Source organism: Netta rufina (assembly GCF_964035555.1).
Source record: "Netta rufina genome assembly, chromosome: 2".
Lineage (NCBI taxonomy): Eukaryota > Metazoa > Chordata > Aves > Anseriformes > Anatidae > Netta > Netta rufina.
This window is the reverse complement of record NC_140124.1, coordinates 77443620-77515708: the sequence shown is the minus strand read 5'-3', so window position 1 is coordinate 77515708 and position 72089 is coordinate 77443620.

Genomic DNA, 72089 nt, shown 5'->3' with positions numbered 1-72089 from the left:
TGCAGCGTAGCGTAAATTCAATCATGTGATCATAGGCTATTTTGAATGGGACTGAAGGCAGATGCTGTCTCTGTGTAAACTTTTAAAACTTCACTGGCTGTGGCATTTAACACTGTTTAAGGTTATATTTTTTTCAAGTTTAAACTTCCTGAGTGATTTATTCCCTTCAAAAATGCACTTAAAAACCTGTGGACATTGGTAATAAATTGTGACAAAGGGATGTAACTATTTATAATATGGATTGTTCAAATGATTTCATTATTTAACTACGTACTATGATACTTTCCTTTGGAGAAGAGGAAGACATATTTTCAATTTCATCCTACCATGTTACTAATTAGGTAATGCTGGGAAGAAAAGACATGTAAAGGTGGAAAAGACGTGATTGGTGGAATGACTGGTGGGGGGAGAAAACTCCTTTTATTCTTTCTCAGAGAGACAAGACATAGAAACAATGTTTTCATATGGTTTGTTTGCTTGCTTTCCGTATTGTAGAAGGAAAAAATAACTTTTAGATATTAATCACCTAATCTAAAATCACAAAAAAGTGTTACCATTTAGGACTCCCAAAAAGCCAAGTGAAAGTATTGCTGCAAGCCTAACTACAAATGAACAATCTGATGTCTGTTACTATTCTTTCAATTTGGCATTTCATGTATCGTTCTCTGAGAAATGATCAGCATCAAAGTGAAAAGCAGACACTACTTGGCATATAAACCATAAATACATACCAGAATATACCAGTTCACTTCCTGTGCCAGAGGAAAATGGAAAATTATTCCTGTTTTGTACATTACACATATTATTGATAGCAGTATTGCTGATAAAATATTCCACCTTTAGCAACAGCTCAGAAATATAGACTGTCATCCTGAAGCTGGAAGTGCTTTAGAAAGATGGGCAAGCAGTTATTTCCATTTTGAATATGAATGAGCAAAGACCAAATGTGTTAAGCAGTCTGCACAAAGTCATATGAATCAGTCACAGAATCTGGGCTTGTGACTCCTAAACACACTTATTCATTAGCTCATGGATTTCTTGTCAGTATCTTGAACTTCTAAAATATTCATCCTTTCCCTACCACTCTACAACTCCATCTTTTGTTCTGTAATCCTATCAATTTTCATTATCCTTGAGTGTGACCATGTCAACTTTCAGATTAAAACTCTCCAAATATGTGATTATGAAGCAGTTATTGCTGATAGTAACTTTTTCCTTTTTTTTTTTTTTTTTTTTTTTTTTTTTTCTGCTCTCTTTAGACGAAGGCTTTTTACAAATACAAATACATGCAATATATCATACTTCTCATAACTGTGGGTATTCTTTACATTGTTTCCTATTCTGTACTGGTACGCTGTTGAGATACCTTTTTAAAGACATGGGTATTTTTCAGGCTGACCTAGAATTTATTTAAGGTTTAAATAAGTCTTTCAATATGCAACATGTAATAAGTTGCATATTGAAAGGAGAATGGTAGAAGTATTATTTCTCACAGGTAGAGCCATTTCTGCAGAGAATTTAAAAAATCTAAATGTAACCTGAAGTTCCATCTTTATTTTATTTTTTATTCCTCTAAAAGAATCTCTGAGAAATGTTAGCCATCTCACCTGTTGCAGTCTAACAATAGTGAAAAACTTAGAAGACTACAGTGATCTGAATTACAATTTTCAGCAAATATGAGACATGAAGGAGGGTGGCTATCAACAAAATATTTATTTCTGATGCCGTATTTGTTTTCAGAAGAAATGAAAAGCATAAGCTTTAGCAGGGAGTATTTTAAAAGAAAAACCAAACATAGAACACTGAAAACAGAAAAAGAGGTACAAGATTTTTGCCTTTTTTTTTTTTTTTTAATTATAGAAAAATGGTGAATTACATTAAATGTAACTAAAATTATCTTTTAAAATTAAATTTCTGATAATTATTGTCATCAACAGAAAGACATTAGTATAATGAAATAGCTTTTCCAATACTTTTTTTTTAAAAGGAGTCACTATTAGTCACTATATTATGAGTCACTACATTAATTATGATTATAACAGATAAAAAGTTTCAAAATATAGTAATTAGTACTTATTTAAATTATTATTATTATTATTATTATTATTATTATTATTATTTAATTTGTAGAAAATATGTCAGATTGCCTGCCCATGAATTTTGGCTTCTATTTAAATTCTTGCCCAGCCTTTGATTTTATAGACACGTATATCAGAAGCAACAATGCTATAAGATGATGGCAGTTGTATAACTGATTATGCTAACAGCTGCTAGTCATGATAACTCCTGCACATTTAGAACAAGTTAGATGCATTCCTTACTTAATGTTTATCACTTACATGCCATATTGCTTGTGTAAACAGTCTTAGCTATGAATTTTCAAAGCATTGAAATGCATTCCATGATTAAATTTTTGAAGTGCCCTCTAGGTAGTGAAGTTTAATACAAACACACCCCCAAAATGGACACCAACTGAAGTGAAATTTTTTGGAAAACTCTAGAGAGACACCTCAGTTATTGTGAAAAAGAAGAGCTCAAAAAACAGATTCATGACAAAAGCCAAAGATAGAGAATAGAAGCAAGCCAGCCCTGGTTACTTCATTTCTTTCTGTAATACAAAATCATTAATTAGTATAAAATAAATAATTTTTTAGTTGCTGATATTGCTGACCAATGCATCTGGCCATAAGTAATAAATGAGGATCTATTGGGGCTAACTATTTCTATACAGCTTATATACTGGAGTTCATAGAAATCCCTACCTATTGTCAATCAGAGAGATGAACTGGATTAGGGTCATTATTGAGATGTTCTTGAATAATTATATTTATGTCTCTCTCTATTGTTATTAATGTGTTGCAATTAAGGGCTTACGAACTCTGCTGCTAGATTATGCAAATAAGAAAGAGAACATCTAAAAACCTAGTCAACTTTATACTAAATAACAAACATAAAGGGAAGCTGACCACTCTAACATGAACCTACCCCTCTTTCCTGTTTGAATTTTCCCCCAAGGAGGTTTCATTGTCTGCTGTCCAAAGTCTCTTTTCTACTGAATGGACTCTAGCTATTATATGGTTTCTGCTAGAATGAGAGGCACTGTAAAAACACGGACAGTGAGACTAAGGGAAGATCAGTCTGTTACAAAGCATATTGTAGAAGTACATGAGCAGAAAGTAGAATCATATCCAGTGCAAGAATCCCTTCAGATGCTGGAGGGAAGGGATGCCATCCAGAGGAACATAGACAGACTTGAGAAGTGGGCCCATGAGAAAAACATGCAGTTCAACAAGGCCAAGTGCAAGGTCCTGCACCTGGGTTGGGGCAATCCCAAGCACAAATACAGTCTGGGTGGAGAATGGATTGAGAGCAGCCCTGAGAAGAAGGACATGGGGGTGCTGGTTGATGAGAAGCTCAACATGAGCTGGCAATGTGTGCTTGCAGCCCAGAAAGCCAACCATATCCTGGGCTTCATCAAAAGATGTGTGGCCACTAGGTCAAGGGAAGTGACTCTCCCCCTCTGCTCTGCTCCCATGAAGCCCCACCTGGAGCACTACATTCAGCTCTGGGCCCCCCAGCATAAGAAAGACAGGATACTGTTACAGCAGGTCCACAGGAGGGCCACAGAGATGACCAGATGACTGGAGCACCTCTTTTAGGAAGAAAAGCTGAGAAAGCTGGGGTTATTTAGCCTAGACAAGGCTCCAGGAAGACGTTAAAGTGGCCTTCCAGTATTTAAAGAGGACCTACAGGAAAGATGAGGAGGGACTCTTTATCAGGGAGTGTAGTGACAAGTGATTTAAACTAAAAGAGGGTAGATTTGGATTAAATAACAAAGAATTTTTTTGCCATGAGAATGGTGAGGCACTGGAACAGGTTGCCCAGAGAAGCTGTCGATTCTCCATTCCTGGAGGTGTTCAAGGACAGGTTGGATGCAGCTTTGAGAAAACGTCTAGTGGGAGGTATCCCTGCCCATGGCAGAGGGGTTGGAACTAGATGATTATTCAGGGTTCCTTCCAACCCAAAACATTTTATGATTGTAAGACTCTGTGAAGACAAACAAAATCATTCGATGGTAATGACTTCCTGATATGGAAAAAGCTAGGGTCGTCATGAAAAAAAAAATCAAGTGCAAGAAAGTAACCCTAACCAAATAGAAAAGTAATTGCCTCCTAATTGTTTGACCCTGTAAAGCAGAAAACAACAACAAAGTTATTAAATGAGAAAAAGAGAATTCTGTCTGTTCTTATGTTTGGGACATACTTAGCAAGTCTATTTTTGCCAGTCTTAAATCATAAGTTCTCTCAGTCACTACATTATATCTTAATTTAATGCTTTCCAATGGTGAATCTAGAACAGGGAAAAGGAAGACTACCACTACTAACTCCCAATCATCCAACTGCTTCAACACATGAAAGCAGAATTTCCAAATAAAAAGAAAATTTGCATCAAATCCTATATATGCATCAAATTCTATAGAGATTCAGGACTATATCCTTAACATAAATATCTTGAAGGACCATTCCTAGGTTTTACAATAATAATTGCAGATTTGAAATTCACTTAAAAAATACAATGAAAGAATGAGGTTGAAATCATGCTAGAGACTGTCTCTATCTCAACTGTAGTCTAGTTGGGAATAGATTGCAATATATTTATAAAAAATAATTAAAAAAATCAACACAATCAATGTGGAAAACAAAATAATGAGATTGTTATATGCTGCTACTGGCTAACATTCAGCTAGTCACTCTTAGCAAAACTGAAAAGGTCTTACAGAAAATTTGTTTGAGAGACTCCCTCTTGTATTACACACCTCACTGGGTGCATGCCATGACAACAGAAAAGTACTATAACTCTCATTTCTGTTTGATAGAGACATTCAGCAAGGAAAGGCACTAAAATGCCTAATCCACTTTCCACGTGTCATTACCAGTGTCATGTGTCATTGTCACTGCCATGTGTCACTTGCTTAACTTCACACTAATACCAAAGTGTCCTAATCTCTAGTGTCTAGGACACTTTGTTGTATCAGATGACTTATGCATATGTAATAAAACAACATATGATAAAAGAACAACAACAACAACAACAACTCCTAAGGTTAGAGTTGACTAAGGTTCCTTGATGTGAATTTAAGGCCCCACTCCATGGAAATTTCTGAAAACTCACATTCTCCTTTACAAACTATCTTATGCTGCTCAAGAACAGAAAAGTGAAGTTGCTACTGCTGCTAGAAAATATGGGTTCGTGTTTTGCGTTAAAGAGGAATGCAATTACTCAAGGAGCTATAGATTCAGATTCTTCCACTTCCTCCCTCTAAGCCAGTAAATTGTTTATATTCAGTTAAGCAGTTCTGACTAGAAATCTTAGCACTGTGCACTTACCAGTTTAGAAATCAGGTCCTCACCTGTAGTACATCCTTTCCAAATGTAGCATTTGTATCCCATATCTCAAGCAACCAAGTAATAGCCACCTTTTGCAGTGAGAGTTTTTCAGTGAGTAAAGAATAGAAAGTGTAAAGAATATGTTTTTGTTTTTGTTTTTGTTTTTCTTTTTCCCAGAGTCCCTTTTTGATGGTATGAAATTGCCCTAAACCAGGATTTTTATCTCAAATTCAATGCTTTTACTATTTAATGGTGACTCTGAAAGTCTCTTGCTGTCCTACCTCAACACTGCAGTGTCCTAGCACTATTGACAAGTATTTTAACTTAACAGTTTTGAATGAAATTAGTTCTCTAAATTTACATCTGTCAGAGGCCCAAATACCACGGTAGAGGTACTGTTATTGACAAAGACAGCAACTGCCAGAATTTGCTTTCATTCCATTCAAAATGCAATAAACCAGATATCTCCACTAATGGGGGAGGGAACTATTAACAGGTACACTAAAATGCAGACTGTTGTGATGGTTTGCTTTAGGAAGAGAAGACTTTCTCTTCCCAAGAGAAGAGGCAAGGGCTTTCCTAGATCATAGCTTGTTATCAACAAACACAAGTTTAGAAAATATTGAACAGGTAAATACAAAATAGCATCCTTTCAAAATCCAATTGCACTGCTGTTTATGGGGAACACAATGCAACACAATCCCTTATGTTTCAGCCTCTTTTATGGTGGTTGATAGTATCCTGTAACAGTGGTAATAGTTTTGCTACTCTGGAAAGGAATTAACTCAGTGACTCTGCAGACTCATTTGGATATAGGTATATTGTATATTTGCAGACACAATTGTTCAATCTTTCTAATCAATCACCACACATTTAACCATGAAACAAGCTTTATTTTGTGGAATCTAATATTTAAAAAAAAGTATACAGATGAGAAATTTTCCAAATGACCCCTTCTCTGTAGACACTAATAGGTCCAGAGAATGTCTTTGGCAAAGCACACTGGACATACTTGTTTTCTGTGCTACAATATCTGGGCTAAAAACTGTGATTACACAGTTTTAAGATTACACCTTAATCTACTTCCTCTCCCATTCACATGAACAGCTTACATTTGAAAAGATTTCATCTTCCCAAAGCAACCAGGCAATCATGCTTGTACCTATTACTTTTTTGGCTGTGCAATTAAATCACTGGCTATTATGCAATTCAGTGATTCGAACACATAAATTGTAAATAGATGGCCATGGTACACAGCAAATGTTCATTCCTTGCAGACCACCCACAAATTCATCTTTAAAGAAAAAGATAAAAAGCAATTCCTCTTGTCTAAAACACTGTATTCAAGACAAAGAAAAACTAAAAGTAATATATATATATACTAATAATTGTTTTGCCCAAATCACCTTCCGCCATTAAGGAGACTAAACAAGTAAGATAAGCCAACAAAAGTAATACAAGATGAAAAATGGCTTGTGATAGCTGGATTTCTTGCAGTGACTTCTGTGTTTCCTGAGGAATATACCTCAGGAAAATACATGCCCTTGAAGTCAAAACTGTCTTAGAAACTTTTATTAGAAACTTACCTGCCTTGTTTAGGCAAATTGTCACAGAATCACAGGATGGCTGAGGTTGGCAGGGACCTCTGAAGACCATGGTCCAACCCCCCTGCCGAGCAGGAGGTCCAGTTCTCTAGGTCTTAATAATTGCTTCTATAAGTTGAATAGAGTCATGCTAACACACCTGTGGATGAATGAGTGGATGGGATAAACATGTTAGCTTTCTATAACTAGTTTTAAAACCCCTATGCAATCCCAAGGCAGGAACTTTTTCTCCTGTACATCACACAAACAAAATCCATCAGTATTCACAATTCCCATCAGAAATGAACTATTTAATTTCATCTCTGGTCACAATGATTCTTTTGAATAATGAAGACATGCAGAAGTTTTAAGTAGTTCATATACAGTTGAACTACTATAGTGTTATTAGAGCAGAATATCTACTAGAAAACATATTTGAAACAGATAAGAAGTTAGCATCAAGAACCATAACTGACAAAGCAGGAACTTTTCAAATGAAGCAGGAACTTTTTTTCCACTAAAAACTTTGTTCACCTTTTAATAGGCTTTGTCGTGTTTTCTACATGCAAGTTAGTGTGGTAAGAGAAAAGAAAGAATAACAGACTTTTGGTCAATTGACACGATCTCCTGGACTAATGACCTTCAACACTTTCATGATTGCCCCACCCACTTCCACAGTGATAATTCTATCATACAGTGATTAGAAACAAAAATTGGCTCAGCCGGGTCCAGTCTCTGCCAGAGAGAAGCAGCTGTTAATTTTGCAGCCAATATTTTATCATAAAATTTTGTTAAAAATGCATATCACACATACATAACATAAAAACACATAAAAGGCTTGAGAAAATCTCTTACATGCATTTGACATAGTCCAGTCATTACTATTTGCAATGTCCTGCTGTAACTGTCTAAAAATTGTATCTTCAACAAGCGATAATACTACCAAAAAGGTAGACAGAAGGAAAGGTTGTTTTGGAAAAAGCATTAAAACAAGGTCCATTGAACAACTACAATATATTAAAAAGAAAACTTTGGAAACACATTGTAATACTTAACCTTTGACATAATTGTTTAATTTCACCATATTTGGGTCTACTGAGGTTTTGAAAATATTTCATCCCTCATTTACTATAAATATTATTCAACCTCAGTGGAGCATCAAAGAAGAAATCAACATAACCATTTTATGGCCAATCACCAAAATAATTTGATTTAGCTACTTTACACCTGTTTATTTGTCCTTTCTTGGCTGATCATTTTTATACAACTAGTCTGACAGCTCTGGAGCTGCAGGTATTCCAGAAACAACATACTGTGTTTAAAGCTATTTTCATGTTTTGTTGATTAAAAACAAAACAAACAAACAAACCAAACAAAAACAACAACAAAAATTCTCCAGCGGTAGGGAACATGATCAACATGGTCAACACAATAGAACTTCACAGACTGATTATTAGAAGTGCCAAACCCATGATCCTGTTAGTTGATAGCCTCAGAAAAATTTATGAAGATCTGATAAACAAATTTGTTTCAAAATGAACTGAAAAATGTATTCATTCAATTTCTTATAAAACCTTACCATCTAGCCTAATATTAAATTCAGTTGTTTTACTATATATGTCCTTGAAGAGGCAAGAAACACAAGAAAAGTTGCATTTTAGAAAGTTTGAGTACTTTGATAAGACCCTAAAATAACCTTAGATCTTAAGTTTTGCTTTGTAGGTCAGTATGGGGAGATTAAATTAGCTGAGTACATTAGTTGTATTAGTTGCTATCCAAAAGAACACTTCAGTTCATTACATACTGGACATCATTATCAGAAATATGTTGTAAAATCACAAGCTCTCATTTTTTTTACTGTAAAAATTATATGTATATTTATTTCCTTCTTTGCCAAAAGAGAAAAAAAAAGGAAAATATCCATTTAAAAGATAGATATTAATGCAGACTTAACATAATTAGGCACATAGTTTTAATATGGGGAAATATTTGAAAGACTGCCAAAAATAACATAATCTATGCTATCCTTGCACAATTAACATGCTTTGTGAGTTTATAGAACCTTCCACTTTTAAAAGGTAGCCAATGTGTTAATTCTACTGATTTAAAGTCTAGAGGCTGCCCTGTTTAAACTATGTAAATTACCAACCTAAAGCAATTACTCCATCTTATTGTTATCACATCATTAATTCTCTACAGGTTAAACAAATTTGGATTCATATTTGCAACTTCCACATTGCATCAGCAGTTATTCCAGCATATTATTTTAAGATAAATTAATTAAAACAAACTGCTATTATGCTTGGACTAAAATACTATTTTTTTTAGAATAAAAAGGTACTCTGATACTGTAACAGAGTTATAAGACACGACAAAGATATTAATATACATCTTAAATATTTCATCTTTAAATAATTACTTCCAAGCTGATATCACCCTTATGAAAAATACAGATGGAAAAACACCCAAAGCCAGATAACATCATGAATGTCTTCCAGTCTTATAGGCTCCTAGTCCATGCTCATTTAGGATTTATTTTCCATGAATTACCTAATATACAAATACATGGGCATGCAAAATATTTCCTAAGATCTAAGTTTCTTGTTTGAAATGCTAAAAAATTATATTAAAAGCAAAAAGTACATAGAAAGAATGAGATCTAAAATGCTGAAGCAACAGAATGGGTTCTAGATTATAAATTTGTACTGGGAACTGGATCTGAAGACTTGTTCATGTATCCTCTTCCAGCTACCTGACATGACAGAATAAAATTTCTCCTCTCAATCCACTTTTATCAGTTGCATGTCACTTTATTTAGCCTTATTATCTTCACCTCCTCAGATGTACCTTCTGAACTCTTTGTCTGAACTGTTTAGCTTCGTTTTATCAAAATGAGGTAATAAAATAGATTAAATTGCTACTTTAGTTTATTTTATTTTTAGAGAGCATTGTATAAATAAATGATTAGAGAGCACTCTTTCAATAACAGTGAAAGAGTGACAAGCTGTGCTGGGTGGCCTGAAGTCCACAGTCCTTTCAGTTGGTACAATGGCTGACAAAACAAAACAAAACAAAACAACAACAAAAAACAACACAGAAAATAAATAAATAAATAAATAAGGATGCATATGATTCAGAGCAAAAAGAACTGTCTGCAGTATCTGCTAGAGAAGTGTAAAATAACTTAGCCTTTCCTTGGTCTCCAATACCACAGCGCAGCTCAAGGACAAGGACCATAAAAAGTACAACACACTGGAAGAGCAACATCCACATGAAATGTATGTGAGCGTACCTCCTAAACTACTCATGCCCTTCATAAAGTGTGAATAAATAAATGATACTATATGGCTACTGAGATAATTTCTACCAGGCACAATATGTGTTTTTATTCTTTCTTTCTCTTTCTCTCTCTCCAATTATACAGCTTATATTTAATTGTTAAGCTGACATTAAAAAAAAACAATCAAACTAAAAAACATAAAAGACTGCTTTCAAATCTTGTAGCCTTTTATTTTTCTCATGAACACCACCATCACCCATTCTAGCTGCAGCAGCAGTTCTAAAAAGGTTCCATTTAAAATGTGATTTTGTACTGATTTTCAGAGATAATGACCTTTCTGGATTGCTAATAATAAGCAAGGCTTGCTTTGCTAAACTGAGTTCATGAAAACATAATTTCTTAATATAATGAGAAGACTCCTTTATTAGCATTCAGTGTTAAAGCAAAGACATGCTGCATTTCAAAAATCTTTTACAGAATTTATTTGTACTAGGGATTCCTCTTTTGGTTATTATAAGGACAGCTGGTAATACATGGTTTTGATCCTTGTGTCATGCAAAAGAGCAATTCCAGAGACAGAAGCCTGTTTATTCCCTACCTTCCATCTGCCTAAATGTGACATATTTTTCAGGCTACTAAATGAAAATTTAAAATATATATTTTATGATAAAGTGTGTATAATAAGCTAGTAAAAGTGTATATAAAAATAAACTAAATTAGCAAGAATTCTAAGAAGTCCACTTAATTCCTAGATATATGTAAAAAAGTGACATATTGAACTATATGCTGCTTCTGAGATGGGCAGATGAAGGAATCTTGTAGTTAAGTGAGATAATTTTTCCAAAACAAAACAAAAAACAAAACAAAACAAAACAAAACAAAACAAAACAAAACAAAGCAAAACAGATATCCTTAGTGATAGATTTAAGTATCACTGAGTGCTCACTTCATCATGGTACCACAACGTTTTATATGCATATATATTCTCCTTCAAACACAGTTTATAACATCTACAACACCTAACTTAACCACAACTTCCTTAAACTCCGTGTCACTTTACATAGTTAAGCCTTCATTACAGAAACATTGCCTTTGGCCAGCAAAGATTATGAGGTTAATCCAGATACACCACTGAAAAGCAATATAGCATCACCAAAAACCTTCATAGCTTTGTAGTTCTACAATTCTACAACGTTAGATTGCCGAGGGAAAAAAAAAAAAAAAAAAAAAGAAAGAAAGAAAAAAAGGTTGAAATACATAATTATAATTAAAGCAGAAGATAACATTTTCTCCTTTCCCATTCTTTTATAATCCTATTTTTGCCATTTTATAAACTGTAAGGGCACAGAGAGAAAGACAAACAACTCAGAATGCATTCTTCTGCTGAAAATAAGAAGCATTACAAAATGTTATTCAACCATTTGTTCAACACAACGATGTACTAGACCCAGGACCATAAGAACATCAATTAAATATTTTCAAATGATACAACTACTTATGCTGTTAGTTCCACTGTACCCTATTAGTTCTTTTATAACTACTCAAACCACATGTCCTAGTGTGATGCAAGGAATTTTGAAGTGTGTGTGTCATACAAGCTTTCAAAACTTTGTATATTTGATACAAAAAAAGATTCATTTCAGGAAAAAATTTTGCTTGAGCCTCTTTGAGTGTGTGTGTGTTGTTGTTGTTGTTGTTGTTTTTTTTCCTCAGATTTTTGAAAGAAAAAAAAAAAACACACAATTATACTGGAATTGAATCCCAGTGCAAATCTAGAAACTCCAGAAACACTAGTCTGATTTTTAAAAATATGTTTAATAAAGCTGGAAAACACCTTATTTCAATTTTTGTAACAAAGTTGATATTACTTAAGTAATTTACTTTAAAGTAAGATCTTGAGTTTTAAGATTAATCATTTGGAATTAAAATTTGTATATATTCCCACAAAAGCAGATCAGTATTGCAAGAACAGCACTCCCTTGTAGTAATTCCTTGCATTGAATTTTACAGGACTCTAACGTGGAAATATTTATTTCTTTTAATTCACATTCCAGGAGTTGTTACATTTCAGTTACACAGGTATTTTTTTTCTCTTAAAATTTATTTTAAATTTGTAATATCTACAACACACACTTAATTATTTCTGCTATATATATATATATATATTATTTTAATCAATTTTAGTAAAATTTAGGTATTTACTCCACAGTTGCAAACAGTTGTATAATGAAACAAGTCTAGATTTAATAATCACCATGGAATGTAGTTTCTAGAAGATGGAAAAATATTTTGAATAGAACAAAAAACACACAAGGAGAGATTCAATGAGCTAAAGAAAATGGGGAATACCATCACAACAAGAAATTTATTGGGATTATATATCTAGTGACATTTCTGTGTCTAAAAATAGAGACACACACTCAGTGAGATTTTCAAAAGTACTGAAATTAGCAGCTATTAATTTCTGAAACCTCACTAGATGCATACCTACCTGAAACTAAGAACACATTTTAGAATTACCTTTAAAATTCTGACACTTCACTCCAAAGTTAGAAAAATAAAAATAATCATTTAATATTTTGAAATTGAGCTGGTAAAGTGAAGAAGCTTGAAAATGTCACCAAAGTACATTTCACAATAAGCACATTCCAACATAAGTCAGTTGCTTTTTTATTATTTTTTTTTTATTATTTATTTATTTATTTATTTATTTATTTAGTGGGGGTGGGGTTAGGTTGTTTGTTTGCTTTTTTTTTTTTTTTTTTGAGAGAGAGATTTTTGTCTCACAGACTAGGGCATGCTATGCTATGGGTTTTTAAACAGAACTCTTACTGAACAAGACATGAATTTCAGATAATAAATAATAAAATATGGTTCTAACAATCTCTTCGGTTACATTTTCAGAAAATTTATTGGTGTAACAGGCTTATGACACTAAGTACTTTATCATTCAACACCAAGCTATAGATTTGCTCAACAATTTACCCTAATAACAAAGCAAACAAACCTACCTATTTCTTCTAACATCAGTTAATGTAATCCACAACCAGCAAAAGAAGAAATGTATCTAGTTCCTTTGGGAAACTAATGTCGACAGTGAAATCAAATTAAAGGTAAAATGCAGGTGGATCATAAAAACTCTCTTCAACCACCCACCAATCAAATAATTACTATGTAAGTGTTATTATCATTGTTGGGTGGCTTTTTTTTTTTCTTTTTCTTTTTAATAAAATAGAAAACCTTAAACCTCAGATGATTATGAGAATATTATATTTACAAATTCTTTAACAGAGAGAAAAACAGATATTATATTTCAGATCAACCTTTTATGACTCTTTAGGTTACACATTTCTCTCAGTCCATCCAACTTTATAAATTGCAAGGAAGGGGGGTCTAAGATATTTAATATTTTATTTGGGAAAGGAAACTGTTTTGAAGAAAATAATCTGTTGTCATTCCAATGTAAGTATATCTTTCAAAACTCTGTCATGAGAGAATTAATTGAGAAAACACAATAAATATAAAACTGGGTACTCTTCCCATTGGTATGAATCAGGTAGTGGTACAATCCCATCATCTTTCACATATTTTTTCCCAGTTTATTATTGTCATAAGAAATACAGTGAATATAAATAAGGTACTTCAGTTTAGCCAGCATTGTAATACCCAAAGAATGAGATAGTGAATGAAAATGAAAGGATTCACAAAATTGTCACCAATGGAGGAAAACAGTCTCTTATGAAGTTCTCTGTAAATCCACTATCAAATATAACTGCAGCTAGGAGACATACACTGAAAAAAAAATCACAATATCTACCCGGTTAATATCCAAAGCTTTAATACTGATCCAAAATCAAAAACTCTGTTTCCTTTTATCTAGTCATTGTTGACATAATCTGAAGAAATGCTATCATTCCAGACGCATTTCTTATCCCCACTTGTATGATAGCTATCAATAATAATTATGTTATGTTGTTATGTTATGGGTGTAATAACAGTCATTGATAACCACAGAACATGTTCTAATTCTGCTTTATTTGGCCTGAATGGAATCGAGAGAATGTGTCTAAACTGGAGTAGTCCACCAAATTCATAATTGTGAGGAAGGAGTAGATCCTATAGCCTATACCTGAGAGACACTATATCTGAAAAAGAGACGTGTATTAATCAAGAAAACTATGAATGGAGAAGTTCCTAGATTTTAGCTATTTAAAAAACCACTTTCTGTTTTCTCAGAATAGAAAGTGGCTTGGAGTAAACGCCACAAAGAACTAGCCCCAAAATTCAAGGCCTAACCTTTGCAGCAGGTTGTCAGGACTAAGTCATTGGGGAGTTCAGCTGTGTTGTTGTAGAAATATATATATACATCCTGTCCAGAGTACAGATGAATGCATTAGACTTAGAATTGGAAAGGGAGGTGCTGGTCTCTTTTCTTTGCTAAACAATGACAGAATGCATGGGAACAGCACAAGAACTGCACCAGGAAAGGTTCAGACTGATCATTAGGAAAAATGTCTTTACCATGAGGGTGCTCAAACACTGTAACAAGATTCCTGGTGAGGTGATTTATGCCCCATGCATGTCAGTATTCAACAAGCCTTTGGAGAATGCCCTCATTGATATGCTTTAGCTTTTGGTCAGCCCTGAAGTGGTAAGGCCATTGGATTTGAAGATCTTTGTAGGTCCCTTCCAATTGTTCTGTTCTGTTCTGTCCTGTTCTATTCTATTCTACAGAACCTGACACTTGGGAATGCTATACATATACACCTCACCTTACCCTATAGAGGAAAGTCTCATTTTCAATCCAAACAAAAGCACAAATATACAAATAAAATGAACATCTGTAAAAAATATAGGATTTTTTTTTTCTATCTAAACATTTCAAATTACACAGGATGGCAAGCTCCATGGGATTATGTGTAGGTGCCTCAGAGCTGGTTAGTATAAAAATATGAGATGTACAACTCCAACAGGAGTAAGTTATGAAGCTCAGTGAATACTCCCTCAAGCAGTATCCTGAAGATGGCAAAATCTTCAAAATGCTCAGAGCTTATCCTCTCCACCCCACCCCCCCAAATAATAAACAAACAAGGAAAAAAACATTCAAAAATGGTAAGGAAAGTTTCCATAAATTAAAGGTAAAGAATTACTACTATCTTTTCATGTAAAATCCCACTATGAAATATCTCATTTTATTCTGTCTTGTCTGTCTTTGTGTAGTGGGTTTACATGGCAAGGTTTTGGTAGCAGGGGGCCATGGGGTGGCTTCTGTGAGAAGAATCTAGAAGCTGTCCCATGTTAGGGGCCCCACTGCTGGCCAGAGACAAGCCAATAAGCAATGTTGTTTGTGCCTCTGTGAAAGCATATTTAAGACAGGGAAAAAAACAGAGAGGTGCTCCGGGGGCCAGAGCAGAAGTCCCCTACAGCCTGTGGTGAGGACCATGGTGAATCAGGCTGTCCCCCTGCAGCCCATGGAGTACCACAGTAGCACAGATCTCCACGATGGAACCCATGGAAGATACCACGGTGGAGCAGGTGGACCTGCACTGAAGGAGGCTGCGGCCTATGGAGGACCCTTGCTGGGCCAGAGCTGCAGATTCTGGGCCAGATTCTGGGCCGGAGCTGCAGCTAGTTGAGAGGAGACCACGCAGGAGCAGGGAGTCTGGGGAGAACTGCCACCCATGGGGGACCCAGGTTGGAGCAGCTCATGATGGATGAACCCCATGGTACAGACCCATATCTGGAGCAGTTCCTGAAGAGCTGCTCTCTGTGGAAAGCCCCTGCAGGATCAGTTTGGGAAGGATGGCATCCCATGGGAGGGACCCCATTTTGGAGCAGGGGATGAGAGTGACTGTGAAGGAGCAGCAGAGACAAAGTGCTACAGACTGACTGAAACCCCCATTCCCCCATTTCCCTGCACCACTCAGGGGGAGGAGGTGGAAGAGGGTGGATGGGGGGAAGGCGTTTTTGGTTTCTTTGTTTCTCATTTCTCTAGCTTGTTAGTAATAGGCAATAAATTTTACTGTCTCTCTACTTTGAGTCTGTTTTGCCTGTCACAGCAATTGTTGAGTGATCTCCCTGTCCTTATCTCAAACCTTGAGGAGGGGGAGTGAGAGAGCGGCCGAGGTGGAGCTTGGCCACCCACCCAAGTAAAACCACCACACTTAGTTTCCTTAAATGCAAAACAGAGATAACATTAGCTTCCCTAGATACATGAGGGAAAAATGTGGTGATAAATAGGTTAACATTCTTGAAACACTGTCTATGTGTTAAAATATTCTAAGATAAATGGAAATAAATGGAATAAGCTGTCAATTGACATAATGGAAGAGTTAATAGTTTGCCTAAAGGTTTTTAACCCACACATGAATATACTTGTTTACACTGTGGACAGTACAGCAGTGTTGGAAAATTTGATAATGACACTAGCCTTTTAAATTAGGGAAGTCCAGAGGAACCAAGCAATATTATGCAATTTGTCAGTACAATGGCAGGTTGAAATTGTGCAAGTCAAGCCACGCTGGGAAAATTTGCATGAGTCATATACATTGTTGAGTTTTAAATTAACTGTGTCTACTCAGGCAAAAGTCTTGACATGTCACTGTAAGTGAGCACACTGAAAACATTAATAGTGCTAAAATAGCTATAATAGAAATATAATCAAAATGGTCAGGTGGGTGAATAGGTGGACAGAAAATAATGGAAAATATTTTGCTGAAGGAATATTATTAATTATATTCTCCCAGATATTATTGTGTTCAGTTCTGCATGCTTCAACTTGAAATACTGCAGAAGTCAGAAGGCCTTCATTGGATTTGGAAATACCTCCAGAAGTAGGTAAAGAAGGAAAACATTACAATAATTTTAAAATGAAACAGACTAGAAGAGGCATTATATATTGACTCAGTGCAGAGCCACCTGAACAGACTAAAAAGAAAAAAAAAAAAAATCCATCCACTAATATTTATTCAGGGAATCAAACTCAGGCTGAGTAGGAACAAATTTATAATTTATTAATAGTTTACAAAATGCTATAATGAAAGACAGAGTTCAAAGACTCATTAAAAGCTGGAAGAAAATGAGCATGTAATAGCATGAGCATAGCCACAGTAAATTGGATATTATAGTATTCCAGCGTCCAACTTTAAACATTAGTCCATTTTTATTTATTAGCAGTAAAAGAGAATTGTATTTTAGTGTTTTGTTTTGTTTTTAATTATTTTTTAAATTGTGTTCATTATGGGTTTTAAGAAGCTTTGAAAATAACTTCTCATTCTCATGCCCAAGTTGACTTGTTATAGTTCCTAATATATTTATTTGTCAAACGCATTTGTGCAAAATGTAAACCAATATGTATCGTCTGAAACTAGATGTTCATCCAAAGAGACAGCGAATCACCTTAAAGTCTCTCTTTTCCAGGTGATGGAAGAAAATCACATACAGTTTAAGAAAAGTGTGAGATAGAAAAAGGAGGAGGATGAGGAGGGGGAGGAGAAGAAAAAGAAGAAAGAAGAACAAAGCAGTCCCTATTATCCAGAAATCATGGCCACTCTCATTGTTGAGAAGACAGTGATTTTGTGTATGGTTGCATTGTAAAAGCCAGTCAAGAAAATTACATCATTGTTAACCTCCACCAGTAGTCCATAGGGATTCACCTCTTTGGTAGTACAGAAGTTTGGATCTTGCCGTCTCCAAAACAATATTACCACTCCTTGCCACCCTTATTGCCTTTAGAAAGAGTATCAAGATTACCTTCAGTCTTACCAACTACACAACTCTTGACTGGCAGCAGCCAGGATTGCCCTTTCCTCTAACTATAATTTTTTCCTGGTCTTTAGAAGGCAATCATTTTCTGCTTGTCACTGAACATATTGATTTCTTGACCTCATGAAAGCAATCCCATTCTTTTTGATTCTTTGGGAAAATGCCATGAGAGAAAGAATTTAAATAATATCAGTTTTGGGAATCGGGAGTGGGCTGGAATATAAAACTTAAAAGTAATGTCAGGGCTTCTTACACAAAGGAAAACTTAACAAACCCCTGTTGTATGTTGGAAGTGGCAGGGACAGCAGGTTATGTTTGCAAGGCTAGTGTTAGCAGACACTTTTCTCCCTTATTCCTTCCACTTTCTGACACCTGTAGCTTGTTTGATCATGCCCCATCTTCAGTTAATGCAAATGTCCCCAGAACTCCTGCTGTTTAGCCTTGTTTTAAAGTATCCTGCTTATGAGTGGTTGTCTCCTAGAAAATATGCCACTTTGTCTGTTTTGCTGAGCAGCTGGGAGAATAAATAGGCTCACGACTATCTCAAAACATTTTCCCCTTCTTTCAATTTTCATGATCTTTTAAGATGTTTCAAGTTCTTACTTTATTTAAAACTTTATTCTCAGAACATTTGGCAAGAGTGTATCCTCCTCATAATATTGTCTCTCCCACTTGTGTGTTCCGAAATCAACTGCTTAAACAGCTAAGATTTTTTTTTTGTTGTTCAGAGGAGAAATCAAAATTTTCTAGCAGTTGATACTTTGTAAAAATAAAAATCTGTGTATAACAACTGGTTCAGAGAACATTGCACACTTCATTTGGTTTGAAACACAAAGGGCTTTTGACCCTTGTGTTAAAAAAAAAATAAAAACCTGTGGGGAAAGCAAAGTGTCACGCTCAAACAATATAAATAAATTTCATGCTCCTCCAGAGAAAGAAAAAGACCAGAAGCTGGAAAGAAAAGTTAAATCCCAGTATACTCTAACTGCATGTCTTCATGTCTTTGAAGACAACTTCTGCTGGCAATAGCAATGCAAAAATGAAGCACAGCAGAGGAATTAAGTGGCAAGAGGAGCTGCCACTTCAGCTTTTTAGCAGTTCAGCTAAAAAGTGGTTTCAAAAGACACACGAGATTGGCTGAGGCAGACTTCCAGTACAGACTTCACAGCTTGACCCAAGTGATCATCTCATTGAACCAACAGATGAAAACAGGTGGGAACAAGTGGTGGTATGTATTAGGAGAGCAATTGCCTAGATCAGTCGGTGACTGCAGGCATCTTCTGAAATCAAGCTATGTCTCTGAGTTAGCAATATTTGTCCATCTGCATAAAATGTTTTGAGATTTTCACCTAAGAGATGTTTTGTAAAACATGAAATTCTGTTAGACAGCTGCAACTCCAGAACATAAGATGACTTCCTGCTGGGAAGCAAAAATTAACCAGTAAAATTTTAATCAAAAGATATCCATAAGATTTCCATTATGGTTTTATCCTGCCGAAACAAAGGTATGATTACTGCTTAAAACACTGAAGTCATTGCTGCCGAGGGTTCAGGAAAGTATCTGAAAAATTGGATTCATTTTTAAGAGAATAATGAATTAGTGATATAAGCATAACAGCTAGTTATGCTTATTCTCAGCTTGGTAAAATATGTCAGTGATTTTCTAACCAATATAAAATTTTAGAACTAAATGCAATTTAAGATTCCTTGTTTTCATATATTAAATCAAACTATTTTGTATTCTAATGTTATCATATTTTATACATTATATATATGCATTATTAAATGTTATTATAAATATGTTTTTACCATAACCAATAACTTTGAGAGAATTGATATTCAAATCGGAGCAAAATTTACATACTTGATGGTCACTTTCATTATGTAAATTTCACATGCAAGTACAAGAATGGTGCAAAGGATAAAAAACTCTTATCTGAATTAAAAAAAAATAAATAAATCAGCATTAGCGCTGATTCTAATATGAAAAATCATCTGTCATCTCTTATGGAAAATAAATTCACAATGGTATTTTACTCACAAAAGAAAAAGTACTCAACTAAATATATATAAATGAATTATTAGCCATGGAAGAGTTCATAACCTTTGACCAAGAAAAAATGTCAGAATTAGAATATAATGCAAAACTTTGGAAAAAAAATAGTTTATTAGTATTTAAATGGCAACATTAGGATTTAAATCAGTCAGGAAAATGAATTAAAGCATTACAAAATTCACATTAAAATATCCTCAAGGACTCACTTGTGAGAACACCAAGCAGTAGAACAGCTTGTACTTTCTTCCAGATTTGATTTTGTAAATAGTAATGAAGTACACAGGTACTCAATTTAAAGAATACTTCAGGTTAGTTCACAATTTTTCCTCAACATAACCTACCAGCTAAATTCTATTAAACCAGAAAAATCACTCATTACTTTGGGTGATGAGGAAACTAGAAAAGTTTCCTAGTTTCTAGGAAACTAGGAAAAGAAACATATCTAGGAAAGGAAACATATCAACATATCATTGAGTTCAGAGGAGGGATACAAAGATGATGAGAGGACTGGAGCACCTGTTGTACGAGGACAGACTGAGAGAACTGGGCCTGTTTAGCCTGGAAAAGAGAAGACTGAGGGGAGACTTTATCAAGGCGTATAAATATCTGAGGGGAGGGTGTCAAGAGAATGGAGATGGTCTCTTTTCAGTTGTGCCCAGCAACAGGACAGGAGGCAACAGGCACAGGAGGTTCCAGCTGAATATGAGGGAGCACTTTACTGTGAGGGTGACAGAGCACGGGGACAGGTTGCACAGAGAGGCTGTGGAGAGGCTCTGGAGATATTCAAAACCCACCTGGATGCTATCCAGGTGGGTTTTGAATGTGCTCTGGGTGACCCTGCATGGCAGGGGTGTTGGACTACAAGATCTTCAGAGGTCTCTTCGAACCTTGACCTTTCTGTGATTCTGTAATTATTTGGGAAAAGAGTTGCTGCTGTCAGCATTAATGAATCCATGATGGTTTTACCACTGGCAGTATCAGAAATCTCATCTAACACAGACAAATTCTTTCTAAACTGTTCAGTCCTGTGGCTTCAAAACAGAGAGATAATAGCTACATTCAAAACTTGCTTGATATTTTAAACCAGTGAATCCATGCTGAACTCCTGTAAGTGAGCAAAACAGCAGGAATAGCCTCCATCAACTGGCAGCAGGGGGGTTGAGGCAGACTTCAATCAATGCTTGCGCAAGTTTCTCTCTGTGCTGTTCTCCAAGACATCTAGTTGCCAGAACCATAGACTATACAAAGCAAAGTCTGGCACACACATCTTTGATGATGTATGTTTTGTTTAATGCATGTTCAGGCAGGGAACAGGATGAGATTACTAAGCATATCATTTGAACCATTTGGTACAATGTCTAATTGCTGAATTAGGGATTGGAAGAGGAAAGGTAGTAAAAAAAAACAAACAAACAAACAGTATTTTGCCACATGACTGATGGTGACAGTGAAATCCACACAATTTCATTTGCATTTTCAAAATAGAAGTGGCAGTCTATCTTTGGATTATACATTTGTAAAAATGACTAGTACTCAGAATAAAAGTTACTCTCATTTTATTTTTTTTTTCCCAGCATTTCTTTCCCTGGTACACATTACCCCTGGCTTCCAAAGATTTGTATCTTAAAAACTAAGCGTGAATATTCAGTCATATTTAAATTTAAACTTCGTCTTTTTGTATTTGCTTGTACTTGGTATCCCCACATTATCAAAGAAATATCTCAAATTGCATTTAATCTCTGCAATTTTACTGTGACTTTTTTTTTTTTTCACAGCTGATATTCATTCAGCAACATTACAATTACTCTCTGCTTTTGATTCTGATTTTTAATACCAATTCATTTGTTGAAAATGGAAACTGTGATCTCAACTTGATGACAGAGGTCAACACATTTTATTTTAAAATGAGTAGGAGCTGGGAAAAAAAAAAAAATGTTTCCAGCTTCTTGAGCAGTTTTCAGTTCAGACATCTTCCTTCAACTTTGGGATTTTGCATTTTTCTACATACAGGTATGTAACTAGATAACACTATGAATCTAAACAAGATGTAATTATGATGGAAAGAAATGACCTGACAGGGAAAGCAGAAAACCAAAATCTTGTGAAGATAACTGATTTCTTTTATTTTTTTTCTTTCTTTTATTTTTTCTTTTTTTTTCTTTTTTTTTTTCTCTTTTTCTTTTTTTCTTTTTTCTTTTTTTTTTCTCCTCACAGAAGTTAGTGTTCAATAGCACAAAAGTTACCTGAACTCACTGACATGTAACAATTCATAAACTGGTGAAAACAAAAAAATTGTTAATCCTTTTTCATCTGACCACAAAAGACACATTATTGTTAAATATTGATGTCTTGGTCCTATTAAAAACTCCTTTTGCCTCTCACTCTCTTTCAGGAAAAAATAAGTAAATACATACATAAATAAGTAAATAAATGAATAAATAAATGATATCACCACAATATTTTTTATTTTTATTTTTTCAGCATAACAATCTGTTGCTGCTTTCTGAATAGGAAACATGTAAGTTCCATTCTAGCATCACCTCTAAAGACAACTGGACAATAGGGAAAGCCCCACACTTACCCTATATCTCTGGGGGGAACAGTCACAGGCAACCCCCTTCTCAGTGGTTCCAAACCCTACAAGTGGCAGCACCTCAGCTTCCCTGTCCCCAGCAAACTCTAGGGAAAAAAATTGTTTACACCTGGTAGACAGGAGCAGCTATGACTTAATGGCACTATGGGGAGAATCAAGAACATGATAAATTGTTTGGGGTGTTTTATTATGTTTTCAAAACATGTCACAAGAGGAGAAAAAGTTTACCATTTTGGCAGCATGGAAAAGGCTGTGTTGCAGTAAAAAGTAACAGAACTATATGAGTAACAGAAATACATGAGGTAAATACTCACTCGAAAAAGAAATAGATTGCAGCCTCGTAGTTTAAGAATTACAACTCTGGATGGAACTTTAAAAATAAAAATATATTTTTTATTTTTTTTTAATTTGTTTTAAAACATATTTAATTCTTCCCCCCACTCCCAAACAAGAAGACTGTACAGTGCTTTAAAAATGTGTAATCAAAACATTTGAGAAAGCCTGCATATACTGCTGCTAAGAAATGAAATAGCTGACTGAAACTTTTACAAAGGTCTTATGGTCATCTGCCACATTGTCATACAGAGGTGGGGTAGGCAAAGAAAACTTCTAACAGCCAGTGAAGATGAGGAGCAGCACATGTCACAGGATCAGTGACCCAGCAGAATAGGGGACAGAACCGGGGGACCTGCCAACCACAACCTGTAATTGAGGCATCATGGCAAGAGGTGTCTGGTATCCTCCTTACCATGAGGTAAGGAAACTAAAGGAACATACAGGAGTCACAGGATGCATACAGTCAGTGCTGAAAAGTTTAGGGTGCTTAGGGTGCCTTTAACTGAGATGAGGAGGTGAGGGTTATGAATACCTGTGCTGAAGAGGATGACCTGGAGTACAAACAAATGTCTCCCACTACCTGACTGGACTTGAAGGTTCCCCACAGGTTTTGTCTTCATCAGGAAAAGCCATTTCCAAATGCAGGCAGGCCACAGCCAAAGAGCTCTGCTCTTCTTCCACAGATCCTTGAGAAAACACAGGAACTTTGCAAGTTTTGGAAGTGCATATGGCTACTTGTTTTATCTCTGTGTCAGAAAGTTATAGTAAGAGAATTTATTGCATTAATATGTAATTTATTGAGAATTTATGCCACCATCTCACAGCCAAAGAATGGATTTTTTTTTTTTTAATTATTATTATTATTTTTTCCTGCTACCATGAGCAATACCATTCCTGAAGCTGGTTAGTAAAGGCACAGCTAAGTAAGGTAAACCAAAAAGCCACTTCTGTGACTTTAAAGTAACTGGGAGGAGTTAATATGTATTTTATGTATTAATATGTCTGACTTAGAAACGTTGCACTTTGGCATAGGTGAGGAACACAGTAGCTTTAATTACAGTAAACTATAAGTGTTGCAGTTTAAAAAAAAAAAAAAAAAAAAAAAAAAGAAAGAGAGAGAAAGAGAGCAACTAAACTGAACATTCCCTGAGGAGAAAAGTTCTAATGGAGGTGAGCTGCTGAAAGAAACTGAGAAGGAAAGGTGATTATTCCTTCATTTATTTCAGTGTTTATGGCATTTAAGTGGGGATCCTTAACCATGCCATCCTTAACAATATTGGCATTGGAATACCTGCAGTACTAAGAGACATGTATGTAGCTATTCAAAGGCGAAACATACTTCTGGGAAAAAGAAATCTGTTCTGCCTTCCCCAACACCATCCCTTAACTTCACTTGCAGACTGACAATCCCCCTAAAGATTCACAGTATTGGTAATAAACAAATCAGTTTAAATTCCTTTTCATAATAAAGACTAAATTCTCAGTTGAGTTAAATAAATACGGTATATCAACTTCAGATACCTTGTCTTTAAGAACATGGAATACATGGAATGGCAACTATTATTTTAAAATGTATAATCATTTAATCTAAGAGAGAATCCAATATCCCCAAGGAGTCAATACAGTTTCAGAGAAACAGTGGTCAAATTCTCTGCTATTGTCAATGAATTATGCATAAATCAATGCAGTTGTATGCACTTGTACTATGCTGTATTGTTTTGCCCAGTAATTCTGGGCAATTCTGTCTTACATCTCTCATGAATGTTCAACAATATTCGTTCAAGAAAAATCTGTTTATGGCACAAAATAAAAGTATTTTTTTCTTAAAATAGACAATTTAAGCAACATAGAATACAGTGTTCTTTCATGTTTGAGAAATAAAGTCAGAAAAAAATTAGCATAATCATTCATTCTTTTGTGCTCTTAATATTACAATGGTTTCAGTGATCATATCTGTATTTCCCTCTCTGAAGCATTCACATTAATACAAAATAAAAATAAGGAGCTTTCACTTTAATGTCTTGCCAATATGCTTGTCACAGCACAAAAGAAAGATCTAAGTGAATGGTTTGCTTTGATATCTGTCTCTCACAGATCGTGTCACATCTAGCAGTGTGAAAAATAAATAAATAACTGTATGTTAAGAAACAAAAATAAGGAAAAGCAGTTTTGTGGTACAGAATAAAAGAGAAGGTATCATTTTTGCTCTGCATTTTGGGCAAACAAAAAAATTGTTACTATTAGATTTCAAATTGCATTCCACAGAGAAATTAATGAGAAAACTACTATTTTTCTGTAGAGAAACTAAGTCACTACCAAGTTAACCGAAATTGTAATCAGTAGGTCAAAAATCAAGCAGATACTATTCAGAAAACCTACAATAGTGTGGCACTTTGCCATGACAATGCCCAGAATGCATGATTTTAGTCTCCTGACACAAGTCAAAGTAACAAACTGACTATTTAAATTCTGCTTTAAAGTTGCAGGCCTCCTAAGACCATGCAGTAGATGCTATTTTTTCTCCTATTTTATTTTCCAAATAGCTATATTCACTTTTTTTTTTTTTTTTTTAAAGAACTTTCTGAACATATACCCACATTTGTTGTATTAAAGCACAGTTTTAATTGTGCGCGTTTTACTTTTTAAAAAGAACGCTTATATATACACACATTAAAGCACTGTTTTAATTGTGTTAAGAAAAGAGAGTTCATGCTCCAATTTGCTGGGGAAAAAACATACAGTGGCATTCTTCTACTGAAGAAAAACTCTTATTGAGGTCAATTTAATCCGAATAGAAACATTGCTCTAACACTTACACAACTTTTTGATGTTGCTAGTGTTCAGGATTAGTTTGGGATTTAATCTTGTCATTTAATCTCTTGTCATTAAAAATAATAATAAATAAATAAATAAATAAAATAGATTCCTGTTTGTTTAGAACAACATAAAATTGTTTAGGTGTCAGGAATTACTCCAGGTTCAAGGTTGCATTCATACTTCTATTATTAGCATACCTTATTATCTACTTCATTAATTTTTTTTTTTTGTTAAAGAATTCATCTGAAGAAGTGTAAAATAATTTCCTCACCTCATTCCTTTCCATAATCACAGTCCTGTTAAGCAATTAACTTTCAAATTAGAACTTGACAATGAAACTTTTTTAAAATTGTCACACAGACCAGTTGTGGTCCTGTCCAACCTAGAATCTCAGCCCTAGCAGTAGCCATTAAAAGATATTTCAAGAAAACACAGAAATACAGAAAAAATACAATTGGAGAATAATACTCCACAGTGGAAATACCTTCATAATGCCTATGGAATCAGAAAAGAGGAGAAAATGAAACTGTAAATTAGCAATTACCATTCTTTCAGGAAAATCTTTTGTAAAATTTAGTTGAAGTCCATAAAAAAAAAAAAATGAACTTTTGAACACAAATGAAAGGAGCACTTCAAAAATCAGAAAGTACCTTTAAAGCTGAAGAATGGCATTCTGCTCTCAATGCCATTCATAGTAAGAAGATGATAAGGCTACATTTATTGTTTTTTGATGCAGATAAATAAAACTTATTTAATTTCTGAGTTTACTGCTGAGAGCATGACACAAAAAGAAGATAGCTAAAAAAAAAGAGAGAAAAAAAGAGAAGTACAAATATAAGTGAAGGTAGCAATATCAGATTTTACTAGCCATAAGGTAACAAACAGCATTTTCACAGAGAGACAGAGGGAGATGGGAAAGGAACAGATAGTAACTCTTAATGGCCCACCTTCGGCTATTATATTATCACTGCTAATTTGTTCCAAATCATACTCCATATCAACATAAATCTCTCTGGAGCAGGTATGATTTTTAATCTATCTGAGTTTAATACAGGAGTTCAAAACAGATGGGATTGCAGTGTTGTGCTCTAATTATGTACAGTATAGTACCATGCTGCAGTGTGATAGAAGCCCTCCTGGAAACCAGACAGGAACACACAGAAAGACCTCAGTGAAACGACTTGGACAGAGTTACCAAATAGGCTGGCAGGTGAGCTGGGAAACAGAGCCACAACTCAAAAGTGTGTATGAAAGTTTCCCCCCCATCTTCTTCTTTTCCCTTCTCCATCAGTTCATAACAAATTTTGGACCACTTAGGATAACAGACGCCAAGAAAGTATATAATTAGTTCATATTACTGAAATGAATCATACATTTTTAAAAATTGTTATTATTATTACTATTTTTAGATAAAGGAATGAATTAACACTAAAGCTTAATGAATTTAATATTAAAATAAGATTACTTATTTCATTTTTATTAAAATAAAATGAAAAAAAAGGAAATTGTTTTTCTCTCATCTTTTAAAAAATATTTTTACATGGTATCTTGAATTCCGTAACGTAAAAAGAACCTGAGAGAAATGACAGGAACTGAAATTATAGCATCGTGACATAAAATGTTTCATTAAGTGCATCAGTCACAGCAGGGCAAAACCAGGGCATCAGCCTCTTCAGATAACTTCCAACATTGCTTTTAACAGATGATGCTGTATCAGACATCAACTGCTCCTTATGACAGAGAGGATACATAGGATAAGCTAGAAAACCAAATCACTGACTGCTTCTTCATCCACCAAGACCCTTCAGGCTTTCAGTATATTTTTTTGGTTCCTGAAATTCTCACAGCTCTCCTGATTAGTCAGCTACCGAACAGGGGCAAAGCAATGCCAGTGATCTCATTAAATCCACCTTTGCCCGAGTCGTGACAGATCAGCACAATATCTAAATCACTTTAATTCTCCCTACTGAGATTCTGATAATAGAGAACTATGCTCATCTGCAAATTTTCTGTACCGATGTAGACACATTGTAATTGACCAGTTGACCTCTGAAACATTATGCTATTGCCACCTCTTACTTGTGACCCTCCTGAGTATCTATTATGCTAGCACAGGTTTGCAGAATTAAACGTGTCAAACTATATTTTAAAACGCTGAAAACTTTCAGCTTTTCTTGTGTGATCTATAATATATTTTTAAAATGAAAATGTAGTTATATAAATAATTACGTATACACTATAAAATATTTGCAAGTACACATATATACATACACACTTGAAGCCCAGAGAGCATCCCAAATTAACTTTCCTGCGAACAATTTATTTGTCTCAGTAAGAAAGTATGCACCTAAAAAGTCTCTGAAATCTTAAAGGATTTGAAGGAATTTCAGTAACTGATACCAAAGAAGTAGAAATATGTGTGGTTTTGTAATCTAGGTCTTTTGTTCCTAGATAGCCAACTACTCTGGTTTATTATCCATTTAATATTATTGTCCAAAGCAAGCTGTGCAACTGAGTTGTCTAGTGCTGCTTTTGAAACTGCTAGAAAGTGAAAAGGAAAGAATAACAGAACATTTATCTTAAAGAAAAATAAATAAATAAATAAAAACCTTTAGGAAGTGGTAAAGCTGTGTCTTACTCTACTCAAATAAAGAGTAAAATAAATTGCTTCAATAAAGTCTGTCTAAGATTAGAAATCTACCCTTGCATCCCTGTGTCCCTGATGTATACACCTCATTCAATTATTTTCTATGGCAAGTACTGATCACTTTGCAGGAGTTGAGGGAAAAAGCATTTTTAGAAGACACTCTCACAACCTGCCCTGAACTGGTGGCCATCAGCAAAATTCTCAGATCAGAAACCGTTAATGCCGGGTGCCAGATATTTATTTATTTATTTTTGCTAAGCTTGAGTATTTATGTGGAACAGTGGAGGGCTTTATGCTGAACAAGGAAAATTACTAATTTAGCTGTTATTTATGTGGTAAGATTGGAGGAACTCTCAGAAAACAGTTCTAGCTACCCATTTTAGATATTATATTTAACTTACTAAATAGTAGTGACATCTGTTGAGATTCTAATGAGAAATTAAAGGTATTTAACACTTCATTGGATGATAGGGAGAATGAGCATATTTTTCTAGGGGTCTAAAAAAATTAGAGGCAGCTTTTGTACCCACTTTTTCCTGAAAACTATACAATCTGACAGTCAATCTGACATCTATTCTGGTAATAGGAAATACTCACTTAATAACATTACTCATGATTTCCTGTGCACTTAAACATTTTCAAGAATTTGAGAACTAAAGTCTCCTATGTTCTTTAGTAATAATAATAACATTTTATTTAATTAAAACAATTAAAGAATTAAAAAAATAAAAATAATGACATTTCAAAATAACATAAATGAGGTACATGCTTTCATAGTAAGTTCTTAGACACAGTCCAAGTGGGAAGTGATTATGGGTTGACTGGAAAGCAGCATTCTCTGGGCATGTTCTGAGTCAAACTGTTGAACATTTTATCCTAAGATCAACCCTGTACAAACAACTCAGCACAAATCAACCCAGAACAAAATAGATTTGGTAACCCAAAAACTTCTGAGTACAAGTCCTTGAATGCCTCAATATTACACACCATTTTTCATGCCACATGAAGGCTGTTTGTGTGTATCCCTCTAGACCAGAGTAGTGCTCAACTTCCCAATATCACTTGAAGCTATAGTTTCAAAATTGAGATTATCCCTTCCTTTCTAGATTTTTTCCACTTTGTTTGTTTTTCCTCCAGTTGTTCCTTACTTAAAGAAAGTTTAACCACAATCCAAAAAAAATCCATAACCATCCACATTCCTAAACCAATAGGCTACTTCATCATTGAATTTAAAGACCTATGACTAATAATTACTTATTACAATGTGCAAAAGAATGTTTGCCAGAATTTCAAATTGTTATGAATAAAACCCAGAATGTCAAAAGTTTAATGTTTGCTTATGCAGCTCACTTTACAACACAAACTTTAGTCATGATTAGTTTTGTGTTGAATAGGAAGCCAGGAGAAAAACAGCTTAAGAGAGATTAAAAAAAAAAAAAAAAAAAGATCTTATACCTTATACCTTATATATGATCAGAGCTGACTTAGAATGAGCTTCAAGACCTACTGAAACATGAGTTAATAAAATCAACAGGACTAATGCATTTTGTGATGCACACTGGCTGAGACCTGAGTGGGAGAAAGGGAATTGACTGAGTTCAAATGCAACACTCTTGTCTTTTCCTTTAGGAAAAATATAATTTGAAACATTAGAAAAGAAAGAGAGATGGAGAAGGAGGAAGGCAGTAGAGAAAGATATTTTTACCAGAAGACTGATAAGTGTGCCTCCCCCACTTTCAGTAAGAATCAAAACTAACAAAAAATATGTATTCTTTCTAGGTTAGTTTACTGTCAAAATGGTGAATAAAGACAGCAACTGAATTATTAATAAAGACCCTCAACAGCATGAAAGTGGATTTTCTTGTCTTTTCACAAAGCCCTCAAGAGACAGTACAGTCTTCTGCAATATTGCCCTGAACGATGGTGTGACTTTGGAACTCAGCAAATGTGCACAGTTTGACCAGGCATGTGATACTTATGGAAAAAGTAGTCAAAATAATGGAAAAAAGAAAACAGCTACAGGGACACATACAGACATGCAACCTGTGAGGACATCAAACAGCCTAAGACAAGACTCAACACAGGCAATGAGAAGACAAGAAACATCAACCCAAAGCATCTTCTTTAGTAAACCGCTATCTATATCATCAATATCTATCTATATCTATGTGTTTAATTTTCAATTAAAATAAAATAAAATGTAATAAAATAAAATGAAAATGAGCATAACTGAGATTGCAGCTAATGAGGGCTCTGAATTGAAGTTTATTGCTGGGCTGATTCTTTAAGTAAAAACATGCAAAGAAAGAGAGAGCACATAGAGGAGAGGAGCTATAAATTCCTCAGTCAACCTCCCAGGATTGACTAAGGGCAGATTTGAGGTGGAGCTGCCCAAGCTGTGTACAAGACCAGATATGAGAAGCATGCACACATCACCAAGGACAAACCAGTTTGTAAGTTGGAGAAATCCAGTTGCATCAGGTGAAGCACAGAGCTGGACCAGATCTTGAGGTATTAGACCCTCACCAGGGTTCCCTTGACATCTCTTATACAGCCTTGTGTGAAGAATTTAATTGCCTTATCATTCCTCTTTTATGCTGCCTCATACACATAGACTAAACTCTTGATGGCCATGATTTCATTATATATTATGACAGTAACAAGAGCATATTCTTCATTAAAAAGTTCAAAACAGAGATAACAATTTTGAGTACGGGATGTATTCTAAGCAAAGACAGGCATACAGCATCTAGAGGATGGTATGTGAGAAATGTCAGGGACCTGCTGAGTTTAAGCTTGGAGATCCACAAGAAGAAAGAAAAAACTTAGCAGTAACATCTTGCTTTTTTGAGGGTTTGCATTTCCAGTTCCCAGGGTATTTCAAGCAGCATGCTGAACCTTCCCTTTGGGAAAGGAAAATACAAGCCAACACATGATCCTTGAAAGATTTCTCGTGTCTGCTTGAAGTGGTTCCCATAATGCAAATCAATAATAATCTTTCTCTGAGCCTTTTGTTTCCAGACTCTATTCATTCTCCTTAAAACAAATCATGAATTTGATTATTTTACCAAATTACAACAGGAATTTTTATGCAGTTCCTTTCCATCTTCAGTGAAGCACACCATGTCCAAAATTAACACAGCCTGATGCACAATGGAACATTACAAAAATTATGTATCTTTTTTCCCTTAGTAAGACTGCTGCCACCAATAGCAGACTTGGATCTGCCAATTTTAATTACTACTCTAGGATTTTATTGTGAAATACATTTCCCAGATAAACGGTTCTTGCATTTTCAATGATTTTGACTGATGTGCTAAGCATGGAGTTATCTCTTTTATTTATTTTTTTATATATAAATATATTATTTTTTTATTTTTCCCAAGCAGGAAAGTATGGGGTAATGCAAATTCTCTTGCTTCACAAAACCTTTTTACAAATGTATTTTTATTTTTAGTGCTTGTCTCTTATCTGTATGGGTTATTTTACATGAATCTGCACTGCTTTACAGAAAATCAGATTCAAGTGTATCATTTGTGAGCTACATACAAAGACAGTGGTAAGGGCATTAATCTGTTCTTTTCAGCACACTAGGTCTCAAGAAGTTTCCACAATCCAGCATTAACAAGCTATTTATTTCATTTACCATCTTAATGGCTGAAGAAAAAAAAAAAAAAAGAAAGAAAATGATGATTGCTTGTTTGTTAATGAAAGGGTGCTGTGGTTAACCACCGGAAAGACTATTAAGCGACATAAAATTGCCCTTGAAATTCGACACTTTTAATATCTCATCTGATATGCTATACTGGCAATGCAAAAGAAATAAAAAGATCAATAAAGGTTTCACCTAACTCCCAATTAGATAATTTCATGGATTTGGGGAAGAAAATAAAAATAAATTAGGAAGGATAAAAATAGAAATATTAAAGAAGATTAGATTATTGAATAGTGAAAGGTGACATGGATAGAGTTCTCACTTTTTTATGATGCTAAGTTAGTTGCCTTAGAAAAATATGTGTCTATGTATTTTTTGTATGTATCACTTGTATTTTTGTCTACCTATCAGTGACCTTGCAAGTCCTTGCTATTAACAATTATATTAAACAAAAAATAAAAAGCGTACATATATAAGATGAAGCAAAGATTTTTGGAGTTATCTTAGCACTCCTGAGATACTGTCCTGGTTTCAGATAGGATAGAGTTACTCATTATATTGGCAGATATTGTTCTGAGGAGCTGATGACCTTGGCCAGGCCAGGCTTGCTCTGCTGGGCCTCACAGGCAGGCCTGGGGCAGCTCCTGCCTTATCAAGGGCAGGTGCTGGTGCACCTGGTGCCAGCCTGTGCTGTGTGCTGGCAGGTGCCACAGCAGACATGGCATACCAACCCATCAGGAAACTTCCTGGTGGCTGAACAGCTCACTACTACACTCTGCAACTTATAATGCTTCTGGGAATGCTAAAACTCTGCATCAACAGGCACAATGCAGTCAACATGTCCAGGAGACTACTGTGAGAAACCTGCACCATCTCTCTCCCTCACCCCACTCCAGGTGTTGAGCAGCCCCTGAAGTTAAAAAAGCCTATCCGCAGCAGGTCACTGAAAGCAAGTTATGTTTCTGGTTACATCCGTTCCCTGCTGATTTCATCCCGTCCCAGAATCTCAGTTAACTTTTAGCTATTCAATTCTGAACTGGTGACCATGGCAATTCCCATTAGAAATTCAGTCCTGCAAAGAAAGAGGGCTTGAGCTGCAGCATAAACCTAGTCTCATGGCAATTTGGGAACCAACATTAAGGCACTGGTGACCAAATTGGAAGTCCCAGATAAGTGATAGGTTTTTGAGGTCACTTGAAGGAGCACCAACTCTGGTAGCAGGTCAGTTGCAACCACATCCAGCCATAAATAAATGCTCAGGAAAAGGGGAGATCTTAAGTGATATTCCTCTCCCAGGCTTGCTTCCCAGATTTTATAGTACCTCTAGACACCTTGCTCTGTGTACGAGTTTCAGTTCTGAACTTGCTCTCTTGTAGGTAGAAGCCTACACTCTGCCTTTCTGCACAGCAGGAAAGTTGTTTCTTCCTTTCTAGCTAAAGACATAGGAGTCCGGAAAGGATAGGCAAGTATGTTTATTCAAAACACAGGATTTGGATATGAAATTTTAGCCAAGTTACTCAAAAGCATCAGAACCGAGATAGTTCTAGATCTGCACAGAAAGGAAACATGAATTATAAAGATGACTTCAACTGTAAGAAAGTTAATGGGTTTTCAGTGGTTGGTCAGAAAATTTAAATATTCAAGTTCTGGACCTAAACTCCAGACATGTAAAACTCAGTTCAAAACACTCAAGTTCTTTCGTGGATTTAGAAATTTACATAGAGAAAGGAAATACCAGATACATTGAAAGTATTTTAATATTTTGTCAGTAAATATTTAGGTATCCCTGTATGGATTACAGATCCTGAGAAGGTCCTGTTCACCCATTTTTTGGTTGTTGATTACATGACAAATGGAAAGATTACAAAGTCTACATGCACTGCTTCCAGTTCCTATAAGCTTGTTATGCTCACTGATCCCTCTAAGAAGGCTGAGAGTTTAAATACTACAAAAACCCATTTATGCCAATAGATATTACAATTTATACATGAAACATCAATATAAATTAGAACATAAGATGATTTGGGGAGTTTATAAACTCTGCCAATTTCTTGAAAGAGTTTATGTTCTCTGTAAGCACTTTATCTCATGGCTTATGATTTTTACAGGGCACTCTGAAAAAAATGGTAGTGCTTCTATCTCACAATCATCATCACTGATAAGAGATGATAGTGTAAACTTAAAAATACTTGTGGCACTATCCGGACTGTTACCTTGGCCTCCCAATTATTCCACTCCCCCCCCCCCTCCTCGAGGTATGAAATATAAATAAGGTAAAAAAAGAAAAAAGATATCAATTTCTCACTTCTTTTCAAAGCTCATGTCTATGTTTGAGTAACACGCAAGTCACTTAAAGAAAAAGATGTCATGGAAGACATTACAAAAATGAAAAGCAATTTTTGAAGGAATTGAAAAGTCATTTAGGAAGCTTTGAGGCTTATTACAATTTCAAATCTAGAAACCATTGTAAACCAGCATCTGTTATGATTTTCAAAATATTCGTACTATGTACATCAACTTTACTCTGCTGTAAAACTACTTTTACCTTCCTATCTCTCACTAGTTCAAGATTTACATCTGTCTTTACAACAGAACAAAAAAACTATGTACTGCTAGCAAGACAACATGTAATGTTCAGGTTTTTATTAGGTTAGAGCAAAATATAAAACCTGAATTTATATTAAAAAAAAAAAAGTATACTTGGTGCACTATACTTGGTGCAATAGAGGATAATAATAGAATATTAAGAATATAACAGTAGAAAATATAAGACTCAACTCAAAGAATGTGAGTGGAAAATTATTTTGACAAAATAAGAAATTAACCAGTAAGTATATTACAGGCCTGAAACAAACAAACAAACAAACAAACAAACAAAAAAAAAAAACAAACAAAAAACCAGCAAAGTTAAATATTTGACAAAAATATAAAAATAATGTCCATTGTCATTGTATTTTCTTTCTTTGCCATTACTATTTGTCATTTTCCTTTTCAAAATAGGATGTGAGTAAAATAATAAAAGTGAAACTAATTGAAAAAGGTACCCAGGGCTGACTTTAAAAAATAAAAATAAAAAATAAAATCACAAAACTCTAAACACTTTACTTGTGCTGTCTGATTTAGTTCTGTCAATCACACCAATACATTTCTTAAAGGACTGAAACAATTAATAAAAAAGATTAAGAAGTACTTTTTTTTACATACAAACTAGAATAAGCAAAAACAGATCATCAGATATTAAAAAAAAAATCACACGCACTCCTTTTTTTTTTTTTTTTTTTTTTTTAAATTAATTTGCCTGAAGAAATGATCTGTCATGGACTGTAAACCAAAGGAAGGTATAATCTTTGACTGAAAATTCACAATTGATGAAAGCCAATGGTATATAAAAATATCAGTGTATATATATGTATATATATATTTATTTTACATATTTTCTTCTAGTCTTTCCTGCTAGGCATTCTCATGAGCAGGTGAGTGGGTTGGTTGACTTTACGTTCAAACTAATATGGCTATTTTTTGTTCCTACGGATGTATTTTTTTCCTTAGAAGAAACCCTGTATTTTCTTCCTTAGAAGATCTAAAAGCAAATATTTTCAATTCTGATAAAGAGAAATGAACTTTTTACTTTTATATTTTTTTATAGTTTTATTTTATTTTATTTATTTTATTTTATATTTTTTTAGAACTAATCTTGCCAGCCTTAAGGAAATTTGTACGGAAAACACAAACTGTGAATCAAACCAATTATGACCACTAAACTTTTACATTAGTTGTATTATCCAATAAATCTATTTTTTACTTTTATGATATCTAAAAAAAAAAAATTGTTTGAATGAGCTTTATGTAATTCAAAAATTATGTTTTGTACAGAAGCCATGAGGGAAGGATAAATATCAAGGGAATGAGCATTTTCTTCCTGCTAGATAGTTCAATACAGGAACTTATTACTTTAGTACAGAAGGGACTGATAGCCATGGGAACATCCTCTCCCATGCAAACTTTTAAATTTAATCAGGCTATAACATGACCGTTTACTAATCTTGTGAAAACTTATGAAAAACATTGCATAGATTGTTTAGCTACAATAGAAAAATGGAGATTGTGTTTATATTTGCTGCCGCTGAAAATGAGATATTTCCTTACAATATGATTTATACTATTAGATTTGCTCAGGGATGAATAAATAGTATTTCTATACCTTAGAAAATTCCTTTAAATTTAATGAGAGCAGCACATCCTAAGTGATTTGGTCTTACAGTCTACCTGTAAGAGAGGAAGGTCACTATAGGCAAACATAGGACAGCAAATATGGAATTTCTGTCTTTGCCAATGAAAATCAGAGTCCAGAGTGAATGATTCCATCATCAGTTCAGCTTAGAATTTTCTCATTAGTACATTAATTTAACCATAGGCAACTTTTTTGCTTTTCTCTTTCCTTCACCTGTGAACAGTGTGGATTAATATCAGTTAAGGGCAGACATTTCTTATTTTGATCTGTTTTTGCCCTTTCTGGTCATATTAACACTCATAGAAAGGAAAGGTTGCAGGTTTACTTAATCAGAAATACAAAGATAGATCTAATATTTCTTGTTGAGATCAAAAAATGGTGTACTCTGCATGGCAGAAGGAGTGTTGCATGATGTGCAGAAACATAAGTACTTTTTAAAGAAGCCCTTATGACTTATTTTACCAATTGCACATATTGACTGTAAAGCTTCACTAAACCACATTCATTACCATACCTTAGTATGATTGGTATTGGTCTCAAATCACATTGTTAGAATTGCATCAGAAAATTCCATTACTTGTTATAGTGGTTATTGTTACCAATCTGTTTTACCCTCACACTTCATTGTTAACAAAAAAGTAATTGCAGATTATGACTGACTCTACATTAACAGAAATGTCACATCTGTAATTTCATTTCTAACCAACAAGGTCAGTATAACCTCTCATAGTTAGTTTCTATGTTGTCAACAATGCAATTTGCTTATGCCAAGCAAGCTGCTTGGGCTTAAATTTTCCCAACTTACTTTTTTGCACAGTTAAAACATTTGAATATAATCAGCTCTCCCTTATGCTGAGTTACAATGTATCCTAATACTTTAAAGTGACCTTCTAAATAGCACAAATATTTCACCACTCTTCTGCCTCTGTGCCAGAGCTACAGGCTACAGCATATTTCAAACAAGTAAGATGGTGCTTTCTCCAAAAACCTAAAAGCAGACCAAATATTAAGATAAAAGAAAAACAAAACAACAACAACAAAAAAATAGCAACATTATAGCTGACAGAGTTCTGCTCCGTTCATTGAAGATATCTTGGTGATTTAAAGAAAACCCACAGTCTACTTTTGAAAATCAATGGTTGACACAAGATCAAGGAAACAACTTTGTTAATATGACTTTCACATCATGACAGAATTCATGGTAGTTAAGGTAGAAAGTTACAGGCAGAGCACATGAGGTGTTGAACAGAGAGGAAGAGACAACTGTGGACAACATGATGATTTCCAATTTTAAAGAAAAAGAGGAAAGAGATAATGTAACATGAAGGGCTGCAGTAACAGAAGTAGGAGGAAAAGTCTAATACTTTCAACCATATTTGAAAGATTCTGTAGGCTATTTTCAACTACAATGATCTTCATGTTGTATACAGACAGACTGACAAAGTTTGTCGGAACAGACTTTTATTTTTTTTTTAATTGTTCACCTTAAAAAGTGAGAACTGTAGAAATAGTTCTACATAGTTCAATATGGAAACGAGAACATCACTAGAGGAGAAATATGACTTGGAAAAAGCCAGTCCCGTTTAACTACTGAAATCTGAAAAAATACTTTCAAAATTTTCTTTCACTGAACATCTCACACCATTCTGTTGAGAAACACAGTAAAACTGAGTTGTTTAAATTACTTTTGTAAACACAAACAGTAAAGAAACTACCAAAACAGTTTTTGAAAGGAAGAAAGCCAAACCTACCACCGCAATAAGAGACTCCTTCAGATCTATACTTCAGAGACTTTCACCATAATAATGGTTCCTTAATCATGTTTGAATGCAGATAGGCTTCTGAAATGCCTTAACATGAATATTGTGCATTAGTCATGCACAACAACAAGAAATACTTATGTCTGCACTTCAACAAATGCAGGTAGAGTTTTAACTCATATGTAAGGAAAACTTTTCAAAATAATGGAAGTCATCTACTAAATTACTCTGAAGAGTATTTTTTTTTGTTTGTTTGTTTGTTTTGTTTGTTTGTTTCTTTTTGACAACAGTTTACAGTATGTATCAGATTAGGTGAATTTAATTATTTTATTTTGTCTTTATTTCACAAGTAAGGTCACAACAGAGCCTCTTGTCAAACATCAAGAAGGAAACAGTTCCTGCACTAAGACCATAGAAAAATATGAACTTTACTTTTAGATTTCATCCAGAATTTGAAAATGAAACTTCAGTAGAATAAGTATAGTATTCTGATAGTATTCTGATGTTGAGAAAATCACTTGTTTATTAAAAAAAAAAAAAAAAAAGAAGAAGAAAAACAAAATAAAAACAGTTTCAAATACTGCAATATTGTGTTGGAAAAAAATAATAACATTCTATCATGTTTTTAGTAAAGATAAAAATGTGAAAGTAACATTAAGAGGAGGGTTTTTTGTTTGTTTGTTTTGTCTGTTTTTTTTTAAATGAGGTTCTCAGTAGATATTAAACCAATAATTCATAATAAGCCTAATAGCTGGTCTCAGGAAAGTGGGAAAATAAAACAGCAGGAAATAGGAAATTATGCATGAAATAATATTATATAAGCCTCTCAGTGCATCTGGATTTTATATTTAGATTATGTGGTATGCTGTACCAGATATTGTTGACCCTTGGAGAATTTGCCCTGGACCTAACCATGCATCATCAACTACCAGAAGGACGTAAATTATAGCTTTAGTCTATTTCTGATTTACAACATAGGAAAGAAATGCCATTAAACCTGACTGTGGTGTCAGTACAACTCTGCAAAATGCCCGTTTGAAATATTTTTATTTCCAAAACAACCAGGTCAACTTCAAGGTTCACTATCACAGCTCCTGTTGGATACGTGAACCCAAGCAGTGCATTATGCTTTGACCAGCTGAGGTTACCTAGCCTGCATTTCTTTGGTGGAATGAAGACTGTGTGTCAGATTCAGGCTTGAGGACTGAACGTTCATTCAACCCTGTATGGTGGGTTACCTTGGCTGGCTACCAGGTGCCAACCCAGCAGTTGTCTTGCTCCCTCTCCTCAAGAGAACACAGAGGAAAATAAAATAGAAAAGCACGTGGGTCAAGATAAAGACAGGGAAATAATTTACCAATTATTATCCAGGTCAAAACAAACTCAATTTGGAGAAAATTAACTGCAGTTGTTGCCTATTAAAAATAGAGTAGGATGGTGACTTATGGCACATATGAGTGTTTAAAGTTTAGTCTAGCAAAAAAGTATCTGTTAAATTTTCAAAAGAAGTGCTTCAAATTTAGAAACCTTGAACCAATTCCTTCTCATATTGAAAAAAGCCATTGTTATAAGCACTATAATCTCCTAACATTTTTTACTATTTCTCCACTGAAGAAACTTCTAAAAGCTTAACTGAAAGTTCACAGAAAACATTTGCTTCTATGCAGTGACTCAGCATTTGGATTATACTGGTACTTGTGTAATGCAAAGGAATATGCAGTTAGCAAATATTCATCAAGTTTTTGCTGATTAAAATTTGTTTTCTTCTTTAAAAGATACACAGTACTTTTTAAAGCATGCAAATATCAATAACCACAAATTTTAGATATGTAAGGGAAAACAAATTTAAAAAGCAGCTTCCACTATTCAGCATATCTGCAGATAAAATGATAGGGTGGAAAAAGACAGGAGGGTTTTAAGCCCCCTTTAAAGAAGCTTGTGGCTTTTTGTAATATCTCAACTTCCATGCTATTGAACCAGAACTTCAAATTATGATTTCTAGGCAACACTGTTACAGAGAATCTCTTTCACAGTCCTTTGATAAACTGTTCTCTTTTACAGTCTATTAAGGGATATAGACTGTATAGACTAGGGATATTTCTTCATGAAAAATGGAAAATTAGGAGGACAAGAAATACAAATTAGGAAAAAAAAACAACAAACAAAAATAAACAAACAAAAAACACAGTATAATACAGTTCTTGCTCTTCTTTTTCTCATTTGGAAGTAAAAAACAGTATGAAGTATGAGTTGTCTCATTGTCTGAATTGAAATGAGGTATTGATGGATGAATAGCTCAAGTATGTTAGATGACCATAAATGCTATGATATGAAGAAAATGTGTGATATCTCAAACAATGATAAAAAAGTAACTTAATTTTTAAAGAAAAAAAAAACAACTAATCTTCATCTTCAAAAATCTGTACATACAAATGCACAGAACGTTGACTTCTGCATCTATTGGCAAAAATCGAATGGAGCTAGTTTAAACTAAACCAACTTCAGAGAGACAAAAGTGCAGGAGAAGAAAAAAGTCTTGCCATAGAAAGGGACAGAAAATACGTTAACAATGTTGATAGCAAACTCATGACCTTTTTCCTCCACAAGAAAAAAAAAAAAAAAAAGAGAAAAAAAAAAAGAAAGGTCAGAAACATATTTTCCACCACGAATTTAAGGTATCATAACTCCTCTGAAACAAAATATGAGAGAAGCTTGACTACCTTGTTCTGGTTTCAACTGGGATACAGTTAATTTTTTTCCTAGTAGCTGGTTATTCTGGTAGCTGGACATTCCATACTATATGACATCATGCTGAACAATAAATATGGAGTCACTGGTGGGGGTTGGGAGGACTGCTTGCTGCTTGGGGTCTGTCTGGGTCAGCGGATGGTGAACAAGTGCATCGTTTGCTTTCTATAGTCTTTTATTATTCCTTTATTGTCTGTATTCATTCACTGTCTTTATCTCAACCCATGAACATGAGCTTTCTTTTTTTTTCTTTTTTTTTTTTCCCTCAGTTCTCTCCTCCATCTACTGAGGTAGGGGGGCGTTGAGTGAACAGCTGTGTGGTGCTTAGCTGCCTGCCAGGTTAAACCACAGTACTTGTGCAGCACATACTAAGACTGTTAAAATACAGAAAATATATATGTATATGAATACTGCCTTCCACATTTCCCTGAGGAAGGACTGGTCAGATACAACAGACAAGATACATCAGCAAAAAGAACATTTCTTTTAATTTAAAGATTGCTTGACAGCTTGCACATGACAATTTGCAGAGATTGCTTTTGGTTCAGGGAATACTATGTGTTATTTTATTGTCTGTATCTTTGAACAGATAAGTGGTTGGAACTAACTAAACTGAAAATTATAATAATAATAATAAATTATTATTGTTTATTATTATTATACTAATAATAAAGACAGCATTATTCCTAGGTTTTGGAAAAAAAAAAAAAAAAAAACAACAACAAACACACAAGATAACTCTATTGAGTACTGAAAATTGACTCCTCTGGCACTTCTTGATGTGGCAGCTACAGCATTTCTGACTGCTTAGTTTGTTTTGACCTATTCCCAGACTGAACATATTTGTCATTTATCATCAGTATTTATCCTATATTATTCTGATTACCAGTATAGGTTTTTACCTTTAAATACAATCTGGACTTCAAATAAAAATAGTAACATAGAGAATAAAAAGCAGGTTCTGTGCAGTTACAATAACATGTTGCTTTGGACAGTTAAAAATATTAATATCATGTAGCAGGCATATGTTGATGGATCAGGGTTCCATCAGCAAATAAGTTAAAGCTGCCAAACAAGCTCTGATAAAATTAACATGCCTTTTTCAACAGGGACATGACACCATGACTGCCAAGTAGTAAGCTGAGGAGACCACAATAAGGGAGAAGGAGAGGAAAAGGTTAGTGATAATTGTTTTAGCAGAAATATCTCCAGATGAAAATTTTGAGATCTGAACTAATCCTGTCTTTCTGTCACCTCTAATGTCAGTATTTCAATTAAATAAATAAACTTTATTTCTTGGGTGGGATGTGGGAATGGGAGAATAAGATTTTTTATAATCCTTTCTTAGTGATGATTCTTTAAAGTTATTATTACTGCCCACGTACAGATCTCCACTAGAAATATCACAGCATGAATACAAAGTTCAAAAGGTGAAACCTACTGAGTTAAAGTCAGTTTAGTATATGGGCCAATATCTTTAACTAATTATTAAAACTATTACCCATACCTGCTTACATAGAAATTAAATAAATAAATAAATAAATATGAAACGTCTGTTAGAAATTGTATGTGTACTCTCTCTCAACCAGTCATTATCTTTTTAAATTTCAAGAAAGGTTGGACAACGAAATTTAGCATGCTGACTTCACCTAAGAGAAAAGCTATTTTTATGTCTTGTTCTCACATGGCAGTGCTACTGAATCTGGAATCACAGCAACACTGAAATTATAGGGAACAAAAGAAATGTTAATACAAATAGCATGTGTAAGTATAGCAATGGTTAAAATATGTTTCATCTATTGATAGAGCTTAAAACTTCAAAATCTTTTCTAGCATCCAAAACATTGTCACCTGTGTATTTCTTGCACTGGCTTAGGAACATATGGGCATATATTTTCTCCAGAAGGATGTATTTTGATATGAAAACAAACAAAAATAAATCCACAACAACTGCATGAAATAAATGTGAAGGGCTGGCTTCTCTAATTTTCCATAGTCAAAGATTTTTTTCCCTCAGGTATGTCCAGAACCAACATTTAAGTATCTATTAATCAAAGAAAAAGAATTTTAAAGTGATTCAATAGCTGGTCAGTTCAGTAAAGCAGTAATAAAAAATTAAATACATTATACCAACATCTTGTACTTTGCTCTTTCCCTTGTCTGTCTCATTTCTTAACCAAAAATTTGTGAGAAATTGGTGTATAAAGTCCTCTGATATTTGCTGATTAGACAGTTATTACAGTTATCATAATTTAAGATTAAAGCATATATGAACTCATATTATACACTCAGAACATTTTATGCTCTCTACTTAACAAATGTAAGTCATGGAAGATGCTGTTCTTAAGAGCAGTTCTGCTTAGGCTGTCTTTGCACAAATAGTCACTCTACATCTGAAGACATGGATATTAGCAGTTTTACCAAACATCCTAGGCTGTAGTTAGGTACAATGAATGAATTCCACCTTGTTCAAATTACTTCTTTATGTTAAAGGCTTGAGGAAAAAGCTATGGTTAAGGGCTACACACATTTCACTTTATTATACTCAGAACATGCAGCTTTCCTATTGCTGTCTTTGATGCTTTGGGCAAGACTTACCACTCTCCCCATTAAACAAAACAATAGATTGCTGTTCAAGTCCTTCTGGTTTCCTGTTGCTAATTAGGGTTTTAAACAACCTTTTAGAAGCATAAATGGATCAAATTTATAACAAAGTATCTTGGAGGCACAAATAGATTTTGTTCCTTCCCTGCTGATAATCTCTCTCTGTCCTAGATATCCCATAGAATAACTCACTTCATTCTTATGGCTACTTCACCTCAAAGGTCTAACCCTCACTGGGATGCCACTAGGCTAGATGTTTCCTTACAACACCACTAAGTTCCCTGCAGTTTTTGTCTCATAAATCTTTATCTTCCAACCATGCATTTCCAAACTCACTGTGTATAGTGGGAATCTATCATTCAACAGTGTCTAAACACAAATGAATATATATATGTATGTGAAAAATACAAGGGTCATACAAAACAACACTATTGTATTTTGAAATATCATGTTTTCTGATATTTTTTTCATCTCTTGTCCTTGATTATTCACAATATCTGAGGGTAATTGGAATGATGTGACTTGGTTTCCTGGCATCTTCTTCCAGCAATCAGTTGCAAAGTGAAACAGTGAAATTTTATATTGCTAAAACAAGGGAATATAAAAACTTCTATGCAATTCCATGTAAGGAAAGAATGCATTTACTCAAACCTTCTATGCAATTTACTGGAAAATTATTTTCTGTGGGAAAAATACTCTTACACATTACAAAAAAACTCTGACGGCTACTTAAGTTTTCAACAGAAGCTCAGAAAACTGAACTATATCATTATTCATGTATATGTACTCTAAAAGTACAACTAGTTGGCCATTGACACACTCATAAGAACAAAGAATCCCCCTAGATCCCAATCATGCAATGGCCTCTCTTTGTGACTCTATATCCATGCAGGAATTTGTCTATATAGATTTGAAATATTTGACTGCATTACTGAGATTACCTTCTGCTCCAAACAGAAGATTCCTGTGATACCAAAACAAACAAACAAACAAAAATTAAATACAGCTTCTGAGTATAACTAATTGAAGTTTAAAATCAAAAAGGAAAAACCTCGAGCACCAAGTTGCTTAAAAACAGATACTTAAGAAGTCTTTCCATAATTCTAAGTCAGTTATGTAAACATTCCTGACACATTTCCAAGCTTAGGGCGCTCACCACTGATACAAGGTTTGCAGCTGTCACCTGGCCTCTGTTTCAATACAAAGCACAGAGACAAGCTTCTGCACTTTTGACAAATATTCAGATACACTGTTACATAAATGAGCTTTTTCCCTGTTGTGGGAGATGTATGGAAACAGAAACCAACTATTCTGGAGATGTAAAACAGGATACCTTTACAATTAATTTTAATGAATAAAAAAGTACATAAAAAGGAGTCATCCTGAAACTCATTATTAATAAAAGAATTCAGCCTGGTGAGAGAGAAATAAAATAAACTCTCAAAGGTTGGTCAGGAGGATGTAACCCAAGCTTTTCTATTAGCCTTTTTGTTCAACTATATTTTTAATGATATTAGATTCATTTTGGTTCAGTGTGATTACTTATTTATTGCAACTTTTTTTTTTTTTTTTTTAAGTTAATACAAAATGGTTTGGTGTTATAGAAAGAACCTATAAGAACAGCTAAAATAATCTTCATATTAAAAAAGATTCAGTTCGGAGAACTAACTACCCAGCTGTTTTCCATGTTCCAGAACTGTACTTCTCACATAACAGTTCAATGGTAATAAAATTCACCTGAAATACAAACATTCATCTACTTTCTCCTCTTTCTAGATAAATAGTTATCTGTGTTTCTAATATGGGTATTCTGGGCTGAGTTTCTCTAAATTGCAACTTTTTTTTTTTTTTTTTAATCATTTAAATTAAATGGTATTCCATTTAAATTAAATGGTACTCCAGCCTGGGGCTATGGACAGCTAGAACCTGTGGACCCAGCCATTTCTCCAGGACCATACAAAATAAGAAATACCTTGCAAGAAGACAAAAGGTGGAACACCACAGAACATCAAAGGTTTAGCCTTCTGCCAGACACAAGTGATTTTTCTGTGTCATGATTTGCCAGAACTGACCACCAACTACAACTGGTCCTGGTACTCATATTTCTCTGGGGACCTGTGAACTACTACAGATAATAATCCTTACTCAGTAAGAGTTTTAATATATTCAGCCAAGAATGTAATTATAGCTGTTCCTCCAGTGTTCCAAGAACAATAACAAGAAGTTGCATTCAGATATTAGAAAGGTGTTCTTTATAATGTGGTGAGACACTGGAACAGGTTGCCCGAGGGATGTCCCTTGAACTGTTCAAGGTCAGGTTGAATGGGGCTTTGAGCAACCTGGTCTAGTAGGAGTTGTCTCTGCCCATGGCAGAGGGGTTGGAATTATATGATCTTTAAGGTCCTTTCCAACCCAAACTATTCTGTGATATCACAAATATACACAATGAATCACAGAATCACAGAATAAAGGATAATTAGATGAGTTTGCTTAATTTTATGTCTGCTTTATTATAAAATGGATCTAACCAAAATAAACTCTGGATACAGTTTAGGATACAACTTACCATGTCATCATGTCAAGCCACATTCATAAGTAATGTTCAGAAAAGACTACCAACTGGAAAAAAAAAAAAGAAAAAAAAGAAGCTCATAGCTCATTTTTTACAATTCCCTTGTCCATTATAAACACTTCAAGCTTGGAAATGACTATGGTAACAAGTTTTCATTCTTTGCAAGCAGCTTAATTAGTATTAAAATTAGTATTGCATTATCTTAACTTGCATTATATAAATTATATAATATCTTGCATTATATAAATTAAAATTAGTATTGCATTATCTTGCTGTGTAAATATAGTAAACAAGTAAACACAGAAGTCATTTGTCTGTTTTTTGTTTGTTTGTTGTTGTTTGTTTGTTTGTTTTTTTGAGTTCCTTGCCTTTATATCTCCTCTTCCAGCTCTTCAAAATTTAAGAACATTAGTGTCTGGTAATATAATATGTTTTGCACAGGCACCAGGGAAAACCTTGCATAATGAGGCAGTGATTTAAGATAAAGTCTGCCAAAATATTTACAAAGTTGCAGAAAAACTCAAAATAATCATTGTCAGGAGAGCTGGAAAGCAATGAGCTCTGGGAGTTGAAGTTTAAATCTGACAGAGGTCAGAAATTAAACAATTTAGTTATGCCTGATTATCATAGCTCCCTTATTACGGGTTACCATGTAAAGCATGCATAGTCTTGGATGAGATCAGGTATGCTATCAAATCCAGAAAAACAGAATTGTCTGTTTTGTTGTTCATTTTGTTTGTTTTGGTCATGTCCCACACCCCCATCTCACTTTATGAGTCTCACACTTATGACTGCTCAAAATGCCCTAAATTCACCTTAGAAAAGCACCATCTGGCTGCTACTGGCTGCAAATTACCAGCTGTGAAATATTACTATATTAAGAATGTCAGCCAAAACAACAGCCGACCTTTCGTGCAAAACAAAGGTAGTGCAAAATCTTTATCCAGATTTCAACTAACAAACAAAATTTATGCTAATTTTGCCTTTTCTAAAGAAGGTATATTTTCTTCAGTATTTTAAGAGTGAAACATCTTTAGAGAACTACCAAAATATTGATTTTGAAAACTATATTTTATTTTTTTAAATAAGTCTAAATGATGGGTAAGTCCTTTGCCAGTTCCTTGCACAAAAATAAATTTCTCCTTAAAGAGCATGCCACCAGTTATTTTCCAGGGAGGTTTTAACTCCCGTGTTTTCTCATCACCGCTGAAATTTACTAGGGACTTTGTCTTCACCACAGATTCGAAGATAGATACTGCATTATAACTTAGGATATCCTCTCAGTAGAGAGAATCATATTTACCTCCAAAGAACTTTACAGATCTATCATTAAGAACAGTCAATGATGTAAAATTATGAAAAATATATTGATGGAAAGGTGGAGAGGGGAAAACATTTTTGGGAGAGAAGAAAATAAGGTCTTAAAGGGGGGGTAGGGAGTTCTACATTCCTCTGTTGAGTGTTTCACACAGGTATAGACAAATAAAAGCTAATATGATTTCCTGCAGTACAAAGAGTTTCCTGCAGTACAAAGCAGTTTTTTTTTTTTGCTTTTTTTTGTTTTTGTTTTTGTTTTGTTTCCTATTAGCTTGTGCAATAGAAGATACAACCAGACTTTGACCCAATATGTTTTTAGACCTTGACAAATACAGAAACATTAATACGAAGGAAATGCATAAATACAATGGATAATGTCCTGGTTTCAGTTAGCACAGAATTAATTTTCTTCCTAGTAGCTGGTGGAATGCTGTGTTTTGGCTTAGAATGAGAAGAGTGCTGATAACACCCCGATGCTTTAATTGTTGCAGAGCAGTGCTTATACTAAGCCAAGGACATCTCAGCCTTTGCTCTGTCCTGCCAACGGGCAGGCTGGAGGGTGCAGTAAGAGCTGGGAGGGGACAGACCCAGGACAGGTGACCCAAACTAGCCAAAGGGGTATTCCATACCATCTGACGTCATGCTAAACAATATATAGGGGTGGCTAGCCGGGGGGAGGGGGCCGGACTGCTCGGGGTTAGGCTGGGCATCGGTCAGCGGGTGGTGAGCAATTGCATTGTGCATCACTTGTTTGTACATACTATTATTACTTTCGTATTATCCCCATTGTATCATCATTATTATTATTGTTATTATTATTTTTGTTATTTTTTTTTTTCCTGTCTTATTAAACTGTCTTTATCTCAACTCACGGGCTTCACTTTCCATTTCTCTCCCCCGTCCCAGAGAGGGAGGGGGGAGGGTGAGCGAACGGCTGCGTGGTGTTTAGCTGCCGGTCGGGTTAAACCACGACAGATAATAAGTGATACTTTATAACAGTTTAGCAGAATAACAGACAGGAAGCTCTTGAAGATTTGTTACAATGCTGTTGTTTAAAAAGGTGTGACAAAATTTTATCAGGCTGTTTATGAACTATGAGAATCCTCACATGTATTGTCCTTCATAGGTAGAATATTTTATGAAAAATATTGAAAAATCATTAAGTTGAGTTAATGAAGCTTGAACTAGGAAAAAAATACACTAGACTGCACATTTCCTTCTCTGTTCCATAAGTGTTAATTAACAATGAATAATAATGAAATCACAAAGATTTTTAATCCAGAGAAGCCATGTCATAGTGAGGGCTCAGAACACAACAGAGTAGCTACTCATTAAGCCAACTGCAATAACTGGATAATACGCAAGCTCTTTGCCAAAGGAAGTGTGTAAGTGATCTTTTATTCAGGTTTAAATCACTACATTTAGTGACTAGGAACACTTGGCTGATCATTATGGTTCAGATAACAAATGGGAACTCATCTTATGCTGAGGTAAAACAATTGTCAGGGTGAGCCCACACTTTGTGCTGGTGTTTCTAAACCTGAAAATGTCGTACTACCTGCATGGATTTTCAGTTCAGATCTAATGACCATGTTCTACTGCCTCATCAGCCAACATGTGAAAGAACAGCATTGCAAAATTTGGACTTCTGACACGTTGTAAGAAGACTGCCTTCAGTCACCGTATAACACTACACATTATCTGAATGTCATCAAAAACCTAGTAAACAAGGGCACATCCTAGTGAACATCTGTGGTGATTTTACCTTGCTGGGTGGCTGAACTCCATCACAACTGCCCTCTAACAACCCCTCCTCAGAAGAGGAGGGGAAGAAGAAAAGGAAAAAAAATGAATCATAGGTTGAGATAAGGATAATTTAATTAAAGGAAAAATAATTATTAGGGAAAATTATTATTAATTAAAAAAATTAACTAAAGGGAAAAGGGAAAAAGAAAGGGAAAGGAAAAATGGAAGTAAGAAAAATGACAACAAACAACAACAACAACAAAGCAAAGGCTGTGTGGAAATGCAGAGGAAAGAAATTACTCTCCACTTCCCACTGAGTGATACTTGACCATGTTATAAATGAAGTCTCAATTCAATCTGAATTTAGTAATATTTATAAAAGAATATTTATAAAAGGCAAGTAAACAGTGCTGGGTGCGCAGGGAGTCTATGCTCTACCAACGCACACATTGGTAGACACATGAACACATGAGCTATGCACACACAAACATCGAACGTTTTAAATATACAGAACATTGAACATTGTTTTTACATCCTAAACCCAGGTATGCCTATACATATGTACAATCAGAAAAGGTAGTAAACAGTGCTGGGTGTGCAGGGAGTCTACACTCCACCAACATGCACACACAAACATCAAACATTCTAAATATACAGAACATTGCTTTTACATACTAAACCCAAGTATGCCTATATATATGTACAATCAGAAAAGGTAACAAACAATCCTTTAAGTTCCATGACTTAACAGTCTCCATTTTCCATTCCTTTTCTTAACTACAAACAAGTCTCCATTTTCCATTCCCTTTGAACAATACGTCTCGCTTTAAGTTGTCAAGCAACTCGGCCTTCAGGCCTCATGTATCCCGTTCTTCCAGCATAGAAGAAAAGCATACCCATCTTCTTTTCAAGGCCAATAGGGCCTGGGTCAAAAGGCACTCCAGGTCACCAGGGGGCATAACAGCAAAAGTCTTTGATGGCTGTAGCAGCAGAGGGGTAGTAGTCGATGGTGTAGATGGCGTAGTAGTCGGATCAGTAAATGAGCTTGCAGTTCCCTCACTGTCTGGCAAACCACATGTTTCTGATTGTGGCCCCACATGGCTCTTTAAGGCCTCAGATACTGCTCACCAGGTGCTGAGCAATCCCGCTGCAACCTTGTTGTTTTCAGTTGCAGAGTCCCACACCTTGACCTCAGTTTGGTCCCATGTTTCAGGATCATAAACCGTCTGATTGTTAATAAGGAGAATAAGCTGTAAGGTTACCAGGACAGTCTTTCTTTCTAAGGACGTAGATTCCCCATAATGCGCAACTGCTTACCAGCGAGGGACAGTTGTGTGCATGGGTCTGCTTCTCTCAGCTTGAGCTTCTCTCCAGCTCTGGTGCACCTGTTTCCAGTGACTTTCTGTACGAGCTTCTTTGAGCAGTTTGCTGTTTGGCTGTTTCTCCTATCTTCATAAGGAGATCATTGTGCCTGTTCCCATCCTGGTCTTCATTCTGCTAGCCTGTTCCTTTTCATTCCTTCTTTCTACTTCTTTATTGATGATATAACTTTGTTACATCTTGTTGCTTTTTTTTTTTTTTTTTTTTTTTTTTTTCACCTCGAGGACAGGCTCCCCTCTTATACCCTTCTCCCCACAGCAGTCCTTTTCAAAAACAACTTTTCATTGGTCAAACAACTCTGCATATAACAGCAACAGCAAACACCCAGAAACTTCCATGTCTTAATGGCTGGAGAAGAAGCAACCCTGAGACTGCATTGGAGTCTCCTGAATCACTCTTCTTTGTTCCCACTAAACTCTTTTACATTCCTGATGGCTTCATTGTTAAGAGTCTGATGTTATCACCAATGATGGGGCTTGCCGACCCCCATGGCCACACTCCCACATCTCCCCCTTCTTTATTAATATCTACCATCTTCTCGACATCTGTACCTGTACATATGTATAGGCATACTCTGGTTTATTATGTAAAGCAATGTTCTGTATATTTAGAATGTTTGATGTTTGTGTGTGCGTGTTGGTGGAGCGTAGACTCCCCACACACCCAGCGCTGTTTACTTGACTTTTATACCTTTTTTAATATTCTTTTATAAATATTACTAAATTCAGATTGAGTTGAGACTTCATTTATAACAAATTTAATAAAAACAATCCCATCATCAACCCTGCACGGCTCCACTGTCACCCCCACCCCAGCTACCCCAGACACTATCTTGAAAAAATTACTAAGGCCCACCCTTCCTATCCTTTAACCAGCTTACAGTCCAAGAAAGACATTCTCCCAAAGCCTTAGTAATTTAATTTCTTTGCTTAGAATTACATCATATCAACTGGATCTCCTTTATCCACCCTTTTTCTACCACATTCACATAAGTGTTACAACACTGGTTACTGAGGCAGGTCCTCCCTCTACATAAGCTACACTGACTCCCAGGCAGAATTTATTCATGTGTTTATATTTGTTATTACAGATTCTGCCATCTTACCATTGATATATGCCAACCTCATTGCTCTGTAGCTGACAGGATGTCCTCTAGAGCCCTTTCACAAATAGGATTGCAGTGGCAATATTCCAGTCCTCTGGTACAGCAGCTATTTGTAATGTTGGGCTGCACACCAAGATCCGTAATTTCACATCTGAATTCCTTCAGAGTCCTCTAGTGAATACTGTCTTAGCCTTACTTGATGCAACTTGTCTATCAGATCTAATATATACCTGTATATTTACTTCAAATTGAGCTAGCTTCTCTGCTCTGCCTGTTAAACAGGATGGGTCAGAGCCAACCTCACCAACACCTTCAGCAAAGGCCAATGCAGAGAATTCATGTCTCTTCTCTGCTGTCTCTGACTCTTTTATCATCAAACAATACCACCAACTACCTACCTGACTTCTTAATTTTGAAGTTGTTAAAAAAGTTCTTAATGTAATCTCCAGCATAGCACATGGCACATTTTGTGGGCTTTCCAATAATTCTCACTGGGAGATGATTTAATTCTCCAACACAATCAATAAATTGTATTTTTAACAGCCTCCAGGCTACTTGAATATCTCCACTGCAGGTCTGGGTTTCTTTGTTTTCCTTAGGGGGGAGGAAGGAGGTTGTTTGTTTTTGACAGTTTCTAATTTTCATACAGTTTCAATTCTGAAAATTGAATATGCATACAATGGATTTATTTTGCCTGTTGTCTCCTGCTACAATAATAAAACTAACTGTACTACAGAAACTACTACAGCACAGCTCTTGCGTAATACCTCTTGAACTGGGTGTCGAGCAGTGCTCAATCCAAACTGGAACAGCATATTTTCTTCTGGTTCCAAAAGCAGGCCTCAAAAGCAGTCATTTATTACATCTAAAAATGGAATTGACCTGCATGTGGTAGCTGAAGTTTCCCACTATTACTATCCACCTCAAAACTGTGGTTTTGCTAATTTGGTTTAACATTGTGTTAATTATATTTCCTAATTACATTGTGAACATGATCTCATTACAATCTGTACAATCTTCTTATTATTAGAATCTGGACACAAGAATTCCATGCTTCTCTTTTCCTTTCATGTTTGTCCTGTTACACTTCACATAATGTTACACACATGCTGCCACTCCTTTCACCCTCCCATTGGTGTAAACTACTTTGATTCACATAAAGTTGGTACACTGGTAACACTTCCCTGTTATATTACAGTTGCCACTTCCTGCTATTTATTTTGATTCTCCTATCTTACTTTTCAGTGTTTCAGGCTGTTGTAAAAATATATATATATATATATATTTTTTTTTTTCCTCCACTCAATACTGAACATATGAATCAATCAACATTATAGGTGAAATAATTTGCTTTTTTTTTTTTTTTTTTTTTTGTGTACTGTTTATTTCTATCAGACTTTGCAGGAGTGCACTGGCCATTCTTCAGTTTAAACAAGGTGGTCTTCAGTGCTTCTCAACTTTTCATCAGATTTCTAGTTTGTTTATTCCTCTCTAATCTTTTTAATTTTTAGTGCCATCATCCTGATTCCATTATGACGAAGGTGAAGCCTCTACTTCCTATATAGTTCCACTTGTCCAGAAAGTTTCCTCAACTCCTAATACAACTAAGTTGGTCATCCCTACATTATTTGCCTCATCCATATACAGAGGCATCAAATCTCTGCCTGGCACTTGGAATGTGAACATGGATGTTTCTGTTGAGGTTCTGGACTCTAGTCTCTGCTAAGCAGCCAAATTTAGACTTGTAAACACACTTCCTACACTTGATTGATATGTTTCTCATACCAACATAGACCATAATTACTGTCTGGTCCCCTACACTTCCAAAGATACATCTTTTCATGTCCATTATCTTTGTGCCTAGCACACAAGTTACCACTGAATACCACTGGATGTTAAGAAGTCTATTTACCTACATGTCACTGAACCTCTCACTAGTACCATCTGCCTCTTCCTACTTGCTGACACCTCTCTGCTGCAGGAGTATCTTTAGTAAAAGAGGACATTGATCTCTGCTGGAGCATGAATCTCATCTGCAAGACTGTCACACCTTGCTAGTGGAGCATTCTCCATCCTGGAGACTTGATTCTTCTTTGTAGTACAGAGGCTGTCACAACAGAGAAGAGACTACCCTGCAGAGATGAGACTACCTTTTCTGTTTCCTTAGGTTGCTTAAATTCAGCACATCCCCAACTAAAGATCACAAACTTGTTCATTCACTACCAGGAGATTCTTGCACTACGTTGGCAAACACAGAACCTGCCCCTTGAATCAGTCAATATACATGCTGCACATTGTAACAAACTGGCTACGTCTCCTACTCTGCTGGGGGACTCATGCCTGCATCCTGAGGTATTTTTATTACATGTATTTTCTTTAATCTTTGTGGGCTAATACTTTTTAGTTTCTCTTTTGATTGGGTGATTATGATTATTCTAAGATAATTAAAAATATGTGAGAAATATGGAAGAGTGTAAAAATAAAGAAAACAAGATTAAAGAAATTAATAAAATGTGCTTGTTGTGGTTTAACCTGTCAGGCAGGTAAGCACCACAGAGCTGCTTGCTCACTCAGTTGGAAAGGTAAAAGTGTGAGAACTCAGGGGTTGAGATAAAGACAATTTACTAGGTAAAGCAAAAGCCACATGCACAAGCAAAGCAAAACAAGGAATTGACTTGCTACTTCCCTTTGGCAGGCACACTTCCATGTTCAGCCACGTGCAGGAAAGTGTGGCTCACCACACATAGCAATTTCTTGGAAAGACAAACACCATCACTGTCACTCAAAAGAACCCACCTTTCCCCCTGCCCCCAGTCCACCCCCCCCCCAACACACACACAGACCTCTCCTCATCAATTATCCCAGCTTTTCTTGCTGTGCCTGACACAATAAGGTATGGGATGTCCCTTTGGCCAGCCTGGAACAGCTGTCCTGGCTGTGTCCCTTCCCAGCTCCTGGTGCACCCCCAGCTTCCACACTGGCAGGGCAGCACAAGGAGCTGAAAAGTTTTGGCTCTGTGTAACCACTACTCTGCAGCAAATAAAAACATTGGTGTGTTATCACCACTGTTTTCTTCAAAAACCCAAAACACAGCATAGTGTAAGTCCCTATAAAGTTAACTCTATCCCAGCCAAAATCATGACAGTGCTTCTCCCTGGACCACGTCAAGGTTTCAGTGCTAAAAACAGCAGACTTGGTTCTCTTCTTTAAGTCTTGGAAGATCAACTTTATGAACTTTAACCTTAGCTGAGTATCCAGACAGAAGAAATTTTGCATGAAGTCTTGAGTGGCCCACCTCACCTTGTATTGAATATTTATGAGGACACTTGCCAAGGCAATCGGCTCCATGGCAGATGCATTCTGCAGTGGAGCAGGGATCAAGATGGGCAGGGCTTTTTTTTGACATCGAGGCTACTCGAGGCAGCTGAGGGAGCCACCAGGACCCGGCAGCCCTTGCGATGGGAGGCTAATGAGGCATGGGCAGAACCAGCAGCTCCCCCTTCCCAGCTGTTCAGAGGCAGCCCCTATGGAGCACAAGTGACCAGGAGCATGGCGAACAGGAACAGGGTGTGGCACGTCAGTTTGGCAGTGCATGCAGGGAGGGTGAGCAGGGAGGGCACCTTCACTGTTCGTTTCCAACAGGCTTTCCCAATGGTGGTTGTAACCTGCTTATGAAAAGCCCAGACATGCTATCCACCAGATAGTACACCATGCCCTCCGCATCTCTTGTGGCCTCTCCAGCCACAGTCACCAATGTGTCTACCCAGATGGAGGTCTCAGGGAAACACATAGATGTCCAGGTCCCGGTCTGCAGGGTGTGCCCAAGTCTTCTGTCAGTGTCTGACAGCAGCAGTGGTGGGTATGCCTGTGGGAGGTGTGCCCATGTTGAAGAATTGCTCTGCCTGGTGGTGGAGTTTCTGGAGGAGTTGAGTATGCTAAGGAGCATCAGGGAGTCAGAAAGGGAAACTGACTGGTGGAAGCATACTCTACCCTCCCTGAGACAGACTCATGAGCCAGCCACAACACAAGTGTCTCTTACTATGCAGAAGACAAAAGTTCCCTCATCCTGCCAGGCAGTAGGAGGGGACCTATGCCAAGGGCAGTAATGGAAGCAGGTTCCTGCATGGGGTGGTAGGCGAGCCCTCTCCCTGCCCACCTCACCTTCCCAGCTACCCTTATTTAACAGGTATGACACTCTAGAATATGACAGTCAAAACAACAATGTAGACGAAAGCCCATCCCAGTTGGAAGAGGTGCCTAAGGCAAGGCAATCTATCCCCCCCACATCACTACATCTTCTGTCAAGAAAGAAAGAAGGATTATTGTCATGGGGGCTTCCCTTCTGAAAGGGACAGAGGGATCAATATGCCGTCTGGACCCAACGCACAGGGAAGTTGGCTGCCTTACTGGGGCTTGGATAAGAGATACTGCCAAGAAGTTCACTCGCCTGGTACAGCCCACTGACTACTACCCACTACTGTTTTTTTCAGGCTGGTAATGACAAAGTAGCAAGGAGAAGTCTGAGAGCAATCAAAACGGACTTTAAGACTTTGGGGTGACTGGTTAAAGGATCAGGGTCACAGGTTGTGTTTGCCTCTATCCTCCTGATAGGAGGGATCAATGTCGACAAACAGACTTGTCTTATCAATACGTGGCTTCAGGACTGGTGAAACAGGCAGAACTTTGCATTTGTTGATCATGGGAAGGTCTACACAACACTGGGGCTGCTGGCACCAGATGGGATGTGCCTCTCTCAAAGAGGGGAAAGGATTTTTGCCCAGGAGTTAGTGGAGCTGATAGACAGGGCTTTAAACTAGAGTCAAAGGGGGAAAGGGATAAAACCAGGCCCACCGGTGATAAGCTAAGGGATGGCGTGCTAGAATCAGAGGGACTGTGTGCTAGTGTGGTTCTTTGGTCTGCTCCACAAGGTGTTGCGTGCAATGAAGCACATTTGAAATGCTTCTTCACAACTGTACACAGTATGAGGAATAAAATGGATGAGCTAGAAGTCTTGGCCCAGTCCCACAGCTCAACATCATAGGCATAAGCAAAGCCTGGTGAGATGAGTTCTGTGACTGGTGTGTTGCAATAGATGGTTACAGGCTCCTCAGGAGTGACAGGCAGGACAGGCAAGGTGGAGGGGTGGCAATGTATGTGAAGGAGGGGCTGGACTGTGTAGAACTTGAAAATGGTGATGGCAAAGTTGAGAGCCTCTGGGTAAGGATTAAGGGATGAACAAACAAAGGGGATATCATTGTGGGAGTCTGTTACAGATCACCTGGCCAGAATGATGACGATTAATTATTTTTTGAGGAACTAAGAGATACCTCGAGATCAACTGCCCTTGTCCTTATGGGGGACTTCAGCTTGCCAGACATCAACTGGGATTACCACATGGCTGACATGAGCAAGTCCAGGAGGTTCATAAAGCACCTCGATGATAAGTTCTTGGTGCAAGTGCTAAGGGAGCCAACTAGGAAAGGTGCCCTCCTAGATCTGTTGCTGGAGAACAGAGAGGGTCTTGTGGGGGACATGACAATTGACAGTCATCTCGGTCATAGTGACCATGAAGTGGTTGAGTTTAAAATTTATGGTGAGAGAAGGAAAACTGCCACCAAAACTTCAGCCCTGGACATGGGGAGAGCAGACTTCAGGCTGCTCAGGGAACTAGTCAGCAAGGTCCCCTGGGAAACTGCTTTTGAAGGCATTGGCATCCATCAGTGCTGGTCAGTCTTTAAGCACTGCCTCCTAAAAGCACAGGATCAAGCAATTCCAAAATATCGGAAGCCAAGCAGGCAGGGCAGAAGGCCGGCCTGGCTGACCAGACATCTTCTGCTGGAGCACAGGCGGAAAAAGAAAGTATACAGCTGCTGGAAGGAGCGTCAGGGAACATGGAAGGAATACAGGGATGCTGTTAATGACTGTAAGGAGAAAATTCATGCAGCCAAAGCCCAAGTAAAGTTGAAGCTGGCCGGGGCTGTGGGTGACAATATTTTATATATTTTTTTAATATGTGAACTAAAAAGGAGGACCAAAGAAAACATTGGTCTGCTACTTGATGGGGAAGGTCTCCTCACAGACAAGGACATAGGCAAAACAGAGATGTTTAATGCTGCCTTTGCCTCTGTCTTCAATGCTGGTGATGGGCTTCGGGACCCAGAGTGCTCTGAGCTGGAGGACCGTGATGGTGGGAATCATAAACTCCCAACTGACCCCAGACATATGCAGGATTTTCTGCTCCACCTGGATCCATGCAAGTCCATGATGGGATTCATCCCAGGGTGCTTAAAGAGCTAGCTGACGTCATTGCAAGACCTCTCTAAATTGTCTTTCAATGATCTTGGGAATCTGGAGAGGTCTGGAAGCTGGCAAATGTTGTGCCAATTTTCAAGAAGGGCAAGAAAGAAGACCTTAGCAATTACAGACCTGTCTGTCTCACATCAGCGCCCGCTAAAATTATGGAGAAGATGATCCTTGAAATTATTGAAGTTCACCTGAGGGACAATGTAGTCATTAGTCCTAGCCAACATGGGTTCATGAGGGGTAGGTCCTGTTTGACTGACTTGATTTCCTTTTATGATAAGATCACCCATCCAGTCAATCAAGGGAAACCAGCTGATGTGATCTTCTTGGATTTCAGTAAAGCTTTTGACAGTTTCCTATAGGATCCTACTGGATAAAATGTCCAGCATACAACTTAACAAAAACATCATACGATGGGTGAGCAATTGGCTGATGGTCAGGGCTCAAAAGCTTGTGGTAAATGGGGCCACATCAAGCTGGTGGATGGTCACTAGTGGGGTTCCCAAAGGCTCCATTTTAGGGCCACTCCTCTTCAGTGTTTTTATAAATGATTTGGATGTAGGACTAGAAGGTATTCTGAGCAAATTTGCTGATGACACTAAAAGGAGTTATTGACTCTGTTGAGGGTGGAAAAGCCTTGCAGAAAGATCTGGACAGATTGGAGAGCTGGGCAATCACCAACTGCATGAAGTTTAACAAGAGCAAGTGCTGGGTCCTGCACCTGGGATGGGGCAACTCCGGCTATATGTACAGGCTGGGTGATGAGACACTGAAGAGCAGCCCCACAGAGAGGGATCTGGGGGTTGTGGTTGACAGCAAATTGAATATGAGCCAGGACTGTGCCCTGGCAGCCAGGAGGGCCAACCATATCCTGGGGTGCATCAAGCATGGCATCACTAGTCTGTTGAGGGAAGTGATTGTCCCGTTCTACTCTGCGCTGGTGCAGCATCACCTCAAGTACTGTGTGCAGTTCTGGGCACCACTGTACAAAAAGGATGTAAAACTGTTGGAGAGTGTCTAGAGGAGGGCGACGAAGATGGTGAAGGGCCTAGAGAAGGGCTCATAGAAGACATATGAGGAGTGGCTGAGGTCAGTGGGCCTATTCAGCCTGGAGAAGAGGAGGCTGAGGGGGGACCACATCGTGGTCTACAACTTCCTCACAAGGGCGAGTGAAGGGGCAGGTGCCGACCTGTTTATTCTCTTTAGTGACCAGCAATGTGACCCTAGGGAATGGTGTCAAGGTGAGGCAGGGGAGGTTCAGGCTGGATATCAGGAAGAGGTTCTTCACCCAGAGGGTGAAGCTCACTGGAACAGGCTCCCTGGGGATGTAGTCATGACACCAAGCCTGTCAGAATTCAAGAAGCATTTGGACTGTGCACTTAGTCATATGGTCCAAATTTTTGGGTGGACCTGTGTGGAGCCAGGAATTGGACTTGATGATCATTGTGGGTCCCTGCCAACTCAGGATATTCTATGATTCTATGAAATTTTACATAAAGACTTGAGTATCCCCCCTCACCTTGTATTGAATACTTATGAGGACTGAATCCACTATTTTGGACTGCTGACTGAGATAACCATAACATCCTGTAACTCATGATGTTCACATGGAGGTTCTGTATTAAAAGGCATTGGAGAAAAACACTTAAGTCAACTCAAAAGCCCTGGTTATTAGCAAATACCAGCTTGGGTATATATTCACACAACAGGTTATCTGGAGCAGGTCTAACTATTTCAGTAATCAGATCACACAGAACAACACAATCACACTACAACCGTTTTTTTTTTTTCCGGGCCTGACATAGGGCTTTAGCGTGTGAGCATCCTTACCTGTTGCTTTAGTGTGCATATTATCAAGCAGCCACAAACAGCATCTCAGCTGGAAATGGCAATTGACAACACAGTAGCAATAAGAAACAGCTTGTTCAGTCATCCATCAGTTGTATCTGACTGGGTGAATGCTTGTCTACTACTACAGCAACCATTTACTTACAATTCATTGAAAACATCTATAGCAATGCTTTTTATGGGAAATGACTAGCTGCAAATTATAGCAGAGAGAGCATTCAAGACGCTAGTCAAGCTCAGATGTTCCTTATTGCACCCAAGAATCCATGTCAATCTCAGTCCAACATTTTATATAGCATACCATACAGAATGAAGAAAAAAAAAATACATTAAAGAGGACAGAATTTTCTCAGTTTTTAGGCTCTTCAGCAGAATGAAATTCAACACAGCCTAGACTTACTGGCTTAACAGTACAGTGAGGTAGTGATTTGACCATGCAGACATGCCTACAGAAAATCCAGTAATTAGTACAAGTCAGGCCCTGCAGCTTTCTTTCAGCAAAAAAGACAAATAGTTTTTAGCCTCCAGAACTCCATGGATTAAGTTAGCCTATTATTTCCAAAAGGTAGCTTTAAGTAGAATACTTCAGTAGCCTGGAACAAAGTTTATCAAGTTTGGGGCAGATATGATGAAGTCTGTTCTAATTTTCTATAGAAAGCTTGTGAGGGAGCTGGCTAAAATAGAAGTACAGTGGGGAGATAGAGGCGAATTAATTAATATTACAAATTTCAAAGCCAATTGATGAGTTTGAAACAAGTGTACTCTCCACTCTGTTCTTCTATCCTCCATTCTCAGATGTCATTGCTTTGGTGACTTAAAAAAAGAAAAGAAACCCACACAGAAATCATTACAATGATTTGAAGCAAATTTGTTAAAACTTTTCTGCACCAAAAGCCTGCCTTCAGTGCTAAGAATAAGCTTTTAGCAAACCAGCAGATTCAGTAGTGCTTCTATTAACTTACCTAAAATCATTACAGAAAATTAATAAAAAATTGTCAGGGTTTATTTTGAGAAAAATATCTTTAAAAAGAGGTATATTTTTTAAAAGTATTGATCATTTTATATTTGTCACTGCTTACACGAGTGAAAAGCCAAATTATAGGTGAATCAATAAGAACACATGGCAAACATAAAACTAATAATTTTAAATAGCCAAAGAGTACACAGGTACTTATACATATGTATATTACTATAAATGCCCTCTTTTATGTGCTAGTAATATTGAATGATGATAGCTTCTACAAGTTTCATGATCTCTACTTGTTGTGACCAGCCATTTCTGGAAAGCAAGACAATTTGAATAGCCTGAGTGCTCTAAAACTTCAAGAAAGAATCAAAATGAAAACAGGACTGATTACAATATCTCTTTTGTTGTTGTTTGTTTTACTCTAAAAGACCTGCAGCTTTCCATTGCATCCTGACTTAATAAAAGGAATTGACACTAAATTTTGCTTTAGTAAATAGATTTTAATGATAAGATGCTTATCAGGACTTTGCATAACTGTTGGACACACAACTGCAGAATATCAGGAATAACCTACATAACATCTGCATTCAAAAGCCCTGGGACAATTTGCCCCTCTAAAAATGGAGCACTATAGCAGAAATTAAACCAGAAACCTTCTGCACAAAATAAACTCATGCAAGCAATCTATTTTTTTTCCCCATGTTCCTTTTTTTTTTTTTTTTTTAATTATTATTTGCTACCCTTTAACAACATTTTTTCCTGCATACAAGCTATCAAAATAGCCAGTGTGGAAAAGAATGGTGAAATGAAAGCCCTCTCCATCTCTCCATTACAGTCCTTGTCTTTGCCCCATTCATTGTGGCCTCATTTCCTCAGCACTACTCACTCCTGATTTTCTCAGTTGCCGGTATCCAGAAACCATTGTAAAAACACCTTTATTTTCTTTCTATATTTTGTATTAAACACTTTGGTTTTTCCCCTGTACAAGGTTGTTGTAGCTTGCTGCAACTTGCATTATTCTTCTCACTTTGACTGTTTCTCTTCTATTCCTTTCCATTCTAAGTGAGGTCATGTCTCCCACCATTTTTTCCACTGGAAGTGAAAACTGCTAAATCAAACAGAGCAGCAGTTGCTATGACATGAATGTTAAAGACATCAAACCGCAACTGTAAATTCCATCTTTTACTTCATTTATTTATTTATTCTAAATAGAAACAGGGAAAAAAAATGACAGCATGGTTATGGAAATCTGTTATGTTATTGGCAGAAAGACTGAAAGATACCAGTCAACATACTCATCTTGTCCTTACATTAATTCTTTCAGTTACAGTATAATTAGCACACTTCTCCTATGCATTCATTTTCCTTCTTTGTGAGAAGGACAAAGAAATATGTTTTGTAATGTAAAGGATAAATGATATGGTTTAATTAAGACATCCCTATAAATATTGTCTGTAACATAAAATCCTAAATTTCACAGAATTTCACAGAATTTCTAGGTTGGAAGAGACCTCAAGATCATCGAGTCCAACCTCTGACCTAACGCTAACAATCCCCACTAAACCATATCCCTAAGCTCTACATCTAAACGTCTTTTGAAGACTTCCAGGGATGGTGACTCCACCACTTCCCTGGGCAGCCTGTTCCAATGTCTAACAACCCTTTCGGTAAAGAAGTTCTTCCTAACATCCAACCTAAAACTCCCCTGGCGCAACTTAAGCACATTCCCCCTCGTCCTGTCACCAGGCACATGGGAGAATAGACCAACCCTCACTTCGCTACAGCCTCCTTTAAGGTATCTGTAAAGAGCAATAAGATCACCCCTGAGCCTCCTTTTCTCCAGGCTGAACAAGCCCAACTCCCTCAGCCACTCCTCATAGGACTTGTTCTCCAGGCCCCTCACCAGCTTCGTCGCCCTTCTCTGGATGTTTAAGTTCACAGTATCTCACAAACTGCATTACCTCCTTTGATAAACATATTTCTAATATGGAAATGAGTCTGAAGGGAACCTTTTGAAGCAGAATAGAACAATAGCTGCTCTGCATTTTCAAATTTTACCTGGAGAATGAAAGACTAAACGAATGAGAGAGCTTGGAGAAAGCTGCTTTTGTAGAATCTCTTCTAAACAGGAAGCCACTTATATTATTTACTATAATATATTATAGTATAATACTATATTTTATTACTAAATAATGATATGTAATATTATAATACTATGCTTGTAAGTATAATATTCTGTACTTAAAAATATGGAATTTGTCAGTGATCCATATGTTCCTACCGGATGCCCTTTTAGGAGAGGGCTTATTCTAAAATTGAAGGTCTTATTTCAACAAGGAAGAGAGGAAAGAAATAGAGCACAAGATGTGGGTCAGCTAAGAAGGACAAGCATCTACTACACTTTTTTTTTTTTTTTTTTTTTTTTTTGATTTTGTGCCTTCATCAGGCACACAGCTGGAAGGCAAAAATCCCCCAAGTCAAGACTTTTTGTTCCCTTTCTGACCAGCTGACATTACATTCCCATTAAGCCATAACATGTTCTGATGCTCTAAGCCATATTCTAGTGATATAAAAGACAACAGCATTGTTCCCATTTTGATCATGCCTGCAAACAAATTCAACCAACTCATGGCTTTATCAGGACACTACATCCTAAGTAAATTCTTGCAAAGATGTAATTACATAAAAAAAAGTCACAATATATATTATGTTACTGCTTATTATTTTATCTTAATCTTACATCCTACTGTGATTAAAATTTCATTATCAGCTATCAAGTGACCTATCCTTGAATATTTAGTAATAATTAAAGAATATCTACCATTCCCCATTTTGCCCTCTTCAGTTGAATAAAGATGCTATATGCATATTTGAAAGTGAAATACCTAATAGGAGCAATTAAACCTGCAACAAATCAAACATATAACAAAAAATAAAACAAAACGACCAAAAAACCGCAAACAGCCAACCTTCCCTCTATCCCCTCTAATATATTTCCCTTCTAAATTCAGTAGTAAAGCCTGGGACATATGCAGGAAATCAATTAATTTGCTACTGCCTCTTTGCAGGGATTCATTAGCAGGCAAAGGAAAAATACCAGTGAGTATGGGGCATACAATTGCTGTCTGAATCAGTAACCAGAGGAATTTGAGCTGACAAAGAAAAATTGACTTCTAGCTGAGTTTTCCTATTGGTTTTCTATTCTTACCTAGTAAGAAAAAACCTGCAAATATCATCTTAATATACAGAACAGTATATCATTTTACCTTTGGATTTGGGGAATAATAATAGGAAGAAAAAGAACTATTTTCCTAACAGAAGGAAAAATTCAAGTGGGTGCATAAATGAAAAACAAAACAAAACAAACAACAAAAAACAGAGGAATGATTCAAAACTAACAGAGGCAGACTCAAAGTTACATCTTACAAAAGCTGTTCCAAAAACTTAGTTATGTTGACATAATGGATATTCACACCACTGACAAGGGAAAAGCTTTGAAGATGCTAGGATCTTCAGTGCTCTAGGAAAGGAAAAAGGCTTTGGCTAGGAAAAACTGATACAACTTATGCTACATATCCTCCTTTGCTATCCAGCAAGCAGTAGCTGACACTATAGGTTCCAAGCTTTCCTCTTTCTCTCACGTATGCAAGTGCAAACAATGATTGATTACATAGTATATTTAGAATTAAAGTTTGTATTTGAAATCATATTAAGATTATGTTCTTCCTCGGCTCTAAGTATATTCAATAATCCCCAAAAGGTAGGGAACTCTTAATCAAGAAATAATAGTAGGTTATTTCTTTGCTACAGGATTTTGTAGCATCTTATTTCATTTCCATATTTCAGTTGCTTGGTTGTTTTCATATAAAATACCATGCTTCACTAATCTCATTTGGATGTCCAGGAAGGATATTTGAGCTGAAACTGCTATTGATTTGAATTTAAGTTTAGAAAACTGCATGTAACTAAAGAAAAGGAATGCAGCTTCTTATAACAGAACACCTGAAGAAGAAACTAGGAATTCTGTATACACCCACGATTAGGATAACCTTATCTACAGATAAATTGCTAGATTAATGAAACTAGATATGAAATATCACTTAAAATCTTCACTAGAATAATCTGCTTCTTATTAATGGTTGTTTTAATCTCATTTGAAATTACTTATTGCATTACTTTTGGCTTCCACAATTGGTTTCATTATGGGGCCAGCATCTACATTTCTTTCTCCAGTAAATATAGATAGTATGTTATTTGTGTCATAACAAGGTCCACTAGACAACACTCATATACGGTTTCAGTTGCCTTTTAACTGTGCTAGTTTCCATTCTTCTGGTGGTTTTCCATGTTGGCAATGTGCCTCAGACAAGGTATTTTAGGAAGCCTAAGCCAAAAATCAGTCAGTCATGTTTAAGAATGAAAATGGGTGCAACTTTTTTCACTCCTTTAGAAAAAAAGTCTGTTCAAGTGTGCAGCTGATAGTTTTTAGCATCTCTGCACATCTGTGCAGAAAATAAAAATCTATCCAACAGAAAAATAAAAAGAACAAAACACTAGCTCTGATATTATTATAGATTGTACCATAATGTATACATATAACAGGAGAGAATTATGGTTATTTGCATAATGCAACATCATTTTTTAGAATTTCCTGCCCTTTTACTGCTTGGCTTAGCAACTTTACTGTTCTTTTGCAAACTGTTTATTTCTAGTAATTACCCTTTGCTGTGAAAATGTTAGGTTTTTGGGCTGGTTCCACATGGATTGGAAATTGTGGAAAAAAAATAGCAGGATTATTCTCAGAGTAATTCATTTATTTACAGACACATACTCAAAGTCCCATTTCTCTCAACAGCAGTATAAACATGCAGAATGAATGTACTCACAATGCTCCCATGCCAGTCTTTTCCTCCTTCAGCTAGGTACACAGCTTTATGGCTCTTAGTCTCTATTTCTTTTAAAGCAAATAAAATTAAAAATCCACAACCCATTAAGTGACTGTTATCTGGTCACTTTAAGCTATGTATACACCAAATGTCTGAAACTGGGCACATATCATTTGAAGATTTTACATATTCTTGCTTTACAAAAACTATTTTAAAATTTGCTGGTGTTGAGCTGATATTGCTTGAATTTTCAGTGGGTGCACAAGAAGTCCCATCTGAAACCCAATTTTCTGAATAGGTCTCAGCCTATGTCTTGAAATTTACTTGTGGTTTTGAAGACTGGACTTGTGTAAACCATTTGACACTGTTCCACACAACATCCTTTTCTATAATCTGGAGAGATATTGATCTGACAGATATATCTCTTAGTGGAAAAGGTTGTGGTTAACGTCTCAGTGTCCAAGTGGAGACCAGTGACTAGTGATGCTTCTTAGGGGTTGGTATTGGGACCAGCATTGTTTAACATCTTTGTCAGTGACATGGACAATGGGATCAAGTGCAACCTCAGCAAGTGTTCTGACAACATCAAACCATGTGGTGCAGTTGACATACAGGAGGGAAGGGATGCCATACAGAGGGACCTGACAGGCTTCAGTGGAGGGCCTGCTTAAACTGCATGAAGCTCATCAAGGCCAAGTGCAAGGTCCTGCATGTATGTCAGGGCAATCCCAAACATGAACATAGGCAGATTATAGAATGGATTGAGAGCAAGCCCAAGGAAAAGGACGACTTGGAGGTGCTGGTTGATGCAGCAATCTGCATCAACATCCCCCCACCCCCCCACCCCCATGAAGAGAGGCTGAGGGAGGTGGAGTTGTTCAGCCTGAAGAAGAGAAGGCTCCAGGGAGACTTTATAGCAGCTTTCCATTACCTAAGGGCAGCCTGGAGAGGGACATTTTTGTCAGGGAATGTAATGACAGGAGAAGGGGTAATGGCTTTAAATTAAGAAGATAGATTAAGATTACACATTAGGAAGAAAATCTTTACTATGAGGTTGGTAAGGTACTGGAACAGGTCTCCCTGACAAGTTGTGATACCCCATCCCTAGAAGTGTTCAAGGCCAGGTTGGGTGGAGTCTTGAGCAACCTGGTCTAGTGGGAGGCATCACTGAAAACAGCAGGGAGGTTGGAATGTTGACCCTTAAGCCTTAAGGTCCCTTCCAACCCGTACCATTCTATGATTCTATGAAGAAGAAGAAACACCAACCTGCCTGCGTATAATAGCCTTTGGAGTCTGTCGCACTACTAATGTCAACAGTTTCAGAAATTTGGAATACAGTCAGCTAGAGCAGTTGTAGACACAGAAAAACTCTTTATAAAGACAAAAAGGTTTCTCAGACATCACATGATTCCATTTTGTGGGAGGCATACATGAAAATTAACAAGAAAAGATGATTTGCCATTTTAGACAGCTGCAGGAAGCAGAATAATAGTTAAAGTGAGCATCAGATGTATTTTTGAAAGGGCAGATGAGAAATGATTAGGTACTTCAAGAAGCAAAAGCAAGAGATTTAGCAACCAGTTAGTTTCTCAAATTCATTTTATTCCCCTGCCCAAAGAATAAAATAGGAAATAGCACTTAAGCTACTTGAAGCATTCTAGTTTCCCTGATAAATCACGTCCGGACAAATACCCAATTAAATGATTCATTGAAATTAAATATGTCTCTCTTCATATTGCTCTAATATTTCATTTTATAGTCTCAGTAACATTTTCAGGTGTGTAGTTACTTCAGAAGAATTATACATTTAATCTAAAGGCATGACTGAAAACTCCTCGTTGGGAACCAAGGCTAGGTGAACTGAATGCCAGGGAACAGGAGAGAGACTAGATACTTGGGAGCATCCAGCAGTATGTACAGAAAAGTAACATCTGCATAAAGGGAAGAACGGATGAAGGTTCACAATTAGATCCACCTTAGTAACACATTTTTTAATTCAAACCCTCTCATCTCCTACCTATTTGGATTATACAAATTACATAAATTATACACTTCTTCATATTGTTTTTCCATGTTCATTCCCGATGCAACACCAGTAGATAGACTATAGGCATAGAAGAAGGCTCAAGAACAGTGTTTGCCAGGTCCCTACACTTCCACTCATAAATCATCTGTGCTCCATTAATGGATGACCACCAGATCTATGAGCAGCTGGAACTTGAGCACCACAGGTACCTTTGATGTTGCTGCTCATGACATCACACTCTTTAAAAATATAATTCAGCCAAGTTGCCTGAACTATAACACCATCTCTGCAAGACACAGTACCTGGTGGCAGTCTTGCCAGAACACAAAGATCCACACCTATCTTACCTGCAAAGTTGTCCAAAGCCATGCTGTGGCACAGAGCTGTCTCATACTTTCCAACACAGCTTGTTTCTTGTATTGAATCCTCTGTATGAAGACATGCAGGCTGAATGTCACCAAGTTGAAACATTGTACAAGTTGTTCTTGAAGTTTTCACAGTAACAAGGAGGGTGAACAGGTACAAAACCAGCACACTGAGGAAAAAAAAAAAAAAAAAAGAAGAAGAAATGGAAGCCCTTATTTTGAATAACTCTTTGTTCTTGTTCTGTTTCTACATATCTGAAAACAATGCATCTGTGAGTTATAATTAGATTAAGGATAGTAATAACATGTAGAACCCAAAGCAACTATTTGCATGGAACTACAGAGGTAGAGCAAAGGTCTCCAGTCAAATTTTGGTTCCATGCATTTCCTATAATAAGGTCAGTTACAGAAACCAATATGCATGTTTATGAGAGCATTTGCTGAGAGAAAGATTTGAATATATGTGCATTTCAGTGTGAATTTAATATTCTATCTTAAATACTTCAAAGGCTGATACGGCATTACAAAAAAAAAAAAAAAAAAAAGAAAAAAAAAAAAAAAAAAAAAAAAAAAGCCTTGCCAAGGAGCCACTACCCTAGCTGGAGCTGAACAGCTGTGTTTTTGTTGCCACAAACAGATGTGAGAGAGCTCCCAGCAGCAGATTACCCATGTTACCTATCAATCAGTCACTTTCCATGAGTTTGAACAAAGGCTCCTGATCTTGTTGTTGTCACAGCATTGTTTCACTCTGTCAAACTATGCTCTCTTGACTGCTTTCAGATCCAAGAGCTATGTAACATGGCGATATGAAACTGTAGTGAAGAGGGTATATTTTTGCCAAAATTAGTTAATGTAAACAGATCTGCATCTTAGGTCATGTGCTTTATGTGTTCCTCCTCCTCACACCCCACTCGGCCCCAACTCTTTTTAACACATTTTTTGGGAATTCTATTTTCCCACAGCAGCACATTAGAGAAATGCAGAAATCAATTATCATATTGATAATATGATAACACACACACATACTCATATGGGACATTAGGATCATAAAAGAGGTGTTCAGAACTTCAGAAATGTCAGACAGCTTTCAATCCTAATTTGGTTCCTTTCTCTTCATATATTATGACTATTTTAAATCATGAAATTATTTTCCACAAGATCCTTGCTTAAATGAGAAACTCAGAAAGGATAGTGAATGACCTCAAAATTTATTTTTTATCTCCTGTTCAGGCTCTGCTATGAAGACAGAATTATTAATTCGCTTAGTAGGTTTTTCTATAGCTCTCATTATTCCAACATCCAAGTGCTTCACAAAGAATAACAATGACTATGAAAACTTGATCAAAGCAAAATTATTCATGTCCTCCTACAGACATGGAACTGAGGAAAAGTAAGATACGTAGGATTTCAGACATCTAGAACCAGATGTTTTACAGTAAATAATCTCAGTTAAATACTCATAGCTGTAGCGGACACTGCCCCTTGGCCTTCCTTACAGTTTCTTTGAACGGTTTTACTTCCAGCCCTTGCAACTACCCTGCCATTACATGAAGACCAGCTTTTTTACTCCAACAGACTTCCTGCATACTAAAGTAACTGCACTGAAAATGATCATGTCTGATTCTTATAGACATCTTCGCTTTGGGTTCTTAAATGATTAATATCTGACCTTGTGGCAGAGCCTCTGACTGGAAGCACTGTTTTTTATTCCCATCCTAAACTGTACCGGACACTTATTTCCACAGACCCTGCATGCACTAAGAGTTCCATCCTGATAGCAAGTTTTGCTGCTGATAATTTTTTCCTAAATGTCTCAGAAAATTCACTTTTAAATATTCTGTAAGTGTTTCAAGAAAGAAATTGAACTTCATTAATTTGAAGTGTTTCCCTCTTGGTCCCACAAAAAGAGGGTTCATACAAAATGGTAGACAAATATAGCATAATGATAATTCAGAACAAACTAAGCACTGATGCTGAACAGCAGGCAAAGCTAAAACATTAAACTTCCATTTACTGATATTATTAAAGAAGTTATTTTATTCTTCAACAAGAATAGCCAAAGACAGTTCTATATAAAAATATCCTTCCTTCTCCCTCCTTCCCAAATTTCTCTAAAAGGAACCATGTCTGAAAGGAGGAGAGTAAAATCAAGCACAATACTACCTCATTGAATAGGAACAAGATCAAGATGTCATCCACTTGATTCTTTCACCAGCTACAAGCAGTATTTCTCCTCTTGCTTCCTGTTACAGCTAATTTCAGTTTTTCAGTGCTAGGTGACATAGCTGCCTTATACCAGGTTCGTCAGACTTCATTGTCAGTAAGTAAGGTGTATCACTCCCATTAATCATCTAGATTTCACATAGTCAAGAACTGCCAGACTCAAGCATCTTCCTCAGGACATGATAAATCAACATCTAGAACTGCTTACCTGTTGACTGTATAGCATGGATACCCAGGCGTCACACTTGAAAACTGAAGACAGAAGAGATGAATACACCTACCTGCTTTTAAAGCATGAATAAACAGGTCATAGCCAAGCCTAAATTATTAGGCAACTCTATTTCAAGCCAAAAAGGCCAGCTAAAAAATGCAGAAATATTTAATCTACTCTCTACAATCCAGGCAATTTAAGAAAAAATAAATGACTCCTAGTTATAAGTTTCTGTAAAGTTTCCATAGAAAATGACTATTTAAAAAGAACAGCTGTTCTTGAACATTAACTTAGTCACAAACAAATCATTTTCCCTAACTTTGAGTTCAACAGACCTTTTCTTTTACTCACCAAGTCAGACCTCTTTAGCCTCCTTAAACTACCCTCCTTCCAACTAGTTTTCTTAACCAAAGCTGTGAAATACCAATAACAGTAGAGAAAGCCTTCAACCATCCCAGCAACAGCAAATATAGTACTTTCCAGGGGGCTGGTCTGAGCAAGGACATGTTAAAAACTGTAGAACAGCACAGGTGTGCCTGTAGCAGAGCTAATGAGCAGCACATGTCTTCAGATAAAAACCTTTAATTTAAAGCCTTTTTTGAGCTAGAAAAATCTTGGGAAATGAGGTAACAGGAAAATAATAACCTTGTCAGCCTAAGAAATCAAGATGTATTTTTATTGTCATTGTATTGCCAGGCCACTACTTACTCAATATTTTTGGGGTATTACCTAGAAGAAAAAAAATAATAATGATGCTTTTATGTTTGCATTATCCAGAAATAATTTCTGAGACTAATAGAATGAGGAAAGGCTTTAAACAGTTATGTACAGTCATGTTGCTTTGCCTTGTACTTATCAATTTGCTTTACCTAGAGGCTGAGAACAGCACTAGGTCACTAGTCAGAGAATGAATAAAGTTTCTCCTGTATGTACCTGTTAACCAAACCATCTCAAGTTTAAATTACATTATCAAGTTCCAAGCTAGAGATATTACAAGCTTACTTAGATGATCAGAAGAAATTTGGTTTTGTTCCACCAGTGCACAGAAAGCTAGAGGTCTGGCAGCTTTCTTCTCTCTTCACTTCTTGTTCTGTGCTCCTACACTGCAGCTTCTGATATGGAAGGGAAATCATGCTGGCAGCCTACTGTGACTTTTCAATGGAAGTGAAGTATTTAACAGGTGACTGCCTTCAGCCCAGTCTTCTGTTCTGTCATCTTAGAGCATGGAGAATTGACAGGGAAAAAAAAAAAAAAAAAAAAAAAAAAGAGAGAGAGAGAGAGAATGAGAGACAAATAAAATCTGAGAGCTCTCACAATGCAGGAGGAAGCATCCCACCTGTTCCCTTTTCTAGAAAAAGGTGACTTCAAATGTCCAAAGCAACTCCGCTCTTCCTTAAGGGCTTTGACAGAATACAATTAAAGCCTTTTCCAAAAGACATCAGAAGCATTTCCACCTAGAAACAAGAGAGTTTAGAAGTCCTACAAGGAGCGGCTGAGGGAGCTGGGCTTGTTCAGCCTGGAGAAGAGGAGGCTCAGGGGTGACCTTATTGCTCTTTACAGATACCTTAAAGGAGGCTGTAGTGAGGTGGGGGTTGGCCTGTTCTCCCACGTGCCTGGTGACAGGACGAGGGGGAATGGGCTTAAGTTGAGACAGGGGAGTTTTAGGTTAGATGTTAGGA